The sequence below is a fragment of the Epithele typhae genome, assembly GCF_022376455.1.
Source record: "Epithele typhae strain CBS 203.58 chromosome Unknown BXZ73scaffold_21, whole genome shotgun sequence".
Taxonomy (NCBI): Eukaryota; Fungi; Basidiomycota; class Agaricomycetes; order Polyporales; family Epitheliaceae; genus Epithele; species Epithele typhae.
Window position 1 is genome coordinate 422130 of NW_025954212.1, and position 69866 is coordinate 491995.

Sequence of the window (69866 nt, forward strand, 5' to 3'; positions counted from 1 at the left end):
CACAAATGGGCCGACGAATTTCGGCGCCAGTTTGCGTGCACGCCCTTTCGGTAGCGAAAGGTTTTTGGTGGACAAGTAGACCTTGTCACCAGGCTCGAGTGATACGTCCTCACGCGACCGGTGCTTGTTCACTTGGTGCGTGGAGACCACTCGTGCTTCAATGATAGCATCATGCGCTTGCTCAAGGTTCACTCGGGCACGCTCAACAAAGTCGCGTGCACCCGGGAGAGCCTTTTCAACCGCCGGAAATCGGCTCATCGTCGGGAGGTAGCCGTACGTCAGTTCGAACGGCGCAAATCCTGTTGACGCGCTGATGCTTGAGTTGATAGCGAATTCCACTAGGGGGAGTTGATCCGCCCAGTCCGACTGATCAGGCAGCACAATTGAGCGCAGAATTTGAGCAACACTCCGATTTGCACGCTCAGTTGCGCCGTCTGTCTGTGGGTGGAATGACGTAGACATTAATAGCCTGGTACCGAGCATACGGTGTACCTCGCTCCAAAATCGCGAGGTAAACTTCGTATCTCGGTCCGAAACTATCGATTCGGGGATGCCATACAGCCGAACGTACTCCTTTATGAAAAGAGACGCAAGGTTGTACGCCGAATCGGTCACATTGCAAGGTACGAGGGTTACTCTACTTGTGAAACGGTCCATTATCACCCACAAGTAGTTGTAGCCCCCGGACTCTGGGAACGGTCCAACGAAATCCATGCCAATGGATTGACCTGGATAGGCCGGAACTGGGAGCGTGTGCAGGAGTCCGCTTGGCTTGAGCGGGCTCGTTTTCGACATCTGACACGTTCCACAAGTTGCGCAAAATGCGTAGACGTGCTTGGACATCTTTGGCCACCAGACCCACCGTCGCAGATATTCGGCGGTGCGCTGTGGTCCTAGGTGCCCAAGTGTCTCATGAGCCATGGACATGACAATTTCCTGCAGCGATCGTTTGCGTACGAGCGTGCGAGGTATGCACACGCACTCAAATCCGGTGCGTGTCGACACCCGCAGCAGGCCGTCATCACCCATGGAGAAGTTGGTGAATGCGGACGGGTCCAAGACGACCTTACTGAATGTAGTGTCATCCTTGTACCCATTCTTAATCGCTCTCACCACTTCTTTGTCTGCGAACAGATTCGCTTCCAGTGGGGGGCCGTTCTGGAGCGCATCGCGCACCGAAACACTGCCCGAGATGCCCTGAGCGCTTTCATTGGGCATAGGCGAACTACGTGGGACCGATGATGTCACCGGTTCGGCGTGTTCGCGCATAGCTTCCGCCTCGTCTTGATGCTCTTCGACCTTGTCTTTCGGCTTGCGTGTCCGTTTAACCGGCCACTCAGCAGCATTGTCAGGGTCGATACGTCGCGGGCGCGGTGGGCGAAGTTGCATCGCGTGCTGGCGCAGCACACGCTCGTGCTGCTCCAGGATTTCGGCGATGCGAGTATCCGGCATATCCTCACCTTCGGGATCGAGACGCGCATCAGCATTCACGAAGACCTCAGGTGAGTGTTCGTCCTCTAGTGTGTCATTCTCATAGTAGCGGGACAGGCAATCGGCGACCCGATTGTCTTCGCCCGCTACATGGATGACCGTAGCATCGAACCGATCAATGTATTTGGTCCAGCGAAGCAGACGACCATGCCGAGTTTCTCTCGATGCGGTCTTCATCTTCGTCAGAGCTTGATGGTCGGTGACTATATTGAACTTGCGTCCGGCAAGGCGATCTTCCCATTTGAGGAGCGCTTCAATTACTCCAAGCGCTTCATGCTCGTAGGTGTAATAAGATCGCTGCGCAGACGTAAACTTCTTGGACATGAATCCGGCTGGGCGACAAGTTCGCCAGTCAGGTCCCTGTCCAAACATTGCGCCGATACCGTATGTTGACGCATCAGTGATGACCCAGATTGGCTCATCACTGTTCGGGTCAACGGGCTTGAGAATCGGTGTCTTTGCCACCAGAGCTTTGATGCGGTCGAGGCAGGCCTGGTGTATCGGTCGCCACTGGAATGGTCTGCCATTCTTGCAGATGGATTCCAGCGGTGAAGTATACGCCGAAACATCGGGTAGGAAGTGCGCTAGATACTGAACAAGGCCGAGAAATCTCTGCACCTCATTCAGCGAACGCATTGGCCACCAATCACGGACGCGCGACAACTTGTCTGTGTCGGCGTGCAGTCCGCGATTGTCGATCTTGTGTCCCAGACAGTCCATTAAAAGCGAATAAACGTCAAGCTTGGACTTGCTGAGAAACAGATGCTGTTCGCGCAGTTTGGTGAACACAAGCCGCAAATGCGCCTCATGTTCGGCGATGGATCGCGAAAATACGAAGATGTCGTCCAGGTATACATGGACGAAAACTCCGATATATTCGCGAAATATCCATGTCATCAGGCGCTGAAATGTGCTAGGTGCATTACAGTCTCCCTGCTGCATGACGTGCGAGACGGCGGTACCATAGATGGTGGAGAACGCCGTCTTCCATATGTCATTGACATCGATGCGGATTTGCTCGTACGCGTCCGACATGTCAATCTTAGTTCGGTAAGCTGCAGACGCAACGTCGTTCCGGATTGCATCTTGGTCCGGGAACGGCGTAACGTCCTTGATTGTATTGTCGTTGCGCTGGCGTGCATCAACGACAGTACGAAGCTTGCCGGTTTTCTTCGGGATGCAGAGAAGTGGAGCCGCTTGAGCAGCAGGCTTCATCTCCCACCATCCCGCGTTCAGGTAGGTGTCCATCTTATCGCGCAGCTGTTGCTTCAGCGCGTCTGGACAGCGAGGGTGGTGATAGTTATACCGTTTCTGCTCATCAATGAGCGGAATTCGGTGGTTAACTTCTCGCCAAGATGGAAGTTCGGCAGGGATAGGGCCTGTGAGGTCCTCGGTTTCCTTCTGCCACTTCTCACGGAGGTGGGGAACGTCGGCGTCGGTGAGTTGAGAATCCATGTTTCTCAGATACTCAACCACTGACGCCTCCAGTTCCTCATTGGCACCGTAAGGATCCGGCTGTCCGAAACGGTCCCGCATCACACCCGTATCCGAGTGCAACATGACACGGTCCCGAAACCGAATTTCCGGCGTAATTTCGGCGCGTTTTGACCTCAATTTGGGCTCAAGACGGCCTAAATCACGTGTCTCATGGTCTTCACGATAGATGTATGCAACTCTAGGTGGCGCAGGAGGAATTTCGGCGGGTTCATCCTCCTCCTCACGCTCATCTGTTGTCACATCGGCAGTGGTATGCATACTCGGGGGCTCGTCTGATTCTTCATTCAAGTCCTCGAGTATGTGTGCACTATCTTGCGCAAGCGTGTTAGTTCGCTTGTTATTAACTTCGTCATCTGCAACCTCTTCGACTGTCGCTTTAGGGCGCATTGTAGTGGTTGCTGACGGCGATAGTCAATTGCTCTTAGGCTTGTTCGCTTTCCGGGGCGATTGTCTGGCAGAGGTAGTCTTACGCCCTGCCCAGTACTTCTCATCCTGGTCGTAGTCGAACGCCTCAATGATCTGGTCGCCGATTTTGATAGTACGGCTGGCGAAGCTCACTTCTATGCCGTACTTATTCATAATTGGCGTCCCAATGATGCAGTCGTAGCGATCTAGGTTGACAATGTCAAAGTACACGTCTTTGGCATCAATCGGTCCTAGCTTCATAGGTACTCGAGCACCGTAGTTGATCTTAGATCGGCTACCTGAGCACCCGAGTTGCAGTACAATCTGCTCGTCCAGAACAATACGTTTTGCGTGGGTAGTGTGCACAAATTCCGGCGTGAGTGCATCGGTTGTACTGCCTGTATCGAACAGTGTGTACGCTTGAAGTCCGTTGATATCGACCAGGCAACAGAGTGCCGCCTGGTCTGCCGGAGATCGTTCCGGCTGTGCCGTAGAAGGCGTATTAGTCTTACGCCGAATATTCGCAGAAAATTCGGCGTGTGGCGTAGTACGCATGGCACCAAAGCGGAGGTTCGGAAGCGTGCGCATCGCGTAGGAGCGTAAAATTTCCGATCCTTCAGAGTCTGGATCTTCCCCCTCTGGAGCGAGCTTCGCTCCATCGGATTCTGAGCCCGACTCATATTGTGACCCACCCCACGCATCCTCGCTGCGGCCGTCATCTCTGACAATTCGCTGCGCGTGGAAGCGTGTGGTTTTCGGGCCCTCGCTCTTCATTGTTTCGCTGTACTTGGGGCACACAGGATCACGCATATAGTGACCTGTCTTTCCGCAAGCAAAGCACGCATTTTCGGCGGCTTTCACACCTGGAGTAGATGGACGTCCTCCTGCTCCAGTGGAATGCTCACGCTTTGAGCTCGAGTGATCATGTCGATTATTTGAGAAATTTCGGCGTGATCCTTGGCTCGCTGACTTGTTACCATGATTTTGGTGGCTGCGGTCGCGCGATTGCGTTCGGCCGCGGTCTCCATCACGGCGATCCTGCTGGTGGTTCGGCTTGTGGCCTTCACGACTGCTGCGGTCATCCTTTGACGATGGTGTGCTGGACGCCGCACCATACGTTCCCGTACGCGGCGCCAAACTAACCACCCCCAGGGACTCTTCAAGCTGTCGTGCATTCTCGACAATGTCGAGCCATGAGTTGTACTCAGGGTTGATGCTCCGGTTCACGCCCAGGTGAGTGCGAATATTTTCGGGCAACCCATGGAACAGACGGAGCTTCATCTCGTAGTCTGTGGGGTGTTCGATCATTTCGCCTGCACGGCGTTGGAGATCCGAGGCAAATGTGAGTACACCCTTCCGATGCGAGTACATACACTTTGCGAACTCCTCGGTTGCTTTCGTGGCCGTACTGGAGTGCACAAAGTGCGTGTGCATCTTGCAGATGATCTCTTCAAACGACAGATGTGGTACGCCAGGGCGGTCTATTGACTGGGTCCACCAGTCAATCGCTCGTCCTTCAAGGCATGGCCGAATTTGCCGCGAACAATGTTCATCAGCATCAGGGCCGCACAAGTTGTACGCCCTGAGCCAATTCAGGAATCCGTCCAGCCAGAGCACAAATTTCTGGTGGTCATCTTCACCACCGTACTTGTCTGGCATGTCCGGTTTCGGCTGCTTTGCACCCTGAGGCAGCGGAATGCTGCGTCCGCCGACTTTAAAGCGGATGTTCTCCACAATTCGCCGCATCAGCACATCAAGGTGCTGTGTGCCAGGCAATTGTGAATTCGGCGTGGGTGCAGACACATGCGCAGAGGGTACTACTTGCACAGGTTGTCCCTGATAGTAGTAACCACTAGGCGCATGGTTTCTTGTGATTGCGGGGTACGGTGCACGGCTTGCACTTAGGCCAGGAGCATACAGTGTGCTCGATGCCTTTGCGAACCACGCATTGCTTGCCGCATTGCGGTCGTACGTTGGACGTGATTGCTCAGCTTCGAATCGCAGCTGTTGCTTCGCGTCCTCATGTTGCTGATCCAGAATTTGCGTATACGTGGACCGGTAGTCACGGTAGCGATCCTCAGGTGAGGGAGCACGTACAGGAACTTCCGGTTGTGCATACCTTCGCGCGTCCTGGCTCGCAAGAGCGAAATGCGGTGGCTGTTGCCTCCGAATTTCGCTATCACTGTCAGGCAGCGGTTGGGGAGCATTATACGTGGGTGCAGCCGCACTTCGCCGGCTTTTATGAGAGGCAGAGCCTTCTATCACAGAGCTATGCGAAGTTCGGCCACTCTCATGTGTTGCATGGCTCCTTTCGTCAATCTGGGACGGCGGCCGCTCAGCAATTGGTGTTGCTGGCCGCAGTGGGTCCTGTTCATGCATAGTGTGGAGCGTGGAGCGGAGCACACGATTCTCTTGCTCGCGTGCTACCTGCTCTCGCTCACGTTCCAGTTCGTGCGCGATCGTAGCTGGGCTTCGGTAGGGCAGTTGTTCAATAAATTTATTTCTACTGATTACCCCGTCGACGTCCAGCAGCGCGCTGGTTGCGTTTCCAAGAACACGGTTCGTACGTGACATGGCGTCGTGAATTTCGGCGCCAAGATCACGGTGGAACGCGTCCAATCGTGCCGAAATTGACACCAGGCGGTTGCGGTGTTGCATTAATTCCGCCTGGGTATTTTCGACGGCAGGGCGTGCGGCATACGCACGCTCGGCAGGTGAGTCTTCAGCGAACCGTCGAGGGTCCGCTGATGGCCCGGCCTGCGCACTCGACATAATCAAGTCGTGGTACATAGAGTAGGAGGCATCTCGCCGCGGGGAAGGTGCAGCAATGGGATACTCACCGAATCCACGTACTCCTGTTGATGTTGAGGCCCGAGGGGTCGGCGTCGGAGGCATTGTGATAGGCACTCCGGCGTCGCGCACTCGGGCAGATGGGCGATATGTTGTGTCGTCGTCGCTGGGAGCATGCGAACGTGGCGATTGTGATGTTTCGCCGCGTGCAAGTGTTGAGCTCGAAGGGCGAGACGGGATTGGGGTGTAGGGACGGCTGCGTGTCGCGCCTGCAGTCATATCGAGGGCTGCAGACGATGACGACGCGCCGAAATGGTCTTGTTGGGGCGACCTGTGACTCATAGTATTCAGTAGACCTCGTCTAGAGGTAGCGGGGAGTCAAAAAAGATGTAAAATGACAATATCACGATCACACCGGTGCCAGACTCGTCCAAACCTTCGATTGAGGTAACGAATACAGCGGTAGTGCGGGTGGAGGTAAGCTGGCGTCCGTGGGACGCGCGTAGAGTACATAAGGGTCCGTATGGTCTCAGATCGCCCAATCTGATGGCCGAAGTTCGGCGAAATACTTCGCCGAAGTCAAGACGCCCGAGCCCTGCTCGCAGTGTGGCCGAAATTCGGCCGGTACGCCGAACTCCGGCACCGAAATCCGGCACGTGCGCGCCCTGCGCGCCCGTACCTTAACAGAACACCTTGGTGAGGCTACGTTCACGCCCCACAACCTCTGAGCAGTGACTGGTACTGATCAGGGATGCTCCGAACACCTTGGTGAGGCTACGTTCACGCCCCACAACCTCTGAGCAGTTACGATTCATGAGGTACGAATGAATCGTTCTTTATAGGGTGGGCTCTGGCTGCGACGCGTGACACCCTTAGTGCAACCCGTGGGAATAAAATTTCAGACTCGTATTACTCTTCACTAGCACAGCCACTTCCCACACATAGGTTTGCTACTTACTCCCATCACCCTAGCTCTGGGCTAGGGTCCCCCTGTAGGGTTCCACTAGCGCTGGGTTCGCACTGCCACCTAGGCCCAGGGCTTCACTCCCTGATACACTTTGTAGTGCCTGTTAGTGTCTATACCTATTTAACTAGACTGAGATGGGCACTCTTTGGGGGCTTCAGTCAGACTCTATGTGGACTACTACTATGAATATACTCAAGATTTATAGACATTGATTTGAATTTTGAAGGGCTGCTTTCAGAAAAGTTAGGCTTCCGTAAGTTATTAGACGCCCAGCGGCTGTATCACCCTGTCTCTGCCCATTGCACCTATGCCTGCCTACTAGTAAATCAGATCAATTCCCTATAATGTTGATTATATTCGTGAACCTAGTCCACATAGCAGCCAGTCTAGATGTCAACAAAGCGCTCATATCAATGCAGTGTTGGAAGCACTACAAGGTCAATGACATATGCTTCATATGTTGTAACTATTGGTATGAGCTCAGATGATGTCCGTTTCAGATGGCCTTGAGTGCGTTTGATGCGCACTGATGAGAGAGATCTAATAGGTTATGTTATGTGATTCTGAAAGCAGATGCGATGGAATGGTTTGAGTAACACTGCTGCAGCACTATATGTAATGTATATGGCTGATTATAGGCTTGTTTCTGATTCAATCACTACATATGTAGATGTATTAGAACACCTCCTCGAAGGGCTACAAGACAGTATATGTTATGTTATGTATTGTGCTTTGCAGCTGCTATACTGTAGCAACTACTGCTTGGCAGTGTTGACTGGGTTATAGTGCTGTGCCTGGGAATATGCTTATGTAACATACACCATTCAAACGCCACTTTGAAGACGTACTTGTCATAGTTTATATCATAAGAAACGGACAAGAAATGAGCAATAGAGAGTGTAAGCAATGTTCCTATATGCAGTTTCCTAATAAGGTGTGTGAGAAAACTGTTACATAAGCGCCAGCAGCGCGAACTCTCATTGCTCCTGCCACTGCTCCTCCTCTCTTGGGGGACTCTCATCCACCCTTCACCTCTGTAGCCTGGCTTTTAGCCAAAGTCAGCGCTCATGAGTGGGAGGATGCCCCCCCCCACAGTCCCTGTGCTTCTGTACCATGCCTACTCGGTGCACCGATTTAGAGCGGTGGTCTTGAGCCTGGGATGCCTGCGACATTGCCATTTTGGGTGGCCGGGTCGTTGGAGCACAGACCGAGTTCTGTGTGAGATGGATTCAGCACTCTCTTCAACTCTCTAGTAAGTTTTCAGTGTTTATAGGTACTAGGTAAGTGTTGTTTGTCTAGTTGCTCATTACCATGGTACTTTGACGTCACTATGCCTCCCTTCCTATTCTCTATCACTCTCAGAACACTGCCAGATTGCTCCCAGGTGTGTGCTCTTTCTGTAGACCCCCCATTTATCCCCCACTTCGCATTTTTCATCCCCCTGTACACATACTGATGGTGTGGGTTGGCACAGCGCTCACGGGCGTCTATTTCATAGGCGCCCACGGCACTGCTACATCCACAAGCCTTGCGTGCCATCCATCCCTTTCCCATGGTCAGATTTGCTTCATTTTTGGTAGGTAGGCACTAGTAGCTAAGGCTGTTTGCGGCTCCACCCACGGATGATCCGGATCCGAACCCACGGATCAGGTGACTTCCGGGGGCTTGATCCAGATCCGCATGGATCAGAGCCACTGGAAGAGCCGGAGCCACGCGATCTGGACCCGCAATCCGCGGATCAAGCCGCCAAACAAGCCGCACTCTGTGGCTCGGTGCGGCTCAGGTGCTTTTGCGGATCATTTCACCCAGATGTGCTGTTTAAAAGTATAATATTGCATCCACAGTCATTAGAATCAAGAAGAGGGCGATTCCATTGACAGAAACACTACTCTAAATACATTCAGTAGTTGTACTAGTAGCTACAGACATACAACTACAATGTGGGAGGGGCGACAATGGATGATGGGGGTTGAGGTGTGGTGGGCAACACGGGCGAGATGGATGAGGTGAGGCGGGGGCAGGTCGTGGGCAACGTGGGGTGAGACATGGGTGACATGAGGGAGATGCCGGCGGCGCGGACGATGCGGGTGAGGTGGGCGACGTGGGTGAGGTGGGCGACGTGGGCGACGTGGGCGACGTGGACGAGGGTGACAAGGGAGATGCACAGGGGTGAGGCGGATGAGGTGCAGCGGTCGACGTGGGCGCGACACGGTCGACGCGGCGTGACACGCGGGCGAGAACGTGGTGGGCGCGTGAGACGATGCGGGCGACATTGGCGACGCGGGCAAAGGTGACGCGGGCAAGGGTGACACGGTGGTCACAGGATGAGGGCGCGAGGGCACGGGCGGGGGGACGGAGGGCGGAAGGACGCGGACGCGGAGGACGCGAGAACGCGGTGGGCGAGGACGAGCAGGAGAAACAGGGAACACAGGGGGTGGACGACGCCGGGGTGGACGACGCCAGGGTGGAGAATGCGGAGGGCGCAGGGCGCAGGTGTGGAGAGCGTGACGGCAGCGAGGTGGGCGAGGACGACGCGGACGAGGGCGAGGCAGGCGACGTGGGCGAGGGTGAAGGCGGGAGGGCGGACACGTGAAGGAGGGAGGGCGGAGGCGCGGACGGCGCGGACGGCGCGGACGCTGTGGGTGGGCGATGCGGGAGATGCGGGGGAAAGAGGGCATAGTGGGCGACGGGGCGAGGTAGGGAGCAACATGGGCGAGGATGAGGACGAGGGGGCGAGTCAGCGGAGGTTGGGGGATGCGGGAAGCAGAGGGGGCAGGGGAGTAAGTACTCACTTGGGGGAGATCGGGACCGTGGGAGCTCACCGCAATCCCACCGAACGGCCGCGCGTGCGAGCGCGATGATGCCGCGTGGATGGAGGATGGGCAGACGCTGGCGATGTTGGTCGGGCGACGCGGGCAGGCGGGGGACGGTAGGCGATGCGTGGGGCTATGAGTGCGGGGGACGGCGTGATGGGCGACGCGGGCGGACGTGGACAAGGCCGCGCGGGCGATGTGGGGGCAAGATGGGCGAGGGCGAGGCAGAGAAGGCGAGGCGGACGAGCGCGAGCGCGAGAGGGGCAACCTAGGAGGGGAAGGGGACGCGGGAGCAGAAGGGGCGGGAAGAACTTAAGTACTCACCAGAGGAGGCTGCAGGAGCTCACCACAACGGCCAGGCGCGCGAGCGCGATGGCGCCGAGTGGACGAAGGATCAGACGACACGCGCGGGGCAGGCGAGGGACGTGGGGGACGCGGGCGAGGGCAAGAGCGACGCGGGCGTGCCGGAAGATGCGGGAGACGCGTGGCGGATGTGAGGCGGATCCGGGTGATGAAGCGGAGGGCAGGGGCGTGAAGCGGAGGGCAGCGTGGGCAGAGGACGAGGGCTCGCCGGGGGGTGGCAATGTGGCAAGACGGATAGGCCCGAGGTGAGGTGGTGGACGAGTGCGGGACGAGCGTGAGCGCAAGCTAGGACGCGCGTGGAGCAACTCACCAGAGTCGGAGATCGGGGGCGCGGGAGCTCACCGCGAGCCCACAAAACAACTCCTGGGCTTGAGGACGGCCGCGCGCACGCGACGACGCAGCATGGATGGAGGGTAGAGGATGAGCGAGGATAGACTGGAGAGGAGGACTCTGAATGAAGACGGGCAAGCGACGCGCGAGACGCTGCGTTCGAGTCCGAACATTGCCCGATCTGGACGGATTCCCGCGTGCAGACGCCAGACACGGGCGCCAAATGCACTCGAAGTGAACGTAGGTCATGTTTTGTCTATTACTCGGTCAATTCTTTGCCAAATCACACGAGAATAATATCGTTATAAAGATGCTTCAAACGGCTTTCGAACAGTATAGGTTTTGTAGTACATAATTACAAATATGAGCTTTTACTCAAGAACCTGCGGATAATCCATGGATCGAGCCGCAGATCCGCCAAATTTCAGCCCCTTCGATCCGGAGCCGCTGGGAGCCAGAGCCGCAGAGAGCTGGAGCCGCCCGGCTCATGATCCCTGGCTCACGGCTCCGGATCATTGCGGGTTTACCCGCGAAGTGAGCCGGAGCTGCAAACAGCCTTACTAGTAGCACTGCCCACCTGATCTATGTACTTTGTTTTATCATTTTGTATGCTTTGAGCCCATAACAGCATGTTTATGCCCTGGGAGTGGCCACCCAACGCATATCAGCGCTACTGGGCGCCTATTTTCGCTCTCAGCCACAGCCACCACTGCCAGCTACTGCAAGTCACACCCAGCCACCTAAAATTGTCATCCACAAGCCCTGGCTGCAATCCATCCTCTTTTGGTGGGGCTGTGCTGCCCAATCTTTGTCAGCTGCCTCTCTCATGCCTCTCCACCATATATGGACACTGTTTGCCACTATTTTCCCCCTTCTTTCCCTGCCACAGCTGCCACAGTGGCTGAAAGTGCAGCTAGGTTAAGGCTGTTCGCGGCTCTACCTGCGGATCATGCGTGTTCTGACACCCTGATCTGGAACTGCACATGATCCGTGCATGTACGATCCGGATCCGCAAGAGCCGGACCCGCGGATGACGGATACATCCGCGGGTTGATCCGTGAAGGACAGATTTGCACGGATATCCGCCAGATCAGCGGATATTCACATGTGATCTATCCGTGGGTAGAGCTGCAAGGGACGGGTATGCAGAGATATCCGTCAGATTGGCAGATATCTCTCAGGTCAGAAGCACGGTGAAAGACGCAGTGACACGCGCGCCGTGCTGGTGGCTGCACACGCACATTGATGTATGGTATACTTATTACTACTTCGCTGTGCGGCGCCGCGCAGCGCCGGAGGCGCAGGCGCACTGGCGCACGCCGCAGTGTGCTCATGTAGTTTTTCAGAGGGTAGAGCGCATGTGGTATACGTGCACACAGGAGCTCTGCGCGAAGGAACTATGAAGGATATCAACTAGTATACATACAACAGTGAACTACGACGGTCATTTGACAACCAAAGCCTCGTGAGCCTCTCGTGCTCCCTTCTTGTCCTTGATGAAGTTGATAACCTCCTTCTCCTCGACAAGGCCTGGTACCTTCGCCCACGACCCAAGGACAACATTCGCCCGGACGGATTGGTTACCAAGAGAGTGACGCAGTCGCGACACTGTCAGACGACCTCGCGAAAACGCGCGCTCAGCGTCTGTCGAGGTACCTAAGGTCGGTATTGAAACATCAGCATAGGATAGTACTGGGGCAGCGCAATGCACACACCGGGAGCACTAAGATAATCTAGTGCCATGCGGGCGAGCGCACGGTCTTGAGCCGAGCCGGTGTGCAGCAACACGTTCCAGTACTCAAGTGGATCATTGACACTGGGCTTGACCGGCGCATCGAGGTACTCTTGGAGTGCGTCAATGCTCGTCTCAGGCTCGCGCGTGGACCCAAGGTTGGCGAACATCTGTGAATGATACACGTGTCAGTTCAGATAGCACATAGGAGGCAGAAGTGGACTGTGAGGACAATGCGTACCTGATCAATGAGCGCGTCGGTCTGGGCAGTAAGGCTGAGAGCGCCAGGCTCCGGAGACTCATCACGCGATGGCACGGCTACCGCAGGGGCTTCAGTAGGCTTGTAGTAAGTCGTCCAGGCGTGCATAACGAGACGTCGAGCCTCGACGATCCACGAATCGATCCAGCCTGCCTGCAGGAAGTAGGTGAGCTTGTGACGCGGATGGAGAACTATGTGCGAAATCGGATATGTTAGTCAGTGCCATGGTCAGGGCTGAGATCACCGACTGGGGATACATACTCATAGCAATCCGATACAATGGAGTATCGTCCGTCTTGCTGTAGTACTTGTTCAGGATCTCGCGGGCAAGGACCGCTCCGCGCTTCACAGCGGGATGGCACACCTGCGTCAGGGCCCAGTTCTCAAGATGGCCGGTTAGTACATTGATCGCCGGTACAACATCGTGGAGCACAGGGTGGGTGCTCCTGGAGGCGCGCTCCGTGGCCTTAACAAACAGCTACATTAACAGTGAGTAAGAGCGGAGGACAGACAACGAATGAACTCACCGCGAGGAGGGTGTACAGCTCGCCAAGAATCTTCCATTCGGGGTCGGTGATGATGTATTTGCGCAAGCGCAGCGTCTTCCTACGGTTGAACTCCCATTTGTCACAGAGCAGGTTGATCACAGGCCGCATGTCGAGGGCACGCTTCAAGACTGCGGTGATCGAGCCCCAGCGTGTCTTGACCGAGCGAATGAGAACGTGCGCGTGTAGCTTCTTGTCGCGCGCGAGCTTCTCAAGGGCTGCACGCACCTGAGGGTGGTGCCAGACCTTCACAGAGAGCTGCATGATCTACCAAGCAACGGGTGAGTAACCTGTAACATGTGCATGCAAAGACATACCTTGTGAAGAGCCGATCGAGCGAGCGCGAGGTCCCTGGGAGTGCAGACAGCGGCAGTCTCATCGTCCAGAATGCGGGCGAAGAGCTCTTCAAGCTCATCCGCGTCAGCCTCCTCACGTGCGGTGTCAGGCTCTTCGTCGTCTTCCTCAGAGTCAGAGTTGACGGAGATGTCTGACAACTCGTCGTCACTCCCTGCCTCTGCCTCCGCGTCATACGGCTCATCCTCCAGATCATCCTCCTCGAGGACGCGCACATGTTGGCGGGACTTCTTTGCGCTTTTCTCCTTGAGAGCGTCTTTTGTGTCCTTGGGAAGACGACACTTCATGAAAGGCTTGAGCGCAGCCTGACGGGACAGAGAGTTAGCAATGGAGGTCAGGAGAGGATATATATACTCGCGCACAGAGAGTGTGCACAGTGCGTACCACTGCACACCCACAATCACACTGTACCTGCAACCACACACAATTGCTCTCACCCAGATCGCGCCCAGTGATCACGCCCGATCGCGCACGATCGCGCGTGACCATACAACCGTGCGTTGGACTGCGCGAACGTAGAGTGTGATCGCACGCGACCGCAGAGTGTGATCGCGTGCAATTACACTGATTCAACACAGCGGGATGTAGGGACATACCTTAACAACAAGATTCAGGACGTGTCCAAAGCAGCGGATGTGTCCAAAACCAATCCGGAGGTCAGGGTGTTGTTCTTGAAAGAGTTTCATCATCTTGACGTTGACCTCCGCATTGTCGCAGACGACAGCGATGACCTTCTTGAGGATACCAAACCGAAGAAGACATTTCTCCAGCTTCTTGAGCAAGTAGACGGCCATGTGCGATTCCGTGAGCCTGCAACGGGATGTCAATACGAGCAGAAATAAAGAAAGTGTAAACAATGTACTTCACAAAGTCCAGGATGATGTGCGCGATCCGGCCGGACTCGTGCCAGTGCGCGGTGATCCCTAGGTAAGAGATCACATTAGGGGATGTCCAGCCATCAAAGCAGATGTGGATTGATCCTTCAAGAGCCTGTGCGTGAACGATTGTGAGAGAGAGGTCAACGTCAGATATGAAGCGCAGCAATACGGACGTACCTTGAGACGTTCAATGACCCGATGCTCGACCTCAACGTGAATATCGCGGATATCGAGCGATACGGTCTGGCGGGATGGTAACGTCGCCTGACTGTTGCACATCTTGATTATCTCGTTCAGCTCCGGATCCTCGAAGATGAGGAAAGGCCGGTTGCGACGAGATGACCACATCGCACACAAGAATCGCATGCGTGCGGGCGTATACGTTGAACCAGAGGTGAAGTTCTTGATGGACTTCGACTCGGCCGTATCCGATGGTGTACACTCATCGACATGGCGCTTGAGGTTGCCAGTGCTGTTCTCATATGGTGGTCGGTGCACGTGAGTGGAGGAGTGACTATTGAACCAAATATTGGTGAGCCAGGACCCATAAGTCAATACTATGCTTACACCGAAAGTAATACATACAGTTTGCACTTGAAGCGATACGTCTTGCGTCCAGGGTTCCGCTTATCGTCGACGATCTCGGGGGGCAGCTTGAAGTGAGCGTAGACTGTGCCAGGCTTCTCAGTGCCCCAGCTCTTCATCACATCCTCTGAGCAACAATGTTAGCGCATGCACGGCGCATACAGATGACAAGGTTGAAGAACACTGACCGAGAATATCCTCGTGCGTCCAGCCCATGTATGTCTTGTCAAATTGAACGCGGACCTCCTTCGCAGTCATGCCACGCTTCTTGATGCCGCCTCCGCCCTTCCTGTCGGTTTTTGACATCTTCGGTTTGGTTGGAGGAGGAGACCCATCTGAGTCGTCTGAGCTTGACCCAGAGTCGATCGAAATGGCGCGCTGTTTCGCGGTGTTAGCATGCGGCTTGGGCGAGCGGCTGCAAATGCGCACGCGTTTAGCTATACACACCGTTGGGGCTAGCCAGGGAATATATTGACGTACCTGACTGACTTCCCCTTGCGGCGCTTAGCACGTGGGGGGACGCGCGACGGTGACGTTGTCTCCGGATGTTCGGGGGCTGGGTCCCCACCGCGAGACTGTATGCATGGCGGGGGGGGGAGAAGGAAAGGGACGGGAGAGAGAGAGAGAGAGGCTGCCACGGTGCTGCCCTGCATCACAGACAAGCACGCGTGATGTCGGACAACGCAGCCAGCGCACAGGGTGTGCTCCCAGGCCAATAGACCCCGCAATGGGGCAAGCGCGGGCGATGGAGCGAGTGTGGGCGATGGAGCGAGCGCAGGTGATGGAAGCTGGGCAAAGCCTCCGAGGTGCTGATAGCGTCACACGGCCCCGCGGATGACGCGCGTCGCGCATGCCCCTGCGCTTGGCCGTGTTCTCTGTCGTCCTCCCCTGCTGCCCAGCACGTACTTAGAGCAGCAGGGGAGGGCAATAATCAGCGCGATCTGTGCATGATCTGCACCGATCGTGCACGATCGGCAGTGATCATGCACAGATCAGTATCTTATCTCGGTGGTGCGTGGTGCAACAGCCACTGAACACTGCCACCAACCCAAACAAGGGAGGCCGGAATGACCGGGACGCCGTACGCACGGGCGCCAGCGTCTCGGACGTCCGCGGTGCCCGCACCGCGCCCGCATCCGCTCGTCCTCCCGCTCGGTCATCAGCTCTGTGCCTGGTGGATGCCGTACTGTGTGCGTGCGGTGCGTGCACCTGCCAGGCGCAGAGCAGGGAGACCTGAGCCCCCGCGTGCGCATGCCTGTCACATAAGGCAGCCATGTGGGAACGCTCCCCTGCTCTCCTCCCCGTCTTTTGCCTTCCTGCTGCCCTCTCTCCCAACGCCTCTCGCCCGACGCCGCTCTCCCTCTGCGTGATCCACCATGCCCCCTCAGCCTCCCCGCGTCAAGCCCAGTCAAGGCATTGAAGCGCACATCCCGGATCACATTGAGTACCTTCTGCCCAACAGGGGAGAAGGTTTCGTTCATTTCCTTCCCGCACGCGCTCGCCACCAGATCTTTGGCCGCACATTCTGCGAGCCCATTGACCCTGGATCAAGCCCCGCCCAACCTGGCTCCCTGGTGACACGGCCGTTCACCAGGGAGAAGATAGGCTGGCTCTATCTCGTTGTGAATGGGCAGGAGACCGACTACACGGTATGTAAATTTCCGTTGCTTGTCCTGCTCTCTAAAACAAAACTGTTCTATTCCCCCTAGGCTGCCTTCCCGTGCACAGATGCCGCCCGCACGATCACACCAGAGGCATGGCCCGAGGGCTGGCTGCGCCGAGCGGTCGACGACGCCCCTCTGAAGATGTGCCTCAAAGAGCCGGATGCGACCGAAGTACATCGCCTCATCAAGGCCTTCGCGTGGTACACATCCCATGAAGAGCCGCATACCGCCCCGCTTCCTTTCGAGACCTTCCTGGGGATAGTCTTGCGCGAGCTTGGGAACCTCGCAGCACAGGAGAACAGCATGCCCGCGATCCACCGGATCTCGAACATGCTATTGTACACAATGCCTGAGGTATGTCTTGATGCACTATTCGTTACTGTCTAACATTTTGCTGCAGGTCATCCTCAACTTCTCCGAGTCCTGGGCTCCTGTCCGTGGGGCACGTTGCACCCGGACCTGGCTCGAGATGGCCCAGTGGGCACGCCAAGCCAATCTCTACACGCCAACCTTTCCCCTCAACCCCAGGGGCGAGTATCTCCGTGCCCATGCCGCCACTCTGCGCCGCTTGCGCCAAGAATCACGCGAGTACGCTCGCAGCCACCCCCAGGTTGAGGAGGCGTCCGATGACGAGGCAACCATGGACCGGTTTCGTGGCCGACGAAGCCGTCACGGCACGCACTCACACCCGCCGCTGCCGCGCTCACGCTGAGTCCCTCGCGGTGCGATATGCGGCCTCCTCTTCGACTTTGTTGGAGCGCTGGCGTTGAGTCGCGCGCGTGGTCGCGGTGATGCATGGTGAATAATGTCTTCGGGGCTCACGTGAGCAGTGATGTCGGATGGGCGCGTGTGTGCGCCATACGGGGAGACAGTGATTGTGGTATGTGCGCGAGGCTCAAGCGGGGTTGTGGCATGCATTGCGCGGGCGGCGGACCATGGACATGTATATCATTGTTGTGTCGAGTAGTCACTTCGAATAGATACATCGGTTACTGTCTCATAACTGTTGTGTGAGCTTGGGCGCTTGCGTACCTGGCGGGTGTACGGATATCCGGAGATATCCATGGAGAACCAGTAGGCTTGATCTGCACCCGTGAGGACCCGCACCCGCATGATCCGCGTATCACGCGGGTGTGGATTGGCAGCTCACGGGTGCGGATATCGGCACGGATATTTGTAGAATATCCGTACCCACGAACAGCCTTAAGCTAGGTGCCTATTTTGAACGCTTTTTCAAACTCAGCTCAGCTCAGCTGGTACAGCACCTGGGTGGGGCACCCAGGAGCCTTGGGTTCAATCCCTGGTAGTGCCGCTTTTTTCTACATGTGGCTGTGCTATGCAGGCCTGGTTGTAACAATGGGTATTCAGGCTTTGTAAAATCCAATCAATTGCCTAAAACCCCGATTATATTCATGAAAGCAGCTACTACAGAGTGTATCACTAATATGCTTACAGCTTGGCTTTAAACACATTAGATAAGGGACAGTGTAGATACTATCACTGGTGCCTACTACCTTTAGAGAGCTCATGTGACCTCAGTTCTTATCTGTTCAGGGTGATTGTATATGCATCAGAAAGCTATGTAGAAGGCCTATATGATTGCAACCCCTTTATTGACCCTAGTCCCCCCTTCAAGTGTTCTTGCAATGTAGAATGATAGTGCATACTCTGTCTATGCAAAATCAAATACAGCACCTAAAATCTTGACGATATCCAGAAGGGCAGCTATAACACAGTGTGTGGTACTATATTGGATTTTATCTGCATAGTAAGCACTTTAGTACTAGCTTTCACACTGTTTACACTTCTGCTATATATTATGTTTTTGTTTGCCTATGATGATAGTGGTGGTGTTTAATATAGCTTATTAAGGTCTCTCATATCTTCTCATTATATCCCATATCTCATTAATCATTTTCTGCCAGTAATGGCCCACTCCTACCAAGTGACTGGTCCTGATCAGGGATGTTCCGAACACCTTGGTGAGGCTACGTTCACGCCCCACAACCTCTGAGCAGTGACTGGTACTGATCGGGGATGCTCTGAACACCCTGGTGAGGCTACGTTCATGCCCCATGACCTCTTCGCTATGACTGGTACTGATCGGAGATGTTCCCATCAGGAAAACCCCACTGAGCTAAATAGCACTAGGAGATTCTATTTAGTGCTAAATAGCTCACTAGAGATCACTAGATCACTAGCACTAATTATCTACCCCCGAAACTATTTATCTCACTAGACAGCCTGGCTGCATACTAGACGTATATCTAGAGCACCTAGCCATAGGTATAGTGCATGATTAGACACATACTTTCCATGGCACAAAGTTCTTAGATTTGTCTTAGATCATAATTAGTCGAAGTAGTGGTGGATAGCGGCACACAAGAAGACCAATACAGCGAAGACATTAGGTGTATTAGAACCAAATAGACTGTACCCTAGGTGTATGCCAAAGTAAATACTAGTGAGCGACGTTTAAACGAACGTATACGACGTTGCAGCTATGCTGCGAATGACATATGATCATGGAAGAGTGCATATGGACATGCCAGAGTTCGTATCATGACGTGGTCGTAGAGACAGAAATCAGATTACTAACTTGTGTGAGTAAGGGTATGGCGCGGGTACGAAGAGTCTTCTAGACATCCATGGCGGCAATGTTCAGGAACTTGTTGCGTCGAGAAGGGCCCGTCTTTGCACTAGAAGACGCTGTTGGCCGTGAGCTGCAAGCATAAAAAACTCGGATCAGCCAATGGATGTCGCATGTTATGACACTGGTACACAATACCTCTGCGCTTTGTTATACAAACGATGCATGAGGGTGTGATACTGATTCGGGCCTTCATCTCGCAGATCAGAGAGGATGCCGATAATGTCTCTATACTTGCATGCGTAGCTGTCAGTGGAGAAATTGGGGCTCTCGGAGAGTCGCAAGTCGTCAAGAGCATAGTACACCTAATATAAACGACTCAGTAGAATGTCATACAGCAGCGCACATCTCATACCGCGGTTGCAATCAATGCGAGCATCGGAGCAGGGATTTCTTTCTCGTCTGGCTTGCTTGGGAGCGACGAGGACATGAGATTGTTGAAGACGTTACCGAGAAGACGTGACTTCTGGAAGAAGCATATGCGGAGCAGGCTCGCCCAGAGCGGATTGGTGAACAATTTGCTGCTAACGTGGTCATTCTGGTCGAGTGTTAGATGGAATCAAGACGTGGTTGGAGAAGCTTACCTCAAAATCGCACGGATAGACGAATCTGTCTTCCGCCTGCAACCAGAGAATCTTGATGATATCCTCCGCCTTGACGCCAAAGACCACTCCGACATCGTGAGCTTGCGCCGCCTCCTTGACGTCCTTGCGTAAGAGAGAGATTCGCTGTGACGGCTAGCGCGGAAGATCAGTCATTTCGAATTACAGCATACCACAACCACTCACTACGGAGACGAGGTGATCCGAATACTCCATATCGCGCTTGATCATCTTCGCAAGTTGGGTGTCGTCGAGCGATTCAGCACATTTGATGAGAATTTGGTGAATGATGATGCCGTTCTTCTCAGGTCCGGCAGGGAACGTGTTCGTAAAGAGGATGAACTTGAGGGCCTCCTTATTTGCAGCGTCGAGAAGTTGTCTCAACCGGGGAGGTTGTTTGGTGAGTGGTAGCTTGGCAAGATGCGTGCCAACGATGTCGAGGCTTTGGCTACTATCATCTTCACGAAGTTTGTTACGTTTAGAAGATTTCGTCTTGAATACAACGGAATCAGTGACAACTCAGGTCAAGAAGTTAGCTGACTGCACCGAGTCTCGTTTGCGAGTCTTGCGCTTCTTTGGGACAGGCTCTCCGTTGTCCGACAAATCCACGAACAGAGGCTCCTGTAAAAACTATGCTGAGCGTACTGACAAGGAACGTGAACTTGCCGTACCTCGTTAGCTCTTGAGTGACGCTTGACAGAGCTCCTAGGTGGTGACTTGACATGCCGCTCTTCGTTATCGTCATCACCGGGGGACTCGCGGTGTGGCTGCTCGTCTTCATTGCTAGATGCGGCGTTGCGGTATGGTTGCTTGCGACGTTTGTTGTCTGTGCGCGAGGACCCGCGGCGGCGCTCGCTGTCGCCATTGTTTGTGCGTGCGGACTTACGGGGCGGCCGCTTGTCGTTGTCACTGGATGCCGTGGCGTCCTGGCGTGGTTGCTTGCGCTGCTTGTTATCCGCGCGCGAGGGCTTGCAGCGGCGCTCGTGACTGTCGACAATGTCTGTGCGTGCGGACTTACAGGGCGGCCGCTCATCGTCGTCGCTGGATACCATGGTGTCGTGGCGTGGTTGTTTGCGCCGCTTGTTATTCGTGCACGAGAGCTTGCGGCGGCGCTCGTGATTGTCGACAATGTCCGATGTGCGTGCAGACTCCTTGTGGGGCGGCTGCTCGTCGTTGTCATCATTGTCATCGTCCATGCTCAGGTACTGGCGGGGCAGTTGCCAGTCGTCGTCGTCGTCGTCGTCATCATCGTTCATGTGCGGGGACTTGCGGCGGCGTGGCTGCTGGTACTGGTCATCGTCATCCGACATGTGGCACGGACTAGACTTGGGGGGCGCATTGGTGGATTTCTACAAGCATTTGTAGAATGGGCATGGCGCAATAGAATGAACTTGAATACATACCTGAGAATCCCCTACTGACATCTCGTCCACTGCATTCTCTTGAGGCTGAACGAGCTGTCGACTATAGGCTTGGGAACGGTTGGGCGAGGATTGAAGGCTAGTTGGTGATCCAATGCGGTCTGTATTGTCAACGCGGCCGAGGATTGTGGCGGCCTAGATAGTGGGAGCATTGGATATGGACGGCGTTAACGTGAGGGAGGAACGGAAGAGTTAGATGATGTGGGACAGGTCAAGTCTAGCTAGCGCACAGCGCTCACCTCCTTGGACCGAACATTGTCATCATAGCCTCTGTGCCCGTCCTCTTCCTCGCTGCTCTCTGTAGTCCCGCTACTACCTTCATCCTCCGACCCGATACTCTTCTGCCTTGTCTTCCTCGAGCTACCCTTGCCATCACCGGAGCTCTCTTCAGCGGACTCATCTGAGTCGCGGTCAGTGTCCGCATCGGCGACTCCAGGGTCGGGAACCTTCAGCACTCTGCCTGTTCTGGGCGCAGCTGAATTTTCGTCATTGTTAGATCCCCTGAAGCACTGAGAATCACAAAATCCTCGCACCTGCAGTAGTGTGTGTGCCTTGCTGCGTTCCACTCTTGCGACGCACATACAGGCTTCATTGTCGCTCGGCACATCCACATCGATATCGGGTGCGTTATATTGGACTTGCTTCAGCCTGTGCTTGCTCGACTCACTTACTTGCTTCACAGATGAACCACCTTCGAAAGGTGATGCCGCGAGGAACCACAGGTCTGCGTTGCGAAGCTTATAGATGGGTATGTACTCACTACTAGACTGTGTTGCCTTCGTTGACCCGCCCTTCGCCTGTGACGTCTTATTCCGCTGTTTCGGAACAAGTTCTGCCCATGCTTGCTTGTTTATCAGACTGAGTGAATGCGGTATTTTGGTATATGGATGTGCTTACGAGGTTTATCAAGGACTCTGGTTTTGGCGTTGCGAGTCGAAGCTTCAATGACACACCATCGTCAATACCAGTGCAAAGATAAGAGCAACACAGATTCCTCACGACGCCTTGGTGAGTTCAATTCTGACTCGACAGCTTGCTGCGTTGATCGAGCCATGTCTGAGTCCACAGCAGAACTTCGAAACGTCTCTGGAGACGGACGAGAACGTGCTAGACTGGAGAAAGAGGATGGGAAATGAGGGGTGTTGCAGAAAATGAAAGGAAGCGTAAGATATGGTGAAGGGTTAAAGTGTGAGCTGGTGACTCAAATTGCGGTCGCTTGCTTCAGGTGAGGACTTAGGCACGCCCTAGCGGAGTTGCATGTGACACTGATCTCCGCATTTTGTCTCAGCTTGCGCCGGCTGCCCACAACTCTACGATCCATCTTCATCCACACGATGTCCAGTCCTCCTTAAGTTCGCTCTTTCACTGCATATAGGCGTCGACCCTGTTCCGATCTCCTTGGACTCTCTGCCCGCTCCGACGTCCTCCGGTAATTCAAGGGTCACGTCTCCGCCAAGTTCCAACCCTCCCAGTGCCCCATCTGAACTCGCATTCATGTCACTCGCACCAGCACCCAAGCACCGCTGCACCAGCTGCGGGAGGTTATTCAAACCCAGTGCATACACGAAGCACTTGAAATACACACGTCGAGCTGTCGGTAAGGCACTTCGCCAACAGCAGTTTGAGTCCGACTCGGAGATCAGCAACGACAACCCACCGGAACTTCCCCAGCAATTTCAAGGCGATCTATACGGCGACTACGATGACTACGACTGGGACAACTATAGGAGCAGTGAATCGGGGGATCCGATTGTCCTGGATGACGTTCTCCAACTCCCTGAGCTCATTGACGACCTTGACGACAACCTCGACGACGAAGATGCAGAGAACTTCAAAGCCGAACGTCGGTGGGAGCATCCTCCACCTGTTCAGGATCAGCACAATGGCGGAGGCGAACACAGCGACGATGGGTTCAATTCTGACTCGTCTGAAGATGTCACAAGTCGTCAAGCGGACTGGCAAGTGCAACGAACGGCACGAGATTCTCTCAAAACTACGACCCATATTGTTTCTTCTCCCCCCGACTCTCTGGCTGGCACTCCAGTCCATCAACAACGCCAACGGTCAAGCTACGAAGTTACACAAGACGCGTTTGAAGACGATGACGAGCAGAACCCATACGCTCCGTTCGTTTCATTCATTGACTGTGCGGTGGCGATGTGGGCGAAGATGTGGGGCCCAAGTTCCACTGCTGTATCAGAGCTCTTGCAGATCGATGGGGTGCGTTAATTCCAGTAATATTTCTCATTGGACTCTACTAAATGAAACGACATGCACAGCTCGCATCTACACTTGGGCTTTCATTCCGGAATTCTCGGGAACTAAACAAGATTATCGACGAACAGCTTCCCTCTCCGCGACCTCGCTTCATTCGTCAGGAAGTCCTCATCGGCGACCAGGTCTTCGAGTTCTTCTATCGCGACGTCATTGAGTGCATCCGAGCGCTCTACGGCGACCCCGAGTTCTCGGGCTTGCTCGTATTTGCCCCGGAACGTCACTATGCAGATGCAGACCATACAATTCGGGTCTATTTCGACATGCATACTGGGAAGTGGTGGTGGGCGACGCAGGTATGTTTTCCTTGTTCTTGATCCTCCAGTCATCCTGACCAATATGTCTTTGATGCGTAGGAAGCTCTGGATCGGGTGAAAGCAGGGGGTACCATCATCCCGATCATCATCTCATCCGACAAGACCCAACTTACCGTGTTCGGAAACAAGACTGCCTATCCCGTGTACCTAACTATCGGCAACCTTCCCAAGCATATCCGTCGCAAGCCTTCTCGTCGCGGACAAATTTTGTTGGCCTATCTCCCTTCAACTCGCCTGGAACACGTCACTAACAAGGCCTCCCGCCGACGCATGAACGCCAACCTCTACCACGCATGTATGGCTCAAGTATTGAAGCCTCTTCGCACGGCTGGCATTGATGGCGTCAACATGGCGAGCGGAGACGGGATCATGCGCCGCGGACATCCGATCTTGGCCGTCCATGCAGGCGACTATCCGGAACAACTTCTCACCAGCTGCTGCAAGAGTGGCGATTGTCCGAAATGCGCTATCGATTGGAACAATATTGGTGCCTCAACAGACCCCAACCGTCCGTTGCGTAATCTCCCCGAAGTCCTCGAGGCCCTGTCGGTCGCTGACACGGGGACCGCAGCGGAGTTCGGTAGCGCATGTCGCAATGCAAGAATCAAACCTGTCACCCATCCATACTGGCTTCACCTCCCCTTCGTCAACATCTTCCGATCTATCACCCCAGACATCTTGCACCAGCTTCACCAAGGAGTAGTCAAGCACGTCATATCTTGGATTATTAGCGCTTACGGAGCCGATGAGATCGACGCACATTGTCGTCGCTTCCCACCCAACCACCATATTCGACTCTTCATGAAGGGTATTTCCACCCTGCAGCGAGTTATGGGCAAGGAACACGTGGCGATGTGTTGTTTTCTCCTTGGACTTATTATAGGCATTCCCCTTCCAGGCGGGTTCTCTTCGGTGCGACTTGTTGCTGCTGTGCGCGCTCTGCTGGATTTCGTGTATGTGGCCCAGTACCCAGCACATACATCGGATACCCTCACTCTTCTCGAAGACGCTCTTCGGTGTAGATATCAACCAAGAAGCGCTACGCATCCATCTACCTTTCAACAAGTTCCCTGCCTACCACAAGATCAAACTCGTTCTCAAAGATGCACAGGGCATCGGTGTCATGGAGGCTGTACAAGACGTGATCCACGCTCGGCCTCAGAGACAAGATAAGCGCGGTAGGGTAGTGCCTGGTCGATTCGACACCGTACTCGTCGAAGATGGCGGTGACGAAGCGGGCGTCCAAGGTGAGTAGATGTGCTCTTCTATGTCTAGAGCATCACACTCAGAGCCAGTGGCCATCTATCAGGTTACAGGGCAGGTCGTCTGTGGCTTGTTTTCGCCATACCAAAAGCTGTAAACAGAGACCTTTTCCCCGGAATCATGCCTCCACAACATCTCACCTACATTGAATGGTACACGGGGTTCACTCAACCGGACAACATCCACGGCATGTATAAGGTTAAAACCCATTGGAACGCTGGAAGCGATCGCCTTGCAAGCGTGGTCGAGGTTTCGAAGATTCGTCGTAGCTGTCATCTGTTCCCTGCTTTCGGTGCTGCGGCACCCCGTGAATGGACAAGTAGCACATGTTTAGATTTGTGTGACACGTTCTTTGTGAGTCCCTTTAGTGATCAGAATATGTACATGAACTTTGTGTAGCTTCTACTATATGCATGGACGAATGATCGTACTCGATGCGCAGCACAGTAACGACGGGACCTAAGGGGTGAATGTATGTAAGGGAGGGCGGTTTGACATGCAAAGTCGCGAGACAGTGTGGTGGCGAGGAAGTGCGCGAGAACGGGGAAGTTAGAGAGAGGAGCACGAAGGAAGGGAGATAGAGTAAAGAGAGGAGGTGCAGGTGTGGGCCAAGTGCGGCATGATGTGGATGTAACGGCCGCGACGCGCGCACTGACCTGAGAAGTGCCGCTGCATCTCACCGTTTGCCACAACCCTCCCTCCATCTACTGCATCCCCACAGCACTTCTCAACCATCCCTCAACCCTCAGAGCTCAGACAAACACACCCCTCCTGCTCCTGATCCCTCTCATACTACTTGCCACGATACACTTCGGCGACGGACTCCGGACTCCAGATCTACAAGTCACGACCTGACCGCGTGAGACAGTACACCTTCCAACATACGCTCGAAACATGGGCAGCTATGAAGGAGGACACACGGGTGAGTGTTTGACTTCTATCTCTGCGCTCTACCGCACACCCCCCGCTCTGTGGATTACGACCACACATCTGCCTTGATCTAGCGACTGGCGTTGCTGGCGCTTGACGTCCTCCAGACGTCCCATGCCGCGACGCTGTGCTCTGCAGGATACGTGGCTTGGAGCGGTCCAGTACTCGATCCAAGGGCTGGCACCGATGACGCCTGACGTCCTCCAGACGTCTCATGTCGCGGTGCTGGTTTCTTCGGACCACGGGGCTCAGCGCAGGCCCGCCACCTGCCCCATTCTTTCCGGGAGCTTCTAATTACTTGGACGATACATACTGACCCCAGTAAGCTTCACAGAACTACCTATGCTGCGAGAAAGCTTTTCCGAAGGTCGTTCATACCGCCCGCCAGGCCACAGTGCAGTGCCGACAGGTACTTGTTCAGCGACTTGCTCTGTGCCACGCCCAAGTGTGAGACGAGCCTGGCAACGACAAAGACGACAAAGCCAGCCCCAGTCCCATGCCGCCCACTGATGGCGACGATACTCAACGTCAACCGAAACAGACAGCTGGTCGCGAACTTGTCACGCCCCAACCATCCCGCAAATTGTACGTACATTCGTCCGTCTTCCTCGCTCGAACACCGCATTGATGCATGGGTGTGTCCAGGATCACCTCGTTCATCTGAAGTCGGAGTGAGGCCCGGACTACCACCCGTCAATGTTCATCGGGCTCGCCGTGCTCCTGCTCTCAATTGCGCTTGTCCCTCCACCTGCCTCGCCCACACGTCCACTTTGCCCGTGGTTTCAGTTGGCGCCACCTCCACCCTCCCTCGAGCAAGGAAAGCGACATCGGACGAAGGGCTAGTCCGTGCCCCAACCAGCCCGGCATCCGCGGCCGAGGAGTCATGACAAGCTCGGCCGCGCGCGGACACCCAAGCCGACCGGCATGGGCATGACTGAGGACAATGAAGAGCAGGAGCTCAACTCGTTCCGGCAACCCTCCACCACCCTCCACCCAACCCCGCCCTCTTCCCCAGCGTCCGCACCCGCCATCCCGGACGAGCTCACTGACCGTCTCAACTCGCTCGCCAAACAGCTCGAGATGGCGCCCGAGCTCGCGCGTTTGCTTGAAGCCCAGCACGCTACCACCCAGTCTACGATCTCCGTCCTCGAGTCCAAGGTCGCGTCACTCGAGAATCTCGTCCAAGACACGCAAACACAGGTTCAGTCTCCTCCCAAATCTATTCTTCGACTCTGTTAGACACAGCACTCGCCCTCGCCGACGATCTCTGCCTCCACCTTCGTCGCCCGCACAAAATGGGGCAACACACTTGCCAGGAACTCAACAGCGCCTGTTCCCAATATCGCCGCAACGTCCGGCCCTGGTCCCATCGTGCAACCATTCTTTGCATTTTTGTCCGCCATGAGAAAGCGGAAGCTCGCGCTCCGAAAACCGACAAGCGGAGCGTGGAGGGCGAGCGTCGCGAGCTCCGCGATCCCCGCGTGCGGCGGGAAGCCCGACGACGACAGGGTCATGCAACGCGTCGCTGGTCCCGTCCGCAAGGGACCTCGAGGCCACTAAGCAGCTCGTCCAAGCATCCGAGTCCGCCCGTGCTGCGCCGCAAGAACCCACCGTCCCCGTTGCCGCGGTCGAGGAGGCGAGGAAAGAGGAACGCGAGTTGCTCACCTCGATGTTCGTGGAGTGGAAGAAGAACGTCGAGGGCAAGTGGAGCAGCGTGCACAAGGACTGGACGGAGGAGCGGGAGCACCTCCGGCAAGCCAGGGACGAGTGGGAGAGCCGGATGCGCGCGGCCGAGGAGACGGTTTCCATCGCTGCGACGGAGGTTGAGAACGGTCAGATGTCCCTGGCATCCTTTCAGGCGCAACCACAGCAGAAGTATATGGACGACAATGCGAAACCCCAATCCAGTGGCAGTCTCGTCACTCCTCCCAGCCCTCGCTCCCTCTCCGCCGAGTCCACTCGCCCCCGGAACCGGAGGAAACACGCCGGGTCGTGAGGACGCACCCGCACATGCCGCTTCACGCAAGTTCGCTCACCACACCGGTGCTCTTCAGTCTAGAAGCGATGGCTCATCCGCGCTGCGTCGGCTGGGGCGAAATGGGGCTCAACTACCACTACGACAACTCCCCACGCGCTCTCCAGCACGAGGCATTCAACCGCCAGTACGCTCTCCCGCGCCGCCGCGCTCTGCCCCGCGCTCATTCGGCACTTGTTGGCATCGTCGGTGGCGTCGTCGTATATACCGTCTGATTACACTGCATGACACCTTGCGCCAGCTTGATGCCGGCCCTTCCACGTGCTGCCGCAGTCTTTGCTCGACTGAGCTTGCTCACAATCGTCTAGGTTGATGTCCAGCGCTCTGCCGACGAGTCCGTAGGTGTCACTTGTCACATTGAGCTCGTCCAGGGGTTGAGGTTCAAATGCGAGTGCTCACGCTGCCTAACTAAGGCACTCGCAGAGCTCACCACGGAGGACGCCGTGAGAATTGTGGGCGTCAGAGGATCTCAGTGTCAAGGGTGATGAGAGTGTCACTGAGAATGGCCACACCATAGGTTCAATTCCATGGTGTGCAGACCTGGATGAGTGCGAGGAGTACAAGGTATAGGGTATGTGGATGTGATGCCCCTAGACTGAATAGCACACCGGAACAGACCTGGACTAGGCTAGATAGCATGGGTGATAGCACACAGTAGTTGAGACCCTGCACAAATAGAATATACTAGTGATGACAGCAAAACGACTAGTCAGATAGTGATGTTAGGGAAACAATAGTAGCGAAATAGTATGTTTAGTTGCTTACAGTGGGCTAGTAGGATTAGTTGAGCCGATAGTGCCAGCTCTAGAATGCCTAGTGCTATCTAGCTCAGTGAGGTTTTCCTGATGCCGAACACCCTAGTAAGGCTACGTTCACGCCCCATGACAACTGAGCAGTGACTGGTACTGATCGGAGATGCTCCAAACACCTTGGTGAGGCTACGTTCACGCCCCACTACCACGGGGAGAGACGATGTTCAAGGCCTACCGAAAGGAGTGGCTTGCTGCCAATCCTCTTGGACAGCTCTGACCATGGGCCCCGTTTCAGTCGTTGGAGGAATGGGATCTTGCGCAGTGGCATTTGATGCCTGGGTTAAGTCAGGGAGCTATTGATGAGTACCTCAAGCTCCAAATTGTACGCAATGTCACATACCTTTCTTCACTTCACGCACTGATCGTAGTGTTGTCAGACAAGAAACCGTACAAAGCTGTCGTTCACCAGCAGCTACAAGTCCTTCCAATTAATTTACGCCTTGCCTTGAGGCTTAGCGAGCTGGGACGTGGAGGCCTTTGAGCTGACGGGGGACGACGTTGAGGATGAGGGCGGCCTACTCCAAGAGACAGTGGTGCTCTGGAAACGAAACGTTGTGGACTGCATCCAGGAGTTAATTGGCAGTCCACTCTTCAAAAACCATATAGACTTCGCACCAAAGTGGTTGTACGCCAATTCAGAGGGAAAGAGACGGGTGTATGTGGGCATGGAGACGACGATCTAGTGGTGGAACACACAGGTGAGCAATCGGCATGCCCCCACACTGCACAGGATGGCTTACCAGTACACTAGACCCGTCTCCCCAACGGTGCAACGATTGCCCCTGTCATCATCTCCTCAGACAACACTACTCTCTCGCAGATGAGTGGCAATAAGTCAGGCTGGCCAGTCTACCTATCAATAGGGAATATCGACAACGATGAGCGGTGCCAACCTAGCTCCCATGTCACCGTTCTCCTCGGCTATCTGCCCACCAACAAACTGGGGTGCTTCTGTTGAATCCTGGGCCTCTGGCGACTTCTGGAGATCCCACACGCACTCTAGAGGCTGTGGTGAGAAGCTGTATCGAATAGGGGACCAGGGATATACAAAGACGAACCTAGAGGCTGTGGTGACAAGCTAAGGAAAGAGCCCACCCAGCCTCTGGTGAAAAAGACCAAACCCTAGTCTAGGAGCACGGATCTGCGTAGACGCCTGAGCAGCTGCCTAAAGCGGCTGCTGCAGTGCCACAACGTAAAGTAGCGAGGATGTCGAGAACTACTGGACGTATGAACACTAAACTTGGAGGGTACGTACGTATAGTATGCATATCCGTCTGTGTAGAGTATGAGACGATATCACCAAATAGAAAATGACGAACAATGCGTGGAATTACCAACTTCAACAGACCCCCCTAATTGGACGCATCTGCAGCGCTCTGAAGCGCAAATGCGCCCAGCTCACAGCAAGCCCATCATGCGACGGAACTGCTCCACCTTAGCCACGGCCAACGCCTTGGTGAGCAGGTCTGCAGGCATCTCGTCTGTGCGCAGATGCGACGGCGCAATGACGCCATCATTGACCTTGTTGCGCAGCCAGAAGAAGCGCAAGTCGAGATGCTTCATGCTGTCGCTGCACAGAGGCGAAGCGGTGTCCAACGGCATGCGCATCTCCTCGTGCATGTTGCGCACCCAGCAGATCTCCTTGCTCGCATCCACAGCGGACACGAACTCGGCCTCTGTGGTCGACAGCGTGACGAGGGGCTGCAGCTTGCTGCTCCAAGAGATCGTGCCAGAGCCTCGCACGACCAGGTACGCTCCAGTCGACCTGCCAGTGTCCTTGTCGCCGCCGTGGTCCGCGTCGGTGTACGTCGTGAAGCGCGAGGTCACAAAGGGGTCAGGGCGGTAGGTGAGCTTGAGATCGACAGTGTGGCGCAAGTAGCGAAGAAGGTGCTTGACCGCCTTCCAGTGCTGAGGCCCTGGGTTCGAGGAGAACCGTGCGAGGACGCCGACGGTGTAGGCGATGTCCGGACGCGTGCACTGCGCAAGGTACATGAGAGAACCCACTGCAGAAAGGTACTTGACACCTCGCATCTCCTCGCGCTCCTCGTCAGTCTGGGGCGACATAGACGTGCTGAGATGAACACCAGGATCCATGGGAGTGCACACAGGGTTGCAGGTGGACATGCCGTACTCCTCGAGGATATCGAGGATGTACTGCCGCTGAGAGAGCTGCAGGACGCGGTTGGGGCGATCGCGAAGGATCTGCATGCCCAGAAGGAACGTTGTAGGACCGAGATTGCGCAGCTTGAAGTGTGCTTCAAGGTCGTGGATGACGCGGTCGATGGCTGCCTGTGAGCGCGAAACGAGGGTGATATAGTCGATATAGATGGGCAGGTAGATCGTGACGCCGTCGCGCTCGTAGACGTAGAATGAGGTATCTGCACGAACACCTATAAAGCCCAGCGCAAGGAGCGCAGCATCGACCGTCTTGTTCCAGACCTGTGCGCTCTGCTTGAGACCGTACAACGACTTGACGAGGCGTAGCACGTCGCTCCACTCGCCCTCACGGAACCCAGGAGGCTGCTTCATGTAGATCTCCTCCTCGAGATCACCATTGATGAATGCGTGCGAGATATCAATGGAGTGGATGTGCATGTCCTCGAGCGCAGCGTGGGCGAGCAGGAGTCGCAATGTAGCGAAACGCGGTGTGGGGGCGTAGGTTTCGTCGTACTCGAACCCAGGACGCTGAGAGAAGCCCTTCGCGACGAGCCGCGCCTTGTAGCGTTCGATAGAGCCGTCAGCATTGCGCTTGACACGGAAGACCCACTTGCAGTCGATGGCGCGTTTCCCCTTGGGCAGCTGTGCGAGGTTCCAGGTGCCATTGACGTGGTGAGCCTGGAGCTCCTCGCGCATGGCGTCCATCCACTGCGCAGCGTCAGGACGCGATGTCGCGTCGGCATAGGTCGTGGGATCGGATGCGTGGGCTGAAACGCAGAACTCCTCGGCGGTCTCCTCTTCCTCAGGCTGCTCGAACACATACGTGACTGTGTAGTCGTTCTCGAAGTCGTACTCGTCTTCGTCCGGGTCGGGGACCACAGGAGACGGTTCGCGCGCATCCCACAAGCCTGGCGTAGACTCGCGCGATGGATGCGGCTCTGGAGACGACGCCGGAGTAGGAGATGGAGAGGAGGTAGGCGTAGGGGTCGCGCGTTCGCTGCGAGGGACGATCCAGTATGGCTGAGGTGGGCGCGAGACGCGTGAGCTTGTGCAAGTGGGAGCAGCTCCCTTTGGAGCGCGTTTGCGCTGTGCAGGGCCAGGTGCGACAGGCGCGATAGGCGGCACAGAGTCCTCGCGCGGCGCAGGGCCAGCAGGTGGAGCGTTGTGCAAATCGACCTCGATCTCAGGCTCCTGCGCATCCTGTGGTGGATCAACAGCAGGCTCCGGATGAGGCGGCACAACACCCCCCTGATGCGGCACAGGATGCACAGGCTCAGGCGCGTTGTCGAAGTCGTCGCACAGCAGCAGAGGAGCGACAGGAGGGGCAGGGAGGGTGGGTCGAGTGGATGACTGTTTGAGGCCAGGGAAGTATCGCTCGTCGAACTCGGCACGCTCACTGATGGTGACGCGCTTGCTGAGTGGATCGTAGAATTTCCAGCCCTTGATGCCCTGTGGATAGCCAATGAAGACGCATTTCTCCATGTGAGGAGACAGACCGTTGTGTTTGTCCTTCTGGACGTGCACATACGCAGTGCAGCCCCAAACGCGCAGGTGCGATACGTCCGGCTTGCGTCCATGCCACAGCTCGTACGGCGTCGCGTCCGGACATGCAGAGGTGAACGAACGGTTGAGCACGTGAACGAGGGAGAGGACGGCTTCGCCCCAGAACGTCTGGGGCAGCCCAGACTCGGACAGCATAGTGGTGACGCCGTCAGCGAGCAGGCGGTTCGTGCGCTCAGCGACCCCGTTCTGTTGAGGCCTGTTGCGCGTCGAGTGCTGTCGCTTGATGCCGCACTCGACACAGAACAGGTTGAAGTCGTTGGACATGTATACGCCACCCTTGTAGTCGCGCAGACAGCGGTGGGTATCGGGATGAATGCACATAGAGGTGGATGACATACCAATGTCAGCAGGTCGACACAGCCAGCTCAAAGAAGCTCGTCGAGGAGCATGTCGTTGCCTATTATCGCCTGCAAGAAGCGGGGGTTGGTACATGATAGAAGAGAGTGGGGGAGTACTTTTTGTAGGAACAGACATGGCAGTGGAAGGAGAGAGAAGCGGGTGGGGAGACTCACTTGTGAACGCGGCCGTGATCTTCGAGACTGCCCGACTAGTTGGGTCACGGGCTGGCTAGGCTGCACTTGGAGGGGCCAAAGCGGATCATTCTCGAGCCTTAAGGAGGGCCCGATAGTAGTGAGACATGTCATGCAATGTTGATTTGGTGTCATATGGAGGATAGTATGTGTGGGGAGCAAAGCCACGACTATGCGCTCTCGCGCTCGCTTCGTCTGTGACCGCAACGCGCGTCAGGTACGGGAGAGTACAAGCGCCGGCGCACGCGCAGCGGAGCACGCATGGCGTCATGCGGTGTCACGACAGGTGCCCGATTGGGACGTCTCAAATTCGGCACAGCGTGCGGCGTTCGCAAGAGATATGTAAAGGGCTGTAGAGTGCCAATCAAGTGTCACGCGACAAAGCCAAGCCAGAAAAGGAGCACCCCTTGGATTTCCCTCAAGGTTACCACGTTGCAAGGACTCCTGCCTACCCCAACACTTCCATTGTGGAGCTCATGGAGCAGTTCCATGCCCCCAATCTCATCCACCACCTCAACTGGTTTCTACAGCAAGCAGCTTCCAGTAACGGCGCCCACCAGCGGTATCTTGCTGCTCACCTTGTTGATCAGCACTTGCACATTGCTGCCTACGCGCAGTTCGAGGTCAACCTTCCTGCGATACGCGAAGTCTCATTGTGCACACTGCTAGTTGACACTGTGCACACAACATGTGCTCAGCTGTGTCAACGCTTCTGAGAGGCCATTCTGTTCAAGTTGGTAATTCCACGCATTGTTCGTCATTTTCTATTCGGTGATATGGTCTCATACTGTACACACACGGACATGCATACTATACGCACGTACCCTCCAAGTTTCGTATACATACGTCCAGTAGTTGTCGAGATACTCGCCACTTTACGTTGTGGCACTGCAGCAGCCGCTTTAGGCGGCCACTCAGGCGTCTACACAGATCCCTGCTCCTAGACTAGGGTTTGCTCCGCATTTTTCACCAGAGGCTGGGTGGGCTCTTTCCTTAGCTTCTCACCACAGCCTCTAGGTTCGTCTTTGTATATCCCTGGTCCCCTATTCGATACAGCTTCTCACCACAGCCTCTAGAGTGCGTGTGGGATCTCCAGAAGTCGCCAGAGGCCCAGGATTCAACACATTCTGGCGAACATGTTGACAGTTCTTGTACGCGAGGATGTTGCACTTGGTTGTAACTCAGCTAGTATGCTCCCGCTGGGCCATTCTTTGACCGATTTGTTGTTGTGATCTATGGTTGTATTATGTAGGATACTCACTTTAATGTGTAAGGCTTCGTGTGGCTTGTGTGAAAACAATCTTCAATGTTCCTCATTGTATTGATGGTGCTGTGCTGGGGATCGAGGATCTCTTTGCATATGTGGAATGACTCACGCCATTTCAGGTGTATCATGAGGACACAGGCATATATGTGATATTGCATTGCGGTTTCCGTTTCGGACTCAGATCACACACTCATTCAACATTGACCAGCTCTTTTTCAGTGACGCACTCTAGCTTGCTCTGAAACAAGCCCACAAAGATCCCACTGCATCCATCTCTGCGAGTCGGAGGGCTTCGCACGCGCATAATAGCGAGGATACATCACTGTGAGGAGTGCGGAGAAAGACGTGTGACAAGTCCGTTAAGAACCACATCTGGCATGATATTTGCAAGCTGGGGCGCTTCATGCATGCGCATGAAGACAACAAAATTGTGGTCAGGATGGTGGGGGACATGAAGTGCCTTGACATGCTACAATGTGTACTATAGTAGTCCTTGGATGCTATGGGGGCTACATTGCTCTATAAGCATCATGCGGGCGGCTATAAAGGCAGCCTTCCATTTGTCACCCTCCCTGACTTGGTAGGAGTGGGCCATTACTGGCAGAAAATGATTAATGAGATATGGGATATAATGAGAAGATATGAGAGACCTTAATAAGCTATATTAAACACCACCACTATCATCATAGGCAAACAAAAACATAATATATAGCAGAAGTGTAAACATTGTGAAAGCTAGTACTAAAGTGCTTACTATGCAGATAAAATCCAATATAGTACCACACACTGTGTTATAGCTGCCCTTCTGGATATCGTCAAGATTTTAGGTGCTGTATTTGATTTTGCATAGACAGAGTATGCACTATCATTCTACATTGCAAGAACACTTGAAGGGGGGACTAGGGTCAATAAAGGGGTTGCAATCATATAGGCCTTCTACATAGCTTTCTGATGCATATACAATCACCCTGAACAGATAAGAACTGAGGTCACATGAGCTCTCTAAAGGTAGTAGGCACCAGTGATAGTATCTACACTGTCCCTTATCTAATGTGTTTAAAGCCAAGCTGTAAGCATATTAGTGATACACTCTGTAGTAGCTGCTTTCATGAATATAATCGGGGTTTTAGGCAATTGATTGGATTTTACAAAGCCTGAATACCCATTGTTACAACCAGGCCTGCATAGCACAGCCACATGTAGAAAAAAGCGGCACTACCAGGGATTGAACCCAAGGCTCCTGGGTGCCCCACCCAGGTGCTGTACCAGCTGAGCTGAGCTGAGTTTGAAAAAGCGTTCAAAATAGGCACCTAGCTGCACTTTCAGCCACTGTGGCAGCTGTGGCAGGGAAAGAAGGGGGCAAATAGTGGCAAACAGTGTCCATATATGGTGGAGAGGCATGAGAGAGGCAGCTGACAAAGATTGGGCAGCACAGCCCCACCAAAAGAGGATGGATTGCAGCCAGGGCTTGTGGATGACAATTTTAGGTGGCTGGGTGTGGCTTGCAGTAGCTGGCAGTGGTGGCTGTGGCTGAGAGCGAAAATAGGCGCCCAGTAGCGCTGATATGCCCTGGGTGGCCACTCCCAGGCTCTAAACATGTTGTTATGGGCTCAAATGACACAAGATGATGAAACAAAGTACATAGATCATGTGGGCAGTGCTACTAGTGCCTACCTACCAAAAATGAAGCAAATCTGACCATGGGAAAGGGATGGATGGCACGCAAGGCTTGTGGATGTAGCAGTGCCGTGGGCGCCTATGAAATAGACGCCCGTGAGCGCTGTGCCAACCCACACCATCAGTATGTGTACAGGGGGATGAAAAATGCGAAGTGGGGGATAAATGGGGGGTCTACAGAAAGAGCACACACCTGGGAGCAATCTGGCAGTGTTCTGAGAGTGATAGAGAATAGGAAGGGAGGCATAGTGACGTCAAAGTACCATGGTAATGAGCAACTAGACAAACAACACTTACCTAGTACCTATAAACACTGAAAACTTACTAGAGAGTTGAAGAGAGTGCTGAATCCATCTCACACAGAACTCGGTCTGTGCTCCAACGACCCGGCCACCCAAAATGGCAATGTCGCAGGCATCCCAGGCTCAAGACCACCGCTCTAAATCGGTGCACCGAGTAGGCATGGTACAGAAGCACAGGGACTGTGGGGGGGGGCATCCTCCCACTCATGAGCGCTGACTTTGGCTAAAAGCCAGGCTACAGAGGTGAAGGGTGGATGAGAGTCCCCCAAGAGAGGAGGAGCAGTGGCAGGAGCAATGAGAGTTCGCGCTGCTGGCGCTTATGTAACAGTTTTCTCACACACCTTATTAGGAAACTGCATATAGGAACATTGCTTACACTCTCTATTGCTCATTTCTTGTCCGTTTCTTATGATATAAACTATGACAAGTACGTCTTCAAAGTGGCGTTTGAATGGTGTATGTTACATAAGCATATTCCCAGGCACAGCACTATAACCCAGTCAACACTGCCAAGCAGTAGTTGCTACAGTATAGCAGCTGCAAAGCACAATACATAACATAACATATACTGTCTTGTAGCCCTTCGAGGAGGTGTTCTAATACATCTACATATGTAGTGATTGAATCAGAAACAAGCCTATAATCAGCCATATACATTACATATAGTGCTGCAGCAGTGTTACTCAAACCATTCCATCGCATCTGCTTTCAGAATCACATAACATAACCTATTAGATCTCTCTCATCAGTGCGCATCAAACGCACTCAAGGCCATCTGAAACGGACATCATCTGAGCTCATACCAATAGTTACAACATATGAAGCATATGTCATTGACCTTGTAGTGCTTCCAACACTGCATTGATATGAGCGCTTTGTTGACATCTAGACTGGCTGCTATGTGGACTAGGTTCACGAATATAATCAACATTATAGGGAATTGATCTGATTTACTAGTAGGCAGGCATAGGTGCAATGGGCAGAGACAGGGTGATACAGCCGCTGGGCGTCTAATAACTTACGGAAGCCTAACTTTTCTGAAAGCAGCCCTTCAAAATTCAAATCAATGTCTATAAATCTTGAGTATATTCATAGTAGTAGTCCACATAGAGTCTGACTGAAGCCCCCAAAGAGTGCCCATCTCAGTCTAGTTAAATAGGTATAGACACTAACAGGCACTACAAAGTGTATCAGGGAGTGAAGCCCTGGGCCTAGGTGGCAGTGCGAACCCAGCGCTAGTGGAACCCTACAGGGGGACCCTAGCCCAGAGCTAGGGTGATGGGAGTAAGTAGCAAACCTATGTGTGGGAAGTGGCTGTGCTAGTGAAGAGTAATACGAGTCTGAAATTTTATTCCCACGGGTCGCACTAAGGGTGTCACGCGTCGCAGCCAGAGCCCACCCTATAAAGAACGATTCATTCGTACCTCATTAATCGTAAAGTCCCACCGTGTTTTCATTGTCAATTACCTGGCCAGCCTTTGACAACAACTCCCCTGGCCTCCATTGTAATAACTGTGGGTGTCTAACAATTGACCCTCAGCATTGTTAAAAGCGACTTTTCTAATGACAGGGCCCTCTCTAGGCTGTATTAAGCCACATGGGTAATGACAGAGCATTCTGGTATTGTTAAAAGCGACTTTTCTAATGACAGAACATCTCCTAGGTTGTAATAACTGACGCTAGGGTCCTGCTGGGTCCTGCCCAGCTATAAATAGCCTGGTGCAGGTACTACAGGTGGGCATTCTGGTAGGTATACTGGGCTGAAATTGGGGGTAAATAGGTAGCTGCAGGTGAATATAGCTAGGGGGGTGCACCAGACCAGCTAGAATAGGGGGGAATAGCTGGGATTTACCCATAAATGTCCAGCCTGGGGTGCAGCCCAGGGTGGGAAAAACATCAGGCACTAGGTATCAATCAAAAGAGGCATCCAGCAGCTTTCTAACGAACCCAAGAGCATGTTGATGGGAGCAGTATTAGTAGAGATACAGGTGTACCCCTGTTTTGGCCGATGGGGGCATTGGCTAGAATTGGGAATTGTGGATGGAATCCTCTGGTTCTTGTTGTATACTGTGCGGATTGCCTCTAAATAAGTGGGATTGAAATCCGATCGGAGAAAAACCGCCTTGTTCCAGAATAGATTGCTGAATGCACTTCAGCCACAGCACTTTTGATCTCTCAATAGTCACCCCCCATATTTTCCGACTTGGTAGGAGTGGGCCATTATTGGCAGCAAACGATTAATGAGATACGAAAAATAAAGAGAAGCCAGATAAACTATATTGAGCAATATTTCAAACATCACTACAGTCACTACAACAGATATTAATACAACATATAGCAAGAGTGTTCTAAAGTCCCACTATGTCCATCACAATGAAACATTTAGGACCCACTGTGTTGTAGCTGCCCATCTGAATATAGTTGAGATGTTAGGTGATGTATTTGAATTTACAGAAGCAGACCACTGGTAGGAAAACTTGTGTTAACAAAGGGGTTGCAGGCATATAGGCCTTCTGCACAGCTTTCCAATGTCTATACAATTATCAGAAACAGATAAGAACTGATATTGCAGAACCCATCTAAAGTTAGTAGGCCCCAGTGATCATATATACACTGGGCCTCATCTAACGCATTTAAATACAAGCCATAAGTATATTAGTAACACACTCTATAGTCCCTTCTTACATAAATATAATCAGCAATTTAGGCAATTTATTGGATTTTACAAAACTTGAATACCTAGGTGTGCATAGCACAGTCACATTCAGAAAAAGTGCCACTAACAGGGATTGAACCCAAGGCTTCTGTATTTCTTACTCAGTCACTAAGGAAGCTGTACTAGCTGAGCTGGGCTGAGTTTGAAATGCACTTTTAGCCACTATAGTTGCTGTGTCATCAGTAGGAGGGGCAATTAGTGGCAAAAAGTGTCCATATATGGAGAGAGGCATGGGAGAGCCTGCAGATAAAGGTTGGGGGGAACACTCAAGAAGTATAGGAGCCCTTTACTAAAACATTTCATATAAACCACACCAGAGACAACTGAACTGCACCATTGGCTATTATAGTAGTTGTAGTTGTCTACAACTGTCCTTACATGTTCTTTATAGGACTACCATTGCCAATACCCAACATACTAAATCAAAACTGGCACTTTGCAGTGATTGTCTCCCACTATTGCTACTGACTATGTTCTATGTTAACTGTAGTTGCTCACTAGTATCAAAGTTGGCTGCTTGGACAGCACTCACCACATTGTTCAAATTTACTAGTCTGGCTTTGTTCACTACTCTGCTATCATATTCAAAGTCGCTAGTCTATTCAAAGTTACCAGTACAACATACTTACTGCCCTTCAAAGTGACTAGTCCAGGCTTATTGACCACTAACTTGTACCCCTTTATTAGTTACTAACCCCTACAAAGTTGCTACCACATTCAAAGCCAGTACTCTGGCCTCACATACTGCTTTATTTAGACTTACTAGTCTACTAGTTGGGCTTTATTTACTAGCTCTTTCAAAGTTGCTACCATGTTCAAACCTACTAGTCTGGCTTTACTCACTAGTTCATTCAAACCTTCAAGTCCAGATTCACTTACTAGGCCGTTCAATGTCACTACTCCGGATTTCTATTTACCACCTTAATAAGTCAACTCTTGCCTTATGTACCACTGCATTCCGGTTGGTGGTCTGGCCTTACTTACTACCACATTCAAAGTTACTAGTCTTGTCTCACTTACCACATTGTTCAAAGTCTACTCCGGGTTTTTATTTACCAGTCTATTCAAAGTCTAGTCCGGAGTTTTGCTTGTCACCTGATCCAAAGTTACTAGTCTGGCTTTACTTACTAAGCTCAAAGTTGTTACTAGTTCACCCTTATTTACCAACCTGTCAATAGTTGCTACTATGGTTAAAGTCACTAGTTCAGGTTCACTTACTACCATGTTCAATGTTACTAGCCTGGCCTTACTTACTCCTCTAGGCAGTACTGACTGTCCCCTCCCTACTGTTATTGAAACCCTATTCACTCAGTTACTACTGCCCTATTGCACACTTATTAGTTGTTAGAAAAGTTGCTATAATGTTCAAAGTCACTATACTCACTAGTTTACTCAGTGTTACTTGCTGCCCTTTAAAGTCACTAATCAGGTGTTACTTACTGTCCCATTCAAAGGTGCTACAGCATTCATACTTAATAGTCCAGCCTCACTTACTAGTGTCACTAGTTCGGTTTTACTTACTGCCCTTCAAACTTACTAGTCCAGGCTTACTTGATACTGTGTTTTAAGCCATTACTAGTCAGTTACCACCCCGTTCAAAGTTACCAGTCCTCCCTTACTTACCACATTCTTTAGAGCCACTAGTCCGGGTTTTTACCTACTAGTCTATTCAAAGTCCCTAGTCCGGAGTTTTGCTTATCACCTTATTCCAAGTTACTAGTCTGGCATTACTTACAGGTCAGTTCACAGTTCTAGTCTGGGCTTAGTTACTACGCTGTTCAAAGTCACTAGTTCAGACATTGCTTACCGTATTGTTCAAGGTTGCTAGTCCGGGTTTTTACTTATCACCTTATTCAAAGTCACTAGCATGGCTTTGCTTACCATTCCTCGAACATACTCATCTATGCTTACGTACTATCCCATTCAAAGGTGTTAGTTTAGTCTTACTTACCCCTCTAGGCAGCACTTACTGGCTCCTTCAAAGTGTTTGACCCTGTTGTCAAAACCCTGTCCAGTCAGCTGCTACCATTCTGTTAAACACTTACTAGTTGGCTACACAGCTGAACTTTTCTCTACCAAGATGAAACATGCACTCTAGTTGGCTTTGTGTGAGAATGAAACCTTCAAAACAGGTCCATTCACCCCATACTTGCACCCAGAAACCAATGTACACTGTTAGTAGTGACTTAAACAAGGTGTAGGGTAGGTTTTTAGAGCTGCAGTGGTGCTTGGGCATGAGTTTCACACAGTGCACATGCATGGCATTTAGCCTTTTTTGCATCAATCATGATCCAGAAACAGAACCATTAAAGCTCTTGGCTTGAAACAAGTACTACTCAATTTGTATGCTTCTTCTGCATTGATCTCAATTCACTCCAGCATACATCTTGGGCTGGGGGGCAGGTGGTGTGCAAAAACGCGATATTGTGGACACCACTTTTCACGCCTCTAGTAGGACAGGCCTGTGCACTGCCACCCAGATGCCTTTGCCTACTATGTTTCTCTATTTAAAAGCTGTTCATTGGCAGGCTTTCTACTAGAAGTGCTTACTGGAGGTGTATTGATGGTCAGTTTGTGTGTTTTGCTCTTATATTGCGCATTATGGGGGCTAGAGTGTTTCTTTCTGCACTGTCGAGTCGCGAACGACAGGGTGGAAAGGGGAACTCTAGCCCTTGTGCAGATATGGAGCTGTATAGAGTTGTACTGACTTCATTTCTTTACACCTTGGTTGTTTCTCCCTCTGGGGAACCTGCACTGGTGTGCACTGGCCCAAGTCCGGGAAGGGTGAGAATGATGCTTATGTGTTGTATTTTAGCTACTTTGTGTTTGCTTTGTATGCAATGATTGCTTCTCTGGGTTATTCAACTGGTCTGATTCAAGTGTGCAGTTCAGTTGTCTCTATCTACTTTAGGGCAGGTCAGCTAAGGACTTGGTGGTCTGACTATCAGTAGTAACTAAGGCTGGACTAGTAAGCTTGAACTAGACAGTAAGTAAAGCCTCACTAGTAACTTTAGGACCAGTAAGTAAGACCATATTAGCAGCTTTTAACAGGCAGTAAGTAAGCCTGAACAAGTATGAAGTAAAGCCAAACTAGTAAGCTTGAACAGGCAGTAAGTAAGGCCAGATGAGTGACTTTGAATAGAGCAGTAAGTAATGCCTGACTATTAACTTTGAACACTATAGCAGCCTTGAACCAGTCAGTTTGAAGGATAGTAAGTAAAGGGAGACTAGTAACTTTGAACAGGATTGTAAGCATAGCCTAGTAACCCTTTGAATGAGGCAGTAAGTCAGCCCGGAGTAGCCAGACTAGTAACTTTGAATGATGCAACAACTAAGCCTACACTAGTTGCTTTGAATGGGGTAGTAAGTAAGCCTGAACAAGTATGTTGAAGGATAGTAAGTAAAGCCAGGATAGTGACTTTGAATAGTCTAGTAAGTAAAAACCCGGAGTAGACTTTAAACAATGTGGTAAGTAAGGGTGCACTAGTAACATTGAACAGCTTAGTAAGTAAGCCCAGACTAGAGCTTTGAACTGATCAGTAAGTAAGAATAAGGTGGTAAGTAAAACTCCGGACTAGTGAGACTTTGAAGAATGCGGAGACCAGTAAGTTTGAACACAACATTGAATGGCAGTCAGTAAGCCTAGATTAGTTGCTTTGAATTGGGTAGCAAGTAAGCCTCAATGAGTATGTTTGAAGAATGGTAAGTAAAGCCATGCTAGTGACTTTGAATAAGGTGATAAGTAAAAACCCGGACTAGCAACTTTGAACAATACAGTAAGCATAGTGACTTTGAACAGTGTAGTAACTAAGCCCAGACTAGAACTGTGGACTGACCTGTAAGTAAGGCTGGACTAGTAACTTGGAATAAGGTGATAAGCAAAACTCCGGACTAGGGACTTTGAATAGACTAGTAAGTGAAAACCCGGACTAGTGCCTCTCAAGAATGTAATAAGTAAGGTAGGACTGGTAACTTTGAACGGGGTGGTAATAGCTTCAAACACAGTATCAAGTAAGCCTGGACTAGTAAGTTTGAAGGGCAGTAAGCAAAGCCAGACCAGTAGCACTAGTAAGAAAGGCTAGACTTTTGGGTTTTAATGCTGTAGCAACTTTGAATAAGAAAGAAAGTAAGTAAGACCTGATTAGTAACTTTGAACAATGTGGTAAGTACTGTCTAGGTGGGCAACTATAGCCATAGACTGCGGCAGCAGTAAGTAACAATAACCACTATTAATTAATCACTACTCTAGTAAAGTGATACAAAGTACTACTGGACTACTAAGCTTCAACAATCTGGACTAGTAACTTCTCATATAATAGTCAGTCCAAATAGCATGGTAAGCATCTAAATACCTCTCAAGTGTTCAATAGTTGCTAGTCATATGTATACTTTAGGGCAGGGTGCTAGTAGATCCTGCCTAGAGTAGTAAGGCTAGATTGGTAAGTTTGACTGGAGCAGTGCATAAGGCCAGTAATGACGCACTTCTACCAAGTACAGTTGCACTTGTACCTTTGAATAGACTGGTAAGTAAGGCCAGATTAATAGACATGCAACATTAGACACCGAACTAGTAACTTCAAACAGGATAATGAGTAAGACCAGAGTAGCAACTTTGAGCAACTTCCAATAGGGCATTATGTGATACTGGATTAGTGGCTTTGCAGAAACTAGTAAATGATGTCTAGAGTACTGACTTTGAACACTGTAGCAACCTAGAATAGGGCAGTAGGCAAGGCCGGAGTAGCAAAGGTGGTAAGTACTGTCTAGACGAGCAACTTTGATACCATCAGGTAACTATAGCTACTATACAGTGTTAGTAGTAGGCAATAATAAGAACTATAGAGTGCCTATCTTAGTTCGGCATACAAGACATTAGCATGTTAAGCAACTCCGGTCTAGAGGCAATAGTAGTACTCTAAAGTGCAGGTGGAGACAGTTATAGGCAACTAGACTCACTATAGAGCATAGATAATAACACTAGTAGGTAACTAGAACAACTATACAGCATAGGTACTATCAATAGTAGACAATAACATCGGCCTTAGAGCATACAGACCGGAACTGCATAGGCCAGAGGTGGCAGTGCAAACCCAGTGGCTATTGGAACCCTAGAGAGCAACCCTAACCCTGGAGTAGGGTGATGGCAGTAAGTAGAAATCCTATGCGTGGGAAGTGGCTGTGCTAATCAGAGGTAAGCGGAATCTGAAAAATACTCCCACGACTAGCATTTTAAGGGTGTCGCGCGTCGCAGCCAGAGCCCACCCCATAAAGAACGATTCATTCGTACCTCATTAATCGTAATGCGGTACGGACACGCGTCACCTACCCCCAACGAAGCCGAACGCAACAGGGCCGCGTGGGAAGAGGAGGAGTACCGGACACGCGCCGTCGCAGGAGGGTGGATGGGCATGGAAAGCTCGGCCGTAGAATGGGGATCACTGGAGGAGGAGGGGGACAACAACGAGGAACCCACCACCCCCATGCCAGGCCTTACCCTTTCGGACATGATCGCCGCCCTCGGACCTCGCGGGTCCCATACCCCACCTCCCCGTCCCCTCACCCCGACGCCACCAACGCCATCCCCGGATGCACGAGAGGTTCACTACTACGCGGACGACGAAGTGCACTACGAACTCGTCATCCTGGTCCAGGCCCCACCCCTGTATGACGACGACGAAGACATGGGCAACAACGCGGACTCGGAGGGAGAAGAAGCCTCCTCCAGTGACCACGAGGACGAGGACGAGGCCCCCCGCCTGGAGCTCCTACGCGCCTACAACCCGGTCGCCCAACTGTTCCACCTAGAAGGTGCCACCAGCCGCTACGCCCTCCGCGGCTACCTATCCGCCAACCACTTCATCAGGGTGTACGCGCTCGGTTGGCCAGTACGGTATTCACCCGAGAACATCAAGTTGAGGATCGCCGCAGCCCTCCGCTACGTGGCCCCAGGCATTCACCTCAGCCTCGAACTGCATGTCCTCAACGTCGTGGCGCAATGGTGCAATGCTCACTGCGAAGAGGTCATCGACGACCGCGTGATCGACGCGGGACACTGGCGACGCTTCCTCACCTACTACAGCCAGTACCGAAGGGCGGGTATCCCTCTACACGGCGAACCCGAGATGTCGCTTGAGGAGACGGTCCACGAAGTGATCGTCAATCTGATCGAACGCCTCCGCCAGATCAGCTACCGCCCTCGTGAAGACCCCGACCTCGACGCCAACGACATCTTCGGTAACTGAGGGTTGGGACAACCCTCATGGGAGAGGGAGCTGATGTTATGGACACCATGCGTACGCCTACTCTTTTCCTTTTCCTCTCATCATCTCCGTCATGGACTATGCCTCGCGCCCTCAGGGGCTACTGTAATACCACCTCCTATCCCCTGCCTCATGCTGCTGCGCAGCCTCACCTCGGACATGCACATGCCTCATGACTGCCTCGCTGTACCACACCCCCTCACACACCGTTACCATGACTCGTACTGACTCGCATGGACGTGTTGTATGTGCCAGGTTACCTCACTTCTCGCGCACCGTGGCCTCAAGGCCTTTGTTACGATTAATGAGGTACGAATGAATCGTTCTTTATGGGGTGGGCTCTGGCTGCAACGCGCGACACCCTTAAAATGCTAGTCGTGGGAGTATTTTTCAGATTCCGCTTACCTCTGATTAGCACAGCCACTTCCCACGCATAGGATTTCTACTTACTGCCATCACCCTACTCCAGGGTTAGGGTTGCTCTCTAGGGTTCCAATAGCCACTAGGTTTGCACTGCCACCTCTGGCCTATGCAGTTCCGGTCTGTATGCTCTAAGGCCAATGTTATTGCCTACTATTGATAGTACCTATGCTGTATAGTAGTTCTAGTTACCTATGTGTAGTTACCTACTAGTGTTATTATCTATGCTCTCTAGTAAGTGTAGTTGCCTACATCTGTCTCTACCCATATTCTATACTACTGCTGTTACCCCATGACCGGAGTTGCTTACTATGCTAATACCTTGTATGCTAGACTAAGATGGGCACTGTATAGCACTTATTATTGCCTACTACTAACACTGTATAGTAGCTATAGTTACCTGCTAGCATCAAAGTTGCTTGTCTAGAGAGTACTTACCACCTTTGCTACTCCGGCCTTGCCTACTGCCCTATTCTAGGTTGCTACAGTGTTCAAAGTTAGTACTCCAGGCATTATTTACCAGTTTCTCCAAAGCCACTAATCCAGTGCCACCTAAATCCCCATTGAAAGTTGCTACATTGTTCAAAGTCACTACTATGGTCTTACTTACTGTACTATTTGGGGTTGCCAGTCTGGCTGCAAGTTTGAAGCTACTAATCTGGCCTTATTTGCCGGTTTGTTCAAAGGTACTAGTTCAGCTTTACTTAGTAGGAGTGGGCTATTACTGGCCTTCCTTACTGCCCCATTCAAACCTACTAGTTCAGCCTTACTTACTACTCTAGGCAGGACCTACTAGCCAGACTGATCCACACTGCCCTAAACTACATATCACTCAAGATGCCAACCTAGTGACTAGTAACTATTGAACACTCAAGAGGCATTTAGATGCTTACTATGCTATTTCAACCGACTACTACATGAGAAGTTGCTAGTCTAGGTTGTTCAATCTTGTTAGGCCTGTAGTACTTACTACCTTGTTTAGTATTTTACTACAGCAGACTTAATAGTGATTATTGTTACCTCCTCCTCCTGCAGCTTATATTTTATGGTGGCTATAGTTGCCCACCTAGACAGCACTTACAATATGATTCAAAGACACTATTGTGGCCTTATTCAATGGCCAATTCAAAGGTGCTATGTTTACTTGTTGCCCTTCGCAGTTACTAATGTGGTCTTACTTACTACTACGTGCAATGTTACTGCGTTGAAAGTTACTAGTCCCACCGTACATACTATGTACTGGTCCAGGCACAGTTATTGATGTTTTAAAACCTACTAGTCTGGCCTCACCAGCTAAAAGCCACTGGTCTAGACAATGCTCATCATATGATTCAAAGTTGCGACTCCAGGCCTCTACTTACTGCACATTTGAAAGTTGTTACTAGTGCCCGTTCCGGCCTTACTTACTCCTGGGCTCAAAGCTGTTACTAGTGCTTGCTCCGGCCTTACTTACTGCACCTTTTAAAGATGTCTCTAGTCCCAGTAGTGAGTTTGAATAGCACAATAAGCATTTTCCACTCACTAAGTTTGAATCAGATAATAAGTACTGCTGGACTAGTATCTTTGAAAGCTGTAGTAACCAGCCCTTGTGAAGGGTGTAGTAAGTATAGTCTTGCTAGTAAGTTTTAATAGTGTTAAATGAGCCAGTAACTTTGAATCGACTAGTAGGAAGTGTAGGACTATCAACTTTGAACAGTGTAGTAACAAGTCTGAACTGTGTGCTGTTTGACTAGTAGGCTTCCATGCAATAGTAAACACTGCTAGACTCTTTCTTTCAAGGTGCTCCTAACCTTTGAATTCAGTTGTCTCTGTTATGTGCAAAAGTGAATGCCATGGTTAAGGGCTCTTGTGTATACAACAACTACTAAAGTAGTACTCTGTTCAAGGCTTAGCAGTGCATTTGGTGCTTGCTAGAGCATTGAAAGCTCCTAGTGGGTCAGTTACACCCAATGCTAGCTCACTGTGGCATATGGTGATATCTAATGTTGTGGGCCCAAGTATTGTTCACTCAGATGCAGTGACCTTAAACATGGTAACAACTTTGAACAAGGTGGTAATCAAGGTCAGACTAGTGACCTTGAACGTGGTAAAAACTTTCAACAGGATAGTAAGTAAACTTGGACTAGTCTGGGCGAACTTAATACCATGTTCAATGTTACTAGTCTGGCCTTCTTACTACCACGTTCAAAGTCACTAGTCCGGCCCTACTTACCCCCACGTTCAATGTGTCAATCCGGGCGAACTTACCACCACGTTCAAAGTTGTTACCTTGTTCAAGGTTACTAGTCTGGCCTCACTTACTACTGTGTTCAAAGTCATTACCCTGTTCAAAGTCACCATTTGAGGTTGAGGGCATGCTTACCGGTATAGCCGTGGCAAGAACTCCACGTACAATTCAGACTGGTCTTGTGCACAACATACACAAGTGTTTATTGAAGTAGGAGTAGTTAGAGGTGAAGAGCAACAACTTGTTTGGAAACGTAGGACAAGTGGTAAGGAGGAGTATGACGAGAGTGACAACTTATCTTCACAGAGGTTTATTCAGCCTTTGTAATATGCACAATTCCATTCCCACTATTCAGACTAGCAAATATCGCCGTAAATTCAGCTGATGTAAGTACGGCTGGGAGTCAGGAATCCTAGACAGATAGTCAGTAAAACAAGGGACTCTGATGTCACAATTCTCTTACCGTTCAAACGTTCTTCGCCAAAGTCCTGACTCTTGATCATCTCAGCGACCTCCAATCCGTCCTCTCGCCAGATATCGACCAACTTGACAATCTCATTGTTGCGCTGAACCCACCACCACCTATTCCAACGAAGCCCATCTTCAGGAAACTGATTGAGGAACTTCACGTTGATGACCCGGAGCGTGGGGATCCTCTACGCAAGAGCCTCGGCAAGTTCAATGCAGGCCGGGATGTGTCCACTTTCAAACCAATCTAAATTGAGAGCCACGCGGAGATAGAGAAGAGAAATATTGGAGAGGTTTTTGGGCACAGTGACCTGAACGAACCGGGTGTTAATTAAAGATGAGTACACATGAATAGCGAACACATACCAAGAGATTTGCAAAACTATCAGTGCTGGCCAGCATTGTGGCTACCTTCTCAGGCTGAAGGTTGTGTATCTCCAGAGACCGGATTCGACGCTGCTCCGCCCTTTCCAGGTAACAGTCAGTTGGACCGTCAATGTCTTGGGCCCAGATCATTTTGGAGAAGGAAACCACCACCAAAGAGGGGGTGTGTTCAAAGTTGAGTAGGTGGTAAGGAGGCAAATTCCCTTGATAATTCTCCTGAGTGGGGAAGTAATGGTAGCCCTCGAACTGGATGTGGTGGATGGTGGTAATACCGGAGGAATTATAGAAATCTGCAATGACTCCCTCCGCATCCTTATCGCAGCTGTATGTGAACTTCTGGAGATGGGGCCAAGGATGAACCGCCAGGACTTGTGTGTTATTTTGGCAATGAGCAGAGAGGTGGATGAGATTAGGACAGGGTGGAAGGAATGGGAAGAGCCATTCGTTGAGAGTGAGGTGATGGACAAATGAGAGAGACCGGAGGGAAGGAAGAGCAGCGATTTCATCCTCATCGATCTCCAGGTCGCCCTCGTCAGAGGTGTGAACGTCTCCAGTGAGCTCCAAACGGGAGAGCCTAGGAAGGTCGGCAAGAGTTCCTATGAAGCAATGTATGTACTTGAAACTCTGCAATGATATATCGTTGGGGATGCTCTTCTTTTTGAACGTGATAGATAAAAAGATAAGGGCGGAGAAGCGGGGCAGGAAAGGCTTGAATGTGTGCAATGCATCAGGTGTGACAGATGACAGAGCGAGCATGGTTAAAAGGGAAGGGGCATGTATCGAAGTGAGAATCTGGGGGAACACCGGGGCGTACTGAAAGAGGTCCAGGATGTGGAGCTCATGAAGTTGGGAGCATTCACGGAGCAGTTGCAACAGCCCAGCTGTGGCCAACTTTGACGAGTTCCTGGAAGTATGAAGAATCTTGATAGAGGCCGCTGGGACCTCCTTGAGACGAGGATGGGGAGTGAGAAGAAACTGGACCCGTTTTTCGAGTGCTTGGGGAGTCGGGTTCCGGATCCCAAGGTTGATGATTGAGAAAATGAGAGGGGTGGTAATAGAACACATCGTGGAGTGGACTAAAGCCATGGCAGCAAGATCAGAGGTATTGAGGTTTTCAATGATGTAAGAGACAACATCATGGTTGAGTTGCACCATGACTGGGATAGAGAGGAACAGCTATGAAGACGATGTGATGAAAGAAGGCTTTTGCTTTATTCGCAAATAGGCTGATGGGCGCCATAATCAGGGCAGCTTTGACTACTCCACCCTTAATCCATGGCTGTTTAATACTGAAAAAAATGGAAGCTGATGTCTCAAACCGTCAAAAAGAGATAAATATTAAGGAGATGTATTGTGTGCAAGATCATACCAAAGTGCTCCAACTCCCTAAGAGAAACTGTAGACTCCACCATTACATAAAACTCTAATAGAACTAAAATGGTCCTATACACAGAAACAAAGGCAGAGAGACAAGAACGGCACTGGGATGAGAATAGGAGGGTGCTTACCGGAATAGCCACGCAAGAACCTGGCGTACAACTCGAACTAGTTCCCTGCGTAACGTTTGAGGCAGTCCATCAGAGCGGAGAGCATACTATTATTTCAATCCACAGAGCCAGAGTAAAACATAGGAGGTGGAACCAAAAGCAAGTATAGCTGTTGAATGGCTGTAGTTGCTGAGGAAAAAACCATGGCAACTTGCAAGGCAGCTATCTTGCAACCACATCTCAAGCTGGATCCTGAAACCTTGGATCAATATTCCCACACTGTTTAATGCCAGAAGCAAGTGGCACACACAAAACATGACACAGAGAAGCAAATATTACATATAAAGCAAATACGAAGCAGGTAAAACATAAAAAGCCAGTCCCAGGGCACCCAAATGTCATCCCAACCTGACGCGGACCTGGGCTTGAGGCGACATGTACGATGAGAAAGTCCTTCCTAATCCAGCGGAACCTGGGCGATATAGACACCCACCAGCGCGCACAGGCATAGGTTCCCCCAGGGGACAAAACCACTGAGGCGCAATGGGATGAGTTAGTACAAGTCCAGATCTGTGCAAGGGCTAGATTCCCCTTTCCGCACTGTCGTTTGCAACTCGAAAGCACAGAAAGAGATCCACTAGTCCCCATAATACGTGATGTAGCACCTCCGGCAAGCACTGCTAATAACAAGCCTGCCGGGGAAAGCTTTTGCAATGGGATGGAGAGGGCCAGAGTGGTTCTAAAAACAGGGAGCACAATAGAGGGTAGATGGGGCGGGGTTGGTTCATGGAACGCCGGAGGATAAGTGAAGACTCATCAGGTTGCCTGCACTGGGAATGGCTCCCAGACCCGAATTTACCACCTAGAATGACTGCAAGAGAAAGAATGCAAAAACGATTGAGAAGAACAGGGAATTATGCACTGTGTGGACTGACAATTGACATGTTTGTCGTTCATTAGCGGTCCTAGGATGAAGGCTTAAGAGGAGCATTTTGGATTCAAAGGAGCTTCAGTTTAGGTACTGCAATTCGATACCTTCATCAGTTTTGTAATGATATGATGTGCAGGTGCAAGAGCATTCTCTACTATCCGTATTGTTAGGTATATATGCAGCTGATTTTGTGCAGATCTGGCATTGCAGAGTGTTTGTGAATATAATCTCTTTAGCCATGCTTGGACCAACCACAGGCTAGTAACTGCTGAAAATCAGATTGATTCTCTAAAGTGCTGCTTATATTTATGAACATAGTCCTTATAGTAGCTAGTGTGATTGTGAAAGAAGGGCTCATAAAAGCCTAGTGGTTGGAGTACAGTAAGATTTATGACATACAACCCATATGTTATAACTGATGGTATGAGCTCAGATGGTATATATTTCAAATCATTATAGATGTGTTGGATGTGCATTGAAGAGCCTAATCCAACAGTGTATAGCATGTGATATTGTAAGAAGCTTAAGGTGAATAGTTTGAGTAACACTGGTGTAACACTACATGCACAGTATATGGCTTGTTATAATCTTTTTTCTAATTCAATTGCTACATACATAGTTGCATCAGAATGCCTTTAAAACGGGCTACCAGATGGCATATATCATGGTATGTCTGGTGCATTTGATGTACCATATTGTAGCAACTATTACTAGGTTGTGTTGACTGAGCTACAGCTCAGGGCCTGGGAATATGCTTATGTAACATACACTGTTGGAAAGCCACTGCAATGATGTACTCAATGTAGTTTGAATCATAAGAAACAGAATCAAAATGAGCAATAGAGAGGCTTGTCAGCAAATGCAAATGTAGTTGCCTATTATGGTATGTGCCCAAGTCCCAGTAGCATATAATGTGTGCTCCTCTTCCTCTGGTCAATTCCCTAAAACACTGCTTATATTTGTGTACATTGTGCCACTGATGTGTCTAAAAACTGTGAAATAAGCACTCAGAACAGTGTAGTATTTGAGGTATACCAGTGGTTCCAACATATAAGTCATATGCTCAAACCCATGTTATAAGCTCAAACGCGGTCCGTTCGACATCATCTCAGCTATGACAGATGCATAATGAGATAGTTCATACCATGGTATACATGTCATATGACCATTAGCACTTATAAGTAGCAGTACAGGCTATATCACTGGTTGCACCAGCTGTATGTTCAGTGGCCTCTGGATCTGTCAGTTTTTATTCAAATTGTATACTATAGGATGTGCCAGAATTCCTTCTGCCTTGGGTATATATCTTCTGGCTCACGTGAAGTGGTGAGATTTCTGCAGTGTTCTGCAAGCTTGAGCGGTTTGAGCTAAAGAGATACTAAGATGGCTATATCTTGGTTATTTGTTGTCTGTTGGACACCAATTGTTGTTTATAAAAACATGGCATTTTATTTGCACATATCTGCCAGATTAAGCAGAGTTCCTTCAAGTGGTTCCCATGTTGCAAATCTGACCGACTCAGCTTGGGTGCAGACCAAAGTTGCTATATCTCAAACAAATTTTCTCTGTTTGGCACCAATATTGCTGCGTCTCAAAGAGGCCTTAAATGCGCATCTAACATGCCTAATTGCGCTGTCTAATGTTCCAGTATGCTTGTTTTGATTTCCCACCAACTTGGCCCGTGCGTAAATTGAAGTTGCTATATCTCAGGCAGTTCGTAGACAAACCTTACAAATTTTACTGCATCATAATTTACGTTTCAATGCGCGTCTATCGCGCCTAAGTGCGCTGTCTAATGTGCCAGTATGACTGTTTCAATTTCTGGCCAAGTTGACCAAGCGAGGTGTTATATACACTCTATATCAGTCATTTCGTATCCGATTTACACAAAATCAAATTCGTCGGATTTCGACAGTGTGGGTGTATCTATGTGCCCATTTGCGCATAGTTTCATCACCCTGTTGAACTTCTCGAAATCTGGGCTGAGTTGACCGAGGGAGATGTTGCACATGCTATATATCTGTCAGTTTTTGACCATTTTACATGAAACCAAATGCGCTCAAATTACATTGTTTGGATGTACTCACGTGCAAATTATCACCTAATTACGCTGTCTTCTTCCAGTTCTGGGGGTCAGCTTGAGAAGTGCGCTCTTACGGGCGCTTACGGGCGCTTAGACGGGTGTAGAGTTACAGGACATTATCTTTGCCATCTCTGCCTCCTACCACCATCTCCTCCTCTCCCAGACTACTCTATCTGCTGTCCAAGACTTTCTTTACTATTTTCAATGGCCAGCATGGGCAAGAAGCACTCAAGAGGGTATTCAGATAGTAGCTCACAAAGCTACAGTCCTGTACCTCAGGAGGTGAGCAGGGTGTTCTCTTCCCCTTGTTTTGATGCACCAGACTGAAGAAGCATGTTCAGCAAACTAGAGATGGGAAGAAACCTGTGAGCATTATGTACTATTCTATCTGCATTTATCTCAGAGCCTCCAAGAAGCTCCTCCCTTCCTATAATGTCAACCCACTGCCCCCTGAAGTACTTGATCCTGGCAAGATCAAGTATGATCCAGAGGCTGTTAAGGCAGGGTTTGAGAAGGGTGTTGCACGGGCTGAGGAGGTGTTGAAGTGGGCCCCTCGCTTCTACATCAACCAGTCATTGGACGAGCTTCCTACTGCTCGCCAGTTCAAACCCTCCGAGCTGCGTCAAATTGAAGAGGAGTGGAACGAGGCCAAGAACAAGAATTGCACTCCATTCACTACCATTATTGTCAACCGGAATGGCAAGATTCTCATAGTCTATCTAGGGCGCAGACTCTTGATTGTGAGTACTTAGCCGGATTGTAGACATTGTGCTTATATGCATGCAGAGAGGCTCCCCTAGTGTTGAGGCTAAGCCGATCAGTGCCATGTACACTGAACGGAACAATAAAACTGTCCAAAACCTTTGGAAGCGGTTGAAAAAGAATAACAAAACTGATTATCTCATCTCGGACGGCCTTGATTTGAGTTTTTTACAGCACACTTGGCATATTATCTCACTTTCTTTTAGCCAGACGAGCAATTAGATTTCCTCAAGAGCACACAGTTTCTAGCGTCTCATGTTCAGCCAAATGTGCACCAGAACGATCGCGTCATGACGAGCCTTGGACTGAACTAGATACTCATGTTGCACGCTACCCTGCCACCTTGGAGGAAGAGGATCCTATGCAGCACAAGGGCACCTCTCACTTGGTGCAGTGCTGGCATATGCAAGGGCATCGGAACCATGTGAGTTAGTATCTCTATTACTATTCAGATATACTTATCCTGGCTTGTAGGAGCTTTACCCTAGCAGTGATTTCTATCTCACACAAGAGCTTACCCCCAATTTCAAACGCTCAGCAATGCAGAGCAAATCGTGAAGGATTCAAGGCTCTTTTACGTTCTGTCCACTCCTATTGCTGCCATTTTCGCAGACTTTTCAAGGTTTTCTTTCCGGAGGAGTACAAGCAGTACGAGGCTGTCTTTGAAGCCGGTCGCTGGATTGCGAGGATCCTGCACCTTGGCTTGGTCGTGCTATTCTCTGGAAGATGCAAGTGGATGTACACCTGGATGGTGGAGATGGAGGACCTACACTCACCTGCCCGTTGGGTACTTTAACCAAGGCGAGATGGTGTTTCCGACACTGGAGGCTGTTTTTCAGTAAGTGGTTTCACTTTCAATCACACTGTTCTAACCAGATGCATGCAGATATAGGGCTGGTGACATATGATAGCCTGGGCCGGACGACTCCCTCACATGGTCAACCATTGGTCAAATTCTGGCCAAAACAATGGGCAAGATCTCTCTCTGGATGAAGACAATGTTCCCTTGAACAGGAGACCTGATTGGTTCAAATGGGGTAGAGTATCTGTTGTCTTCTTCACTAAAGAGACTGTACTCCAGATGCTTGAGGACAAGCCAAAGAACTTCTTTGTGGAACATCCTCACCACCACGAGTTACCAGATGTAGAGTGCCCATGTGGATATCTCCTCTGTGAGTTGATGAATATCAAGAAGAAAACAAGGCAGGCGGCAAAGGGAACTCTTATAAAGCATGTTTAGAATATATTGATGGGCTATATCACTTGACATACAGAGTGCTACATGGTGAACTACAAGGGATCACAGTGCTGAGCTTAAGGCCTGGGGTAGGAGGGATGAATGGGGAAGAAACGGTGTGAGTGTAGTGGCAGGGGACGTACCGGAGACGAAGGACGCCACGGTCTTGAACCGCGGCGCTGGGTAGCGAAACAACGCGCTGGGGACGTCCAGCGGGACGTCCTCGGTGTGTTGAGGGGGTCGTGGGGACAGTCGGACGGCGGGACGAGGAAGGCGGGGGCAAGCAGGTGGTGGCGGAGGAGAAGGCGCGAGGCGCCCGCGCTAGAACGGCCGTACGGCCGTCCGTCTTCAGCGCGGGCGTGGGTGCGGGCGTGGTCGAGGGCGTGGGCGGTGGGCACAGCGAGACGACAGGGTCCGCTCGACCCGTCTTGTACGCGGTCGAGGCGGGCGCGGATGGACGCGGGAGAGACGGGGCAGGGGACTTACCGGAGACGAAGGACGCCGCGGTCTTGAACCGCGGCACCGGGTAGCGAAACAACACGCTGGGGACGTCCAGTGGGACGTCCTCGGTGTGTTGAGGGTGTCGTGGGGACAGTCGGACGGCGGGACGAGGAAGGCGGGGGCAAGCAGGTGGTGGCGGAGGAGAAGGCGCGAGGCGCCCGCGCTAGAACGGCCGTACGGCCGTCCGTCTTCAGCGCGGGCGTGGGTGCGGGCGTGGTCGAGGGCGTGGGCGGTGGGCACAGCGAGACGACAGGGTCCGCTCGACCCGTCTTGTACGCGGTCGAGGCGGGCGCGGATGGACGCGGGAGAGACGGGGCAGGGGACGTACCGGAGACGAAGGACGCCGCGGTCTTGAACCGCGGCGCCGGGTAGCGAAACAACGCGCTGGGGACGTCCAGCGGGACGTCCTCGGTGTGTTGAGGGTGTCGTGGGGACAGTCGGACGGCAGGAGGAGGAAGGCGGGGGCAAGCAGGTGGTGGCGGAGGAGAAGGCGCGAGGCGCCCGCGCTAGAACGGCCGTACGGCCGTCCGCCTTCAGCGCGGGCGTGGGTGCGGGCGTGGTCGAGTGTGTGGGCGGTGGGCACAGCGAGACGAGGGGGCCCGCTCGACCCGTCTTGTACGCGGTCGAGGCGGGCGTGAGGTTTGAGAGACGGGAGACGGGGCAGTGGGTGGACGCGGGAGAGACGGGGCAGGGGACATACCGGGAAACGAAGGACGCCGCGGTCTTGAACCGCGGCGCCGGGTAGCGAAACAACGCGCTGGGGACGTCCAGCGGGACGTCCTCGGTGTGTTGAGGGTGTCGTGGGGACAGTCGGACGGCGGGACGAGGAAGGCGGGGGCAAGCAGGTGGTGGCGGAGGAGAAGGCGCGAGGCGCCCGCGCTAGAACGGCCGTACGGCCGTCCGTCTTCAGCGCGGGCGTGGGTGCGGGCGTGGTCGAGTGTGTGGGCGGTGGGCACAGCGAGACGAGGGGGCCCGCTCGACCCGTCTTGTACGCGGTCGAGGCGGGCGCGGATGGACGCGGGAGAGACGGGGCAGGGGACGTACCGGAGACGAAGGACGCCGCGGTCTTGAACCGCGGCGCCGGGTAGCGAAACAACGCGCTGGGGACGTCCAGCGGGACGTCCTCGGTGTGTTGAGGGTGTCGTGGGGACAGTCGGACGGCGGGACGAGGAAGGCGGGGGCAAGCAGGTGGTGGCGGAGGAGAAGGCGCGAGGCGCCCGCGCTAGAACGGCCGTACGGCCGTCCGTCTTCAGCGCGGGCGTGGGTGCGGGCGTGGTCGAGTGTGTGGGCGGTGGGCACAGCGAGACGAGGGGGCCCGCTCGACCCGTCTTGTACGCGGTCGAGGCGGGCGCGGATGGACGCGGGAGAGACGGGGCAGGGGACGTACCGGAGACGAAGGACGCCGCGGTCTTGAACCGCGGCGCCGGGTAGCGAAACAACGCGCTGGGGACGTCCAGCGGGACGTCCTCGGTGTGTTGAGGGTGTCGTGGGGACAGTCGGACGGCGGGACGAGGAAGGCGGGGGCAAGCAGGTGGTGGCGGAGGAGAAGGCGCGAGGCGCCCGCGCTAGAACGGCCGTACGGCCGTCCGTCTTCAGCGCGGGCGTAGGTGCGGGCGTGGTCGAGTGTGTGGGCGGTGGGCACAGCGAGACGAGGGGGCCCGCTCGACCCGTCTTGTACGCGGTCGAGGCGGGCGCGGATGGACGCGGGAGAGACGGGGCAGGGGACGTACCGGAGACGAAGGACGCCGCGGTCTTGAACCGCGGCGCCGGGTAGCGAAACAACGCGCTGGGGACGTCCAGCGGGACGTCCTCGGTGTGTTGAGGGTGTCGTGGGGACAGTCGGACGGCAGGAGGAGGAAGGCGGGGGCAAGCAGGTGGTGGCGGAGGAGAAGGCGCGAGGCGCCCGCGCTAGAACGGCCGTACGGCCGTCCGTCTTCAGCGCGGGCGTGGGTGCAGGCGAGGACGGAGGGCGACGAGCGATGCATGACTACCCCCAATTTCTCTTGGGCGCCGTGGGGACGTGTGGGATGGGTGGAGCGGAAGGAGGAGCAGGATGATGAGGAGGAAGAGGAGGTGGTAAAGGTGAGAACGAGGACTTCGGCCATTCCATCAAATGTGTGTGACCCGCTTTGCAAGCAGTCAATGTGGCATAAAGAGCTGAAAGTTCCGCTCTCGAACTCTCCTTGGGGTTGAGCAGGGACGCCTCTCACCCCCACGACCTTCGGGTCAAGGCACCTCACCTTCGGGTGAGTTCCCTGGGATTACCTTCGGGTTTCCCCTGTCTCCGGATCAACACTTTGACGTCTAGGCCAGACCTCTCATCGTGTATCCTACTGTCCTCCTACCTCGCATTTGTGGGAAGACTGGACGGGGGATGATGGAGCACAGCCCATGGTTTGTCTCCGTCCTTGGACGCTGCGAACCATGGAACCTGGCATCTGCGCCATGTTTTCTCTTTCGTTCTTCATATGTTTTCTCCTAGTGCAGCTGGATCTGGAAAGCCCCGTGAGTACCTAGATCTGTTTCATAATGGTCTTTGCCAGCTATTCACTGCCCTGTCTTATTCTTTCAGCCTGCGGTTTTTGTGACTGATATGGTGCACAGGCAACCAGGTGAGTCGTAACCCATTAATGAACCAACCCCACCTCATCCACCCTTTATTGCGCTCACTGTTTGGAGTACCACTCCGGCCCTCCCCCTCCCATGGTCAAAGGTTTTTACTAGTAGTTCTTGCCGGAGTTGTTTCAAAGGTCAGTTTATTTGTTTTGGCCTTAAGTTGCGCATTATGGGGGCTAGAGCATCTCTTTCTGTGCTGTCGAGTCGCGAACGACAGTGCGGAAAGGGTACTCTAGCCCTTGCGCAGATTCGGACTTGTACTAACTGATTTCTGTTTGCCTTGGAATTTTTCCCCGTCCGGGGAACCTATGCCGGAGTGCCCCAGTGGCGTCTATATCGAGCACCTCCTGCTGGATTAGGAAGGAGTTTCCCATCCGTTATTTCGCCTCAAGCTCGAGTAAGGGAAGGGATGGAAATGCTTTCAGGTGCCCGGGGCTGGTTGTTTTCTTTGTAACCGTGTTAAATGCAACGCTTGCTTCTCTGTGTTATTTTTTGCGTGCGCTGCTTGCTTCTGGCCTGCTTTTGATGCATTCAACGGCCTAATCAAATAATCTGGCAGAGTAGTAGACCTCCGGCCCGCTTTCCATCTCCGGCCCGCTTTTAAGCCTTTTTCGCCTTTTCCGATTTCCTTAGAGCACTCCGGGATGAATCTCCAGCTCTTCCTTCTTCATAAATGCACTCTATAACTTTATATATATATCTCTATAGTGTTTCAATATCATTCTGATTGATCAATTTACACTCAATTATTGTGTGGAGAGTAAACTGGTCAAGCAGGGGTGGGAAGCATCTTCCGGAGAAGATCCCGAGTATGCCTATTGTGGCATATCAAGCGCATCAGGCTCCCGCCTCAACGGTGCGGCAAGACCTAGCATTCTCACTGCACTCTCTACTCTTCTGCCACCATGCCTTCGAACAATCCTCAAGATACACCCACCCGCCAAACTAGCATTCCGGGCTGGACCACCCTGTCTACCCGCACGTCATCCAGTGCTTCCCACGGTCCTTGGTGTCCTCCAGCGGCGGAGGTATAGAAGGAAATCTGGCTACACAACAGGAGGGATCCTCTGCCATCAACAACCAACAACTTTCGGGCATACCTGTGACCAGAGGACGACCTCCCCATGGCCAAGAGTCTTCCGGGGACCTGTGTCGCGCAGACCCTCCCAACCGTATGTGATGTCTTTGCCTTTTTCCAAAAGAAATGTTTAGAACACTGCTAGTTTCCATAGAGAGCCACAAGTCAATTTCCCTCCGGCCCAAGCGTCCAGCACAATTTTGCGCACATCGTCCCTCCCCATATCTGCTGTCTTGCAACCTCCATCTTCCGGAACAACAACTCTTAGTCTGGGAAACACCTCAACACCTCAGATTCCCTACTCGTCATCCCAGAGACGAACAACATCACGCGAGGTGTCTATTCAGCCCTCACGGGCACCTTTGCAGATTTCTCGTTACGCATCGTTTCCACTGTCTGCCCAATCCGGTTTCTCGTCTATACAGTCCAACCAGCTTGTTCCTGCATTATCACAGGGGTCTGCTCACACTCCGGCTCAGACAAGGCGCTCCGCTAGAGTGCAAGCAATGGCAGAGACCGGTGAGTTGTATATATTAAAAGCAATGCATTACGCTCTGATTATTTACAACACAGCCCCATCATCCGGCGCAGCTAGTCCATCATTGGCTGGGACGTCTTCATCTACAGGCCAGTTGCCGAGAAAAAGCAAAAAGGGAAAGAGTAAGGCAAAGGCCAACAACAAGGGTGATGACGACGAGTCCGATCGTTTTACAACAATAATAGGCGAGGACGGGAAGGAGATTATACTAATCTCAGACGATGAATCCATAGACCGCGTGGCTGCAGTGGCGTTCAATGTGGCGGTAAGCTTTATTATCCTATGCCTTATATCTCTCACCAACATTTTTAACTAGTGTGACCGATGCGCCCGGAGAGGTTTCCACTGTCATTGGGCTGGCCAAGACGGCCGCCCTCCTGTCCGGTGTCAGCAGTGTATATGGGATAACTTTGCGTGGTGCACCGTGTTTTTTGTTTCACCTACTGGTGCAATATTCAGTGCGTAAATCCAGAATTTCAGTCTGGCCGATGTTTTTAACCATATGTGTGTAGTCCGCTCCCTGCTAGATTGCAACCACTATGGCTACCTCACCCCTGGAGGATTTTTTTACTCCCCCGTCCTCCACCACAACGCCTCCCCTGACAACGACGAGTCCTGGGGCCCTCAGTGGGAGTGGATCTTCCATTTCGAAGCTATAGTCGACCTTTTTTGCACCCACGTCGGACTGAACAATTTCCGGTTTCTGTCTAACCCACAAGATCGCTGTTCCCTCCCCCCACTTCTGATGCCCCTCTTCAAAATACTCTAAGCACTCGACACAACTGTCCGGAATTGGAGAGCCGCCATGACTGCACTCCATGGGAAGGATTTGACAACCTTCGACCAGATCGCTGCTACGTTGAATTCTCTGTGAGTGTCCATCGGGTCCATGGTCCCCCCTCCCATTGGCATGGGAGGCAACAATGTCACCGTTATCTCTTCAGCAGGGGCGGATCTGCCTGAGAACGCGCTAGAGGATTTGCATGAGCAGTTTAGGGTGGAGGCGATGGATTTATGCCAAGACGGATCACATACCTCTCCTTTACGCGAGGTCAATCATTCAATCCCACTGATTGTCGAATCCAAAATGTACCCCTGGAGACCGTCTAAGTGTCCAGAGGCTTTGAGCCTGCTTTGGGATGAGAAGGAGTGGGCATACCTGGAGTCGAGTCGTTAGGAAGTTGGCGTCAGGTGTGAACACCACGCCTATGCTAATGATCCTGAAGTCTCCGCGCGATGACGATGTCTTGCGATTGCGTACTGTGGTAGACAAATGAGCTCAGAATGCGAATACACATAAGCTGGCCGCACCTTTGCCCGATATCGACACCATTTTTCACAGAGTTGTTCGGCATCACTACCACAGCTTGATTGGTGGGAGTGACACGTACAAAAAGATTCGGGTTGTTCCCGAGCACATTCCGCGTACTCTGTTCACGATACCTGATGGCACAATGGTGAGCCAAGTTCTACAACAGGGCGACGTCAATGGTCCTATGACGTACCAGTCTCTCATGAATTACATATTGGCCGCGCTGTGCGCATATAGGCGTCTTCTTGGACATTTACCTGGATGGCATTGTGGAGGAGCATATGCATCACGTACGAGCAGTGCTGGATATACTGCTTCGTCGCTAAAAGTTCTATCTTGCAAACGATAAGATGTATTTCCTTGACGGGCGCCTGAATATCCTCCGCCACGTTATTGACAAAAACGGTATTGCCATGGATCCGCACAAGGTTGATTTCATGGTGAATTGGAAGTGCCCCCGTGGAGTCAGTGGAATCCGCGCTGCGGACCAGGATCTGCCGACGAACGGGGGGCTTGATGCAGCACGTGGTATGCATGTGACAGTGATGGCACGTGGCAGAGATATCACCGCGCATGGGGTGGGGCCGCGGGCGTCGCCGGTCTTGCTCTCCGTCCACGTCCTGGTCCTGGTCCTCGTTCTCCTCCCTGCCTAGGTTTCCATCGCAGCGATCTCTGCGATGGAGCCCGTCCCTTCTACCCCCGCCTGCTGACTTCACTCTACCCATTCCGCCTCACCGACTCCACCCCACCACACTCTACCACCCCCTAAGCCTTCACCCCACACTACGCCACTGCCCACAACTTCCTGCTGCGACCCCCACCGCGACCCCCGCCGCGACCCCCACCACAATGTCTGGTGCGCCCTGGACGGACCGCTGCTACGACGTGGGGCTTGATGCCCTAATCTGGTGCGCACGCGGTCCTCGTCTTCGTCCCCGACTGCAAAGTCCCGACAACCTCCATCAAGTCACCTCCAGCTCCACTTCCGCTCAACGTCACTTTCATCCTCCCCACCCTGTTCATGACACTCTTTCCTTCATTTTGTCTTCATGTAACTTTGTTCTGTCGGTAGGATTGTCTCAATTCAATAGTTGTTGTCTGTCTTCCCATTGTTTGATTCGCTCAAGCGTCGCTTGCTTTTGAACCGCGCTCCCTTTTGGTATATTTGCTCCTTGCCACATTGCGGCCCATGTGCCATTGTCCATCTTTAACTACGCTAGGTGGATAAATCAGGTGAAATCTGTATCATGACGATATAAAAACTGGAGACAAGCTCAAGTATGAGAAGAATGTGCTGAGTATTAGCAATAGTGGGTGGCTGAAGGCCAGAAACTTCAGAGTCACAGCACTTGTGTATATTAAACAATTTTGATTGGTGGCATTTTCTGTATATAGCACTGTCTTGCCTTCTGTATATATGTATAAATAGGCTTAATAGTGAATGATAGCACTCTAGATGGAGTGCTCTTGTGCACTAGTAAGCTTATTTATATGTAGCAGATACAATGTGAGTACTCCTTCTTTAGAATTGTTTTAATTAAGCTTTAAATCATTAAACCTCATTAATTGTTTCTGCCAGTAATGGCCCACTCCTACCAAGTAAAGAGCACCCCTCTCAGTCTAGTTGAATGAATAGGTGTAGACACCAACAAGCACACAGTGTATTAGGGAGTGAAGTGCTGGGCCCAGGTGGCAGTGCAAATCCAGCACTAGTAGAACCCTACAGGGGGACCCTAACCTAGAGCTAGGGTTGATGGCAGTAAGTAAAAATTGTAGTCCTATCAGTGGCAGTGCTAGTGAAGAGTAATAGAAGTCTAAAATTTCATTCCTACAGGTTGCACTGAGGGTGTTGCATGTCGCAGCCAGAGCCCACCCCATAAAAGAACGATGTGGAGTGAAGAAGAACCTCAATCAGAAGAGAGAGAGAGAGAGTGGCTCAGATCTGGGTGCCCCATACCGGTCTGGCTCTCAGAATAGGCGGATGAGTTGTCAACAACTGTACTCCTGCTACTGCCATTGTTACTCTCCATCCTCCATTTTGACCATGCTCTTCACCATCTGGTCTCCACTAGTCTCATTCCTATGCACTCTCATTCGTCAAGATTCCTGCATCACACCACCCCACCTCCTCTCTTTGTCAACATCTGTACACTGAGACAGTCTCCAGTGATCGCTGAAAGCGTTCATGAGCGTGTTGGCCAAGACCAGTGCGAGCGAGGCGGAGGAATATGGTGACTTGTTCCTCGACCGAGATATGTCAGGTGGGTTCAAGACTGGCATACAGCCACCACTCCTTCACTAATGCTCCAACGACTTGCTTGTGCATTCCGAGTGCATTGTGAATCCGTTGTGGGTGGCCATTGAGCATCTCTTGCATGTACTTCTCCCCAGTGTGGGTGAAATTATACATTGTTTTTTGAAGTGTGGAATGACATAGGAGATGACAGCCCCAACCCTTAGCGTGATGAGGACAGCAACTTGTCAGAGGTGCTGACGAAGTTGTGCTATGGTGGAGCGGCGAGAGGATGTGGAGGAACAGGCTCGAACAATGGTAGGCAAAGGGAAGGTCGATGGAATTGCGCGTGGAACAGCGACCATCATGGCCAGTCACACTCTGTTACACTGGTGACTGGCTTGCATCCGTACGCTACAGGTGGTCTCCAACCAGCAGATGGCCAATCCCAATCGGCAACCCCAATCCAGTGCAGCTGACCAGGGCCTTAGCTTCTCACCACAGCCTCTAGAGTGCGTGTGGGATCTCCAGAAGTCGCCAGAGGCCCAGGATTCAACAGGTCATGATCCCTGCGATCTAATCACGTCCGAATCGTCTCCCCTACGATGCCCCTCTTCACAGCCGGTAAATCGTGGTCAGGACGTGTTCCTTTGGGTGTGTTTGCTTCCCAGTCGCTCCCCACCGTCCCTTCCGTCTCCTGAGCGCACCAACACACCCCTATCCTCGCAACTACGAGCTCCACCACTCCCAGGCCGCGCCTTCGTCCCCCGGTTCGTCAAGTGCGCTGTCTGCGTCGTCTGCCCCTGGAACGCGCGAACAAGGCCAACCCTTCGTTGTCCACCCCTGTCCCCACATCCAACGCTCCCAGTGCCATCTGCTCCCTACCCCGCTCTCACCTCTCCAGCTCAATGCTAATGTGCGATGGACTGCAGACTCTGGGGCCACGTCTCATATAGCGGCCCATCGCTACTGGCTGCGCAACTTGTGCGTAGCGATCCGCGTAGCAGACAATCAAGTTGTCTACTTGTCGGGCATTGGGTCGGTGGTCTTCAGGCCGGTGCCGGGAGGGCGCAATGTGCGCGATGTTAAGTTAACAAGAGTCCTACATGTCCATTCTCTGGCCCTATCGCGGACAGCGACATCGCGCAAACACCGCGGTTAGGTTAGCACTGTGCCCCTCCCTTTCACACCAGCTGAATGCGCTGCGATCGCATCCACCCTACCTCTCGACGAGCACCTGTGGCATCGCCGCTTCCAACACTCGCACATCGATTGCATTCGCAAGCTGCACTTCCAGGATTACCCTGAAGTCGTCGGCACACCCTGAGCCACTGTGTGAACCTGTCTCGCAGGCAAGATGCACGCCAATCCATTCCCTTCGTCGTCCTCGCGAACATCGCAGCGTGGCGCCCTCATTCACACCGATCTGAAGGGACCGATGCCCAAACAGACGCACCAGGGCTACAAGTACTGGCTCATCTTCGTTGATGACTACTCGCGCTATCGCGTCGTGTTCCTGCTCAAGCGCAAGGACGAGACGTTCGCCGCGTTCAAGGCCTACGTCGCGTGGTTCGAGACGCAATCTGGCCAACAGATCCGCCGCCTGCGCGACGACAAGGGCGGTGAATACATGTCCAGTGAGTTCAACGCGTTCTGCATCGATCGGGGCATCGAGCGACAGCACTCAGCGCGCAACAGGCCTCAACAGAACGGGGTCGCTGGGCGCACCAACCGCCTGCTTGCTGACGGACTCACCACGATGCTGTCCGAGTCTGGGCTGCCTCAGACGTTCTGGGGCGAAGCCGTCCTCTCCCTCGTTCACGTGCTCAACCGTTCGTTCACCTCTGCGTGTCCAGACGCGACGCCGTACGAGCTGTGGCATGGACGCAAGCCAGACGTATCGCACCTGCGCGTTTGGGGCTGCACTGCGTATGTGCACGTCCAGAAGGACAAACGCAACGGTCTATCTCCTCATATGGAGAAATGCGTCTTCATTGGCTATCCACAGGGCATCAAGGGCTGGAAATTCTACGATCCGCTCAGCAAGCGCGTCACCGTCAGCGAGCGCGCCGAGTACGACGAGCGATACTTCCCTGGCCTCAAACAGTCGTCCACTCGACCCACCCTCCCTGGTGTTGTGCCGCCTCCTCCAGAGCCGCATCCATCCCGCGAGCCTACGCCAGGCTTGTGGGATGCGCGCGAACCGTCTCCTGCAGTCCCCGACCCGGACGAAGACGAGTACGACTTCGAGAACAACTACACAGTCACATATGTGTTTGAGCAGCCTGAGGAAGAGGAGACTGCCGAGGAGTTCTGCGCTTCAGCCCACGCATCCGATCAGACGACCTACGCCGATACAACGTCGCGTCCTGACGCTGCGCAATGGATGGATGCCATGCGCGAGGAGATCGAAGCTCACCATGTCAATGGCACCTGGAAACTCGCACAGCTGCCCAAGGGCAAACGCGCCATCGACTGCAAGTGGGTCTTTCGTGTCAAGCATAATGCTGATGGCTCCATTGAACATTACAAGGCCCGGCTCGTCGCGAAGGTGTCCTGGCTTCGAGTATGATGAAACCTACGCCCCCACACCGCGTTTCGCTACGTTGCGACTCCTGCTTGCCCACGCTGCCCTCGAGGATATGCACATCCACTCCATCAATATCTCGCACGCATTTATCAATGGCGACCTCGAGGAGGAGATCTACATGAAGCAGCCTGCCGGGTTCCGTGAGGGCGAGTGGAGCGATGTGCTTACGCCTCGTCAAGTCGCTGCGTCCTTGTTTAATCCTGGGCCTCTGGCGACTTCTGGAGATCCCACACGCACTCTAGAGGCTGTGGTGAGAAGCTGTATCGAATAAGGGACCAGGGATATACAAAGACGAACCTAGAGGCTGTGGTGAGAAGGTAAGGAAAGAGCCCACCCAGCCTCTGGTGAAAAATGCGAAGCAAACCCTAGTCTAGGAGCAGGGATCTGCGTAGACGCCTGAGCAGCTGCCTAAAGCGGCTGCTGCAGTGCCACAACGTAAAGTGGCGAGTATCTCGAGAACTACTGGACGTATGAATACGAAACTTGGAAGGTACGTGTGTAGAGTATGTATGTCCGTGTGTGTACAGTATGAGACAATATCACCGAATAGAAAATGACGAACAATGCGTGGAATTACCAACTTCAACAGTCCTGCAGCTCTCTCAGCGGCAGTATATCCTTGACATCCTTGAGGAGCATGGCATGTCCACTTGCACCCCTGTGCCCACTCCCATGGATCCCAACATAAAAGGAGTGCTAATAGCACAAACAAAGAGAAGAAGGAGCTTGTGCATTGACACCTTGGCATCCAGTCAAGGGACCATTTCAACAAGATCCTCTCCTCCGACCCTCCTCCAGCACCCTTCATATTTCTTCAAGATCCTGTACAGCTCTACTCTTGTCCTTTCTGCAACAACAGAGCTTAGACCAGAACTGACAGTGTCAAAACACGGGCAAAGGCACATCAGCCAGGCTTGATAGCGGCCAACCAAGACATCTTACTTGAATGGAGGCAAAGTGTCACCAATGTGGCTGCTGTTTTGCAACATGGTTGCTTCCGTGTCTCATACTCTGGCACAGACAAAATACCTCGAGTCCCACCAACTGCTTTGGCCAACGCCTTTGTTAAGCGATGTGAAGCTGCCATTGAAACAGCAGGAGGTGTTTCCCCCTCTGATGCTGGGAATATACACCCTTAGCTCAGTAGGTGCTGATGGCCAGAGCGGCTCCAATTTTATTATCGAGGCTGGACTCCACAACGAATCATTGGGCTTGTTTCTCTAGCAAGGAGGGACAATCCACTTTGCCGTCTGTGGGGTATCATTGTGCCCATATTCATTCGAATCTGGAACAACGAATACCGGATGGCAAGCACTGCGAGTTTCTGGTAGGTTATCATTCCAGCTGAACTGTGCACGAATGCTAATTGGAAATCCAGGTTCGCAGATTGGTCAAATGCAACAACAGTCCGCAACTACACTGCATTTGTGGCAGTGACCCCAGTTTTGTTCATTCTCCGGATTGTTTCAAGTGGCGACATACCATGTGGACAACTTCAGCTTCCTGAGAAAATTGTCACAATTGCACAAAATATCTGCAATGATCTTCAAAATCCCCACCCCCAACAACCGAGCCCTTCAATGTGGTTGCTATAACCTTCTGCTCTCGATGTGGACAACCAACTGGAAGTCCTCTAGAACACATCATTATGATCAAGAGTCTACGCAGCACTGGCGAATTTAACTCCATATTGCTTGTTCCACCTATGGTAGTGCGATGCAAGGATGCTATGGTGAGCCATTCCACCCAATGCTCAGAAGACTATCGCTAACTAAACTATAGACTGCTTCATGCAAGAGCAGCAGAGACGGAAGTTACAATGGAGATGAGGACAGTAATGATATAGATGGGCATGAGATAGCTGGAGATGGTGCCAATGAAGATGACAATGAAGGTGACAATGAAGATGATGGCAAAAGATGACAATGAAGACAATGGTGAGGGCAGAGACGACTGGCTCTTAGAAGCCCAACAGCAGAAGCAGGAGGCGAGTTGTGCTGCCCTGCTTGGAAACCCCCTGATGGACCATAGATCACCAGAGCAACACACCTGCAACAGGAAGAACCCAAGACACTGCCTGGTCATGGGTTATGAACGTTGATGAATCCTACCAGCATTCTACTTGGGCCACCCTTAACAGGCTGATGAAAGACTCGAGCTACTCTTCCTCTCCAAGTGATCCAGTCTCTCAACCAGAGAGACATCTTATGAATTGCAGGCCTCAACTGCACCTTTGGTGGCCTTCGGACCTCGGCCAAAACCGTTCTTGATGATCTTGTCACAATATATCACCGACTTAGCTTCAGCCAGTTTCTCACTCTCCTGTTGATATTGCAGACAACTTGACGAACACTACACCTGGGTGGTTCTTTTTGAATCATCCTAACAACTCTACCTTTGTGCACACCCAGCAGATCTCCTTGCCCGCATCCACAGCGGAGGCGAACTTGGCCTCTGTGGTCGACAGCGTGACGAGGGGCTGCAGCTTGCTGCTCCAAGAGATCGTGCCAGAGCCTCGCAAGACCAGGTACGCTCCAGTTGACCTGCCAGTGTCCCTGTCGCCGCCGTGGGCCGCGTCGGTGTACGTCGTGAAGCGCGAGGTCGCAGAGGGGTCAGGGCGGTAGGTGAGCCTGCGATCGACAGTGTGGCGCAAGTAGCGAAACAGGTGCTTGACCGCCTTCCAGTGCTGAGGCCCTGGGTTCGAGGAGAACCGTGCGAGGACGCCGACGGTAGGCGATGTCCGGACGCGTGCACTGTGAGAGGTACATGAGAGAACCCACTGCAGAAAGGTACTTGACACCTTGCATCTCCTCGCTCTCCTCGTCGATCTGGGGCGACATAGACGTGCTGAGACGGACACCAGGATCCATGGGAGTGGGCACAGGGGTGCAAGTGGACATGCCATGCTCCTCAAGGATGTCAAGGATATACTGCCGCTGAGAGAGCTGCAGGACTGTTGAAGTTGGTAATTCCACGCATTGTTCGTCATTTTCTATTCGGTGATATTGTCTCATACTGTACACACACGGACATACATACTCTACACACGTACCTTCCAAGTTTCGTATTCATACGTCCAGTAGTTCTCGAGATACTCGCCACTTTACGTTGTGGCACTGCAGCAGCCGCTTTAGGCAGCTGCTCAGGCGTCTACGCAGATCCCTGCTCCTAGACTAGGGTTTGCTTCGCATTTTTCACCAGAGGCTGGGTGGGCTCTTTCCTTACCTTCTCACCACAGCCTCTAGGTTCGTCTTTGTATATCCCTGGTCCCTTATTCGATACAGCTTCTCACCACAGCCTCTAGAGTGCGTGTGGGATCTCCAGAAGTCGCCAGAGGCCCAGGATTAAACAAGGACGCAGCGACTTGACGAGGCGTAAGCACATCGCTCCACTCGCCCTCACGGAACCCGGCAGGCTGCTTCATGTAGATCTCCTCCTCGAGGTCGCCATTGATAAATGCGTGCGAGATATTGATGGAGTGGATGTGCATATCCCCGAGGGCAGCGTGGGCAAGCAGGAGTCGCAACGTAGCGAAACGCGGTGTGGGGGC

The 69866-nt window shown here is 52.3% G+C and overlaps 9 protein-coding genes across 9 annotated transcripts; 6 read left to right on the forward strand and 3 right to left on the reverse strand.

Moving 5' to 3' along the window:
* Nucleotides 1–9195: 9195 nt before the first annotated feature.
* On the forward strand, nucleotides 9196–10760 carry BXZ73DRAFT_77274 (uncharacterized protein; the record flags this gene model as incomplete). Its single annotated transcript, XM_048022629.1, has 5 exons — nucleotides 9196–9402; nucleotides 9441–9668; nucleotides 9703–9930; nucleotides 10084–10571; nucleotides 10640–10760. 5 exons carry the CDS (start codon nucleotides 9196–9198, stop codon nucleotides 10758–10760), a joined length of 1272 nt encoding a protein of 423 aa, XP_047878392.1.
* A 1821-nt stretch (nucleotides 10761–12581) lies between these two features.
* On the reverse strand, nucleotides 12582–15662 carry BXZ73DRAFT_77275 (uncharacterized protein; the record flags this gene model as incomplete). The annotated part of the gene is made up of 8 exons (XM_048022630.1): nucleotides 12582–12800; nucleotides 13175–13204; nucleotides 13558–13851; nucleotides 13931–13932; nucleotides 13972–14051; nucleotides 15010–15136; nucleotides 15198–15424; nucleotides 15490–15662. The coding sequence occupies 8 exons, from the start codon at nucleotides 15660–15662 to the stop codon at nucleotides 12582–12584; spliced, it is 1152 nt and encodes a 383-aa protein (XP_047878393.1).
* Nucleotides 15663–16385: 723 nt separating this feature from the next.
* On the forward strand, nucleotides 16386–17385 carry BXZ73DRAFT_101060 (uncharacterized protein; the record flags this gene model as incomplete). The annotated part of the gene is made up of 3 exons (XM_048014778.1): nucleotides 16386–16658; nucleotides 16719–17027; nucleotides 17074–17385. 3 exons carry the CDS (start codon nucleotides 16386–16388, stop codon nucleotides 17383–17385), a joined length of 894 nt encoding a protein of 297 aa, XP_047878394.1.
* Nucleotides 17386–19311: 1926 nt separating this feature from the next.
* Nucleotides 19312–21349, reverse strand: BXZ73DRAFT_101061 (uncharacterized protein; the record flags this gene model as incomplete). The annotated part of the gene is made up of 9 exons (XM_048014779.1): nucleotides 19312–19396; nucleotides 19462–19628; nucleotides 19679–19861; nucleotides 19908–20060; nucleotides 20112–20417; nucleotides 20472–20546; nucleotides 20597–20751; nucleotides 20812–21274; nucleotides 21329–21349. The coding sequence occupies 9 exons, from the start codon at nucleotides 21347–21349 to the stop codon at nucleotides 19312–19314; spliced, it is 1608 nt and encodes a 535-aa protein (XP_047878395.1).
* A 1491-nt stretch (nucleotides 21350–22840) lies between these two features.
* On the forward strand, nucleotides 22841–25297 carry BXZ73DRAFT_101062 (uncharacterized protein; the record flags this gene model as incomplete). The annotated part of the gene is made up of 6 exons (XM_048014780.1): nucleotides 22841–23566; nucleotides 23626–23916; nucleotides 23977–24783; nucleotides 24836–24849; nucleotides 24904–25184; nucleotides 25254–25297. 6 exons carry the CDS (start codon nucleotides 22841–22843, stop codon nucleotides 25295–25297), a joined length of 2163 nt encoding a protein of 720 aa, XP_047878396.1.
* Nucleotides 25298–27054: 1757 nt separating this feature from the next.
* BXZ73DRAFT_101063 (uncharacterized protein) lies at nucleotides 27055–28380 on the forward strand (the record flags this gene model as incomplete). Its single annotated transcript, XM_048014781.1, has 4 exons — nucleotides 27055–27288; nucleotides 27370–27611; nucleotides 27673–28122; nucleotides 28185–28380. The coding sequence occupies 4 exons, from the start codon at nucleotides 27055–27057 to the stop codon at nucleotides 28378–28380; spliced, it is 1122 nt and encodes a 373-aa protein (XP_047878397.1).
* A 1354-nt stretch (nucleotides 28381–29734) lies between these two features.
* Nucleotides 29735–29929, forward strand: BXZ73DRAFT_10940 (uncharacterized protein; the record flags this gene model as incomplete). Its single annotated transcript, XM_048017287.1, has 1 exon — nucleotides 29735–29929. A coding segment is annotated over one exon (195 nt), but the record flags the coding sequence as incomplete, so codon positions are not given.
* An 18544-nt stretch (nucleotides 29930–48473) lies between these two features.
* On the reverse strand, nucleotides 48474–50103 carry BXZ73DRAFT_101067 (uncharacterized protein; the record flags this gene model as incomplete). Its single annotated transcript, XM_048014782.1, has 4 exons — nucleotides 48474–48508; nucleotides 48560–48752; nucleotides 48828–48875; nucleotides 48931–50103. The coding sequence occupies 4 exons, from the start codon at nucleotides 50101–50103 to the stop codon at nucleotides 48474–48476; spliced, it is 1449 nt and encodes a 482-aa protein (XP_047878399.1).
* A 3550-nt stretch (nucleotides 50104–53653) lies between these two features.
* BXZ73DRAFT_77280 (uncharacterized protein) lies at nucleotides 53654–58829 on the forward strand (the record flags this gene model as incomplete). Its single annotated transcript, XM_048022631.1, is given in 23 exon segments — nucleotides 53654–53731; nucleotides 53799–53814; nucleotides 53855–54189; nucleotides 54236–54374; nucleotides 54418–54635; nucleotides 54686–54765; nucleotides 54824–54949; nucleotides 54969–55049; nucleotides 55226–55383; nucleotides 55488–55566; nucleotides 55636–55954; nucleotides 56028–56297; nucleotides 56371–56670; nucleotides 56744–57013; nucleotides 57087–57356; nucleotides 57430–57552; nucleotides 57594–58031; nucleotides 58147–58195; nucleotides 58258–58343; nucleotides 58432–58454; nucleotides 58554–58561; nucleotides 58674–58699; nucleotides 58746–58829. 23 exon segments carry the CDS (start codon nucleotides 53654–53656, stop codon nucleotides 58827–58829), a joined length of 3576 nt encoding a protein of 1191 aa, XP_047878400.1.
* Nucleotides 58830–69866: the final 11037 nt, after the last annotated feature.